General features: G+C 36.6%; 1 protein-coding gene across 4 annotated transcripts; it reads right to left on the reverse strand.

Annotated features, from left to right (window-relative positions):
• Nucleotides 1-27949: 27949 nt before the first annotated feature.
• On the reverse strand, nucleotides 27950-47049 carry LOC131166182 (ethanolamine-phosphate cytidylyltransferase-like). Of its 4 annotated transcripts, none has more exons than XM_058124506.1 (10): nucleotides 46702-47049; nucleotides 45541-45964; nucleotides 33870-34105; nucleotides 32047-32225; nucleotides 30965-31036; nucleotides 30709-30776; nucleotides 30419-30539; nucleotides 29497-29562; nucleotides 29275-29397; nucleotides 27950-28382 (listed from the first exon to the last, which is right to left on the reverse strand). In XM_058124506.1, the coding sequence occupies exons 2-10, from the start codon at nucleotides 45903-45905 to the stop codon at nucleotides 28311-28313; spliced, it is 1302 nt and encodes a 433-aa protein (XP_057980489.1). In that variant the 5' UTR covers nucleotides 45906-45964; nucleotides 46702-47049; the 3' UTR covers nucleotides 27950-28310. The 4 variants fall into 4 exon arrangements, with proteins under 4 accessions (XP_057980489.1, XP_057980490.1, XP_057980491.1 ...); XM_058124507.1 differs by lacking the exon at nucleotides 46702-47049 and adding an exon at nucleotides 46420-46625; XM_058124508.1 differs by lacking the exon at nucleotides 46702-47049 and adding an exon at nucleotides 46451-46477.
• Between the last annotated feature and the right edge of the window lie 25040 nt (nucleotides 47050-72089).

A 72089-nucleotide genomic window follows, 5' to 3' on the forward strand; every position in this document is an offset into this window, starting at 1 on the left:
CAATCGACCGAAGTGCGTGATTTAAGTTGCGAACAATGTGATTTCTTTCCATTTTTAAAAGATATTGTAACCAAAATTTGGGCAAACAATCAGAATTCATACTCGGCTATTTAAGGCTAACCCTAATCGTGTTAGGGTAACCTAATCACACAAAAACTCATTGATTTCATCTTTTAAACACTGTTGTGCGTCATTCTTCATCGCTGCAAAATTTTTCTGGTTTTTGTTCTTTGATTCCTTATCTTTCAATCCAAAAAACCTCTTGACTTTCATTGACAATTATTTTTAAGAGTATATTAGTGATTTTAACTTGTACAAATTCGCTCTTTTAATAGAGTTTCTTACTGTATGAAAATCTACTACTATTTTTATTATAAAACAAACGATTTGGGTAGTGAATCGGAGACAAGCAATAGGGTGTTCTTACTTAAGAGGTGCTCCACTTACTGAAAGGAGAGAGGTGCTCCACTTACTAAAAGGAGAGAGGTGTGCCACCTACTGAACGGAGAAAAGTACTCCACCAACTGAAAGGAGAGAGGTACTCCACCTATTGAATGAAGAGAGTTAGTAAAAACCTCATAGCGGGTTGCTTGAGGCAAGGATGGAGGCACATTGCTGAACCTTGTAAAAAATCTTGGTGTCATTCTTATCCCTTATCTTTTACTTTCAAGCACATATATACTGATTTTATCTGCTATGAATGATTTAAATATGATTTGGGAATGTTTTGAATGATCTAATTTGATTTGTAGATGTCTTGAATGTTTTAAATATCCTTTTTGAACAACCTCTATTGTAGCTACAAATTCAGCCTTGATTTAATTTGTTGGGATTACTTGGTTTTGGTTGATTAATTATTTAAATATAACAATAAATATTTGTGTGGATGAACATATTGTTATTAACATTAATCTGCTAAGAATATTGTTAATATTGAGATTTGGTTTCAAAATTAGGATTGTTTATTGGTATAGTTTTTCACTGATTAGATTTTCATGGTAATTGAAATAGTTAGAGCACGTGGTAAATAAGTTTTAAAATAGATAAAGCTTTCGTGTGTTAAATTTTAAAAAACCCAATTCACCCCCCTCTTAGGATTACACCGTCACTTTCATAAACCCTCTACCATCATAAGCCAATATAGTTTTTGCTTAAGATACAACTTGTTTGTCAATGACTTGGATGTGTACCAACGCTCCAACTTTAGCCAAACCTGATAGTGGACATAGCTTTCACTTCTAACTCCTTCTAACTTGCGTTGTCCATGTCTTCCAATTTTTTTCCTTATAGACCCTTCACCATCCCTTGCTGCACCAGCAAGTCCTTAACCCTCCTCTGCCAATGCCCAAAGTTTCCCATTCCATCAAACTTACCAACCTCAAACCTCGCAGAAGAAATCCCAGCTATTACGTACCAATAGTTCAGAAACCAATTGTTGGTCAAAAAACAATCGACAATCTGATACGAATTTTTGTGCAAACAATCAATGCTCTAATACCAAATGTTGTTGCCGAGTGTGCACAATGAAAGACCTCACACAAACTCACTAAAAAAACAATGGAACAAGTAAGGCAAGCACTCAATGATGAACTATACTAAATAAGAAATCACTCAACAATGAGAATAAACAAAAGTAACAATCAAAGACACAAGAATTTACGTGGTTCGACAATTTGCCTACGTTCATGAGAGCAGCGGCTATTTTTCACTATCATAATGAAGCTTACACCAAGCTTTGTGAAGCTTGCCTCAAGTTATCAAACTAGGGTTACATAATAATGATTAAATACTAATCCTATGCTTGCAAAAGACTTTTACTATATCTAAAACACTTCTGTAGCGATCCCTTGAAGGAAAATCCACCAGAAACTCCTAATCTACTAATCTCCAATTCAAAAATCTATGACGTTCGCGAGTGTAACCATCGACGATTTAGGCCAAACCATTGACGGCTTGAAGTCAAGAAGAATTCCCTATAGCACTACCTGAAACCATCGACAGCTTACCTCCTGCATCCTTCTCTCTTTGTTCCTCACTTCATGATGCTTTCCTTAGTACATGCATTCCACTCAAAATATGAGCCACATCCCCAAAAATTTCTTTCTCTTTTTCTTTCTTAAATCTAGAACACTCACACTCTCTTTTTCTTGTGAACTCTCTCTCTCTCTTACTACATCTCTCTCTCTCTCTCTCAATAATCCACAATAAGGTACCGATCTTAGGTCAATTCTTCTCATTCCCTCACTTTATTTATCGTAAAAATGTGTGTTAGTGTATGTGATTAAATATGTGCTTGAGGATGTGAATATGTTTATATATATAATATATACATGCACGAATTTGTGTGCTTACATGTAGTTTATGATTGTGAATATGTTTATATATATAATATATACATGCACGAATTTGTGTGCTTACATGTAGTTTATGATTTTAAGAATATATGCATGCATGCAAGTGTATATTTACATGTAGGATATGAATGTGGATGAGTTTATGCATGCATGTGTGTCATTACATGTAAAATATATGTTTGCATGTGCACGCATGCATGTAGTGTAGGATTTGTATGTTTTTATGCATGTTAATATGTAGGTGTATATGCTTGCATGCATGTAGTGTAGGATGGTTATGTTTTATTTATGATAGTATGTAGGTGCATATGCACACATGCATGTAGTGTAGGATGTGTATGTTTTCATGCATGGTAGTATGTAGGTGCATATGCCTTGCATGCATGTAGTGTAGGTTATATGTCTTTACATGCATGAATGTTTATATAGTATGTATGCATGAGAAGTACATGTAAATGCATAAGTATGTATGCAAGCATGTATGTGTGAATATATATATATGAGATTGTGCAGGTGATGTAGGATAGGATAGGGTGGTCTAGTCCTACGGTTTCAACCCTCACACAAGCACATACACTCAATACACTTTAAATTAAGAATTCAATTATCCGAACATAAATATCATAAATCATACTATAGCTCGTATGTTGTAGAATTTTTAAATAGTGTATGATGCTATCTAGAAAATGAGTCCCAAGAGTTCTTTCACACAGGAACCAATTAAATGCGGAAAGATGCTATTTCAATATTTCAAAAATAAAAGTTCTATTGTTAGCAAGAAATATTCCCACAATTGATTTTAAACTAGGAAAAATCAATATTGCAATCTATGGATTGAAAGGGCTTATCAAATATGGAATTTCATATTTCCAGCAAAGGCTTACAATATAAAATAAGGGTTTAAATAAGTGTTGAGATTACCAAGAGAATTTTTTGGATGACTTGACGTTGTTCAACACAAGTCTTAGATCATGCTAGAAAATTCCTTGGAACAAGTTTTGAAACACCGAGACGAATGTAGCAATGTAATGGAGGGGAAGTGGTCATGTAAGGGGGGGTTTTTCATGTGGCCATGTGGATGCATTGGAGGATAGTTAGAACTTGTTTGAAGTTCTTCGTGCACACTTTGAAATATGGATATGTATGCAACAAATGAAATGATGGATTGGTGACCTTAGGGTGTAACTTGGTGATGGTCATGTGGGTGATGGAGGGAAGTCGTGAAGGTGGGATAGGGATAGAGTTTATGGATAGAATTGCTTATGAGCCCCTAAAATGCACTATTTTAGGTCCCCATTTACCTTTCTTTTGTCTTCATTTGTGTTGTAAATACCATTTTCTATCATAGTTCGGAGTTATGCAAGACTTGTTCATATTCCAAGGAAAATGGGTTAAAACCGAGGAGTTAAGCAATACGAGAAGCCAAGGGAGTAATTGAAGTGCATAAAGATCAAATCAGATGCTCAACCAAGCCCCTAGAGCCTCAATTCATTAAATGAAAGAAGACAGGGTTCGACCATATGGTGCAACCAGCAACATGGGGGCGACCAGGTCACAAGCTACAGACTCCAAGGTTTAAGATTGAAAGTAAATTGCTGCATGGTTCGACCAAGTGTTCAACCAAGTGATCCCAAGGGGTCACTAGGTTGAGATACTAAAGCTGATTGAGCCAAAGATACTGAGAGTCTCGGTCAATAGCTCGACTGGGGAGACCATAAAGGGCAACCAAGTCGAGATCCTAAGCTTTCCTCAAGATGAGATCCTGCAAGTCTCGACCAACAAGACCCAATGGTGAGACTAGGTCAAGAAGACCTGAAGTTCAAATTCTTGATTTCCCACAAGCCTCGACCAGGGCAAAACAAGGGTGTGATCGGGTAGACAGCGACGATCTTCTGCCCGAGATCTTTGCAGAACTTTCCTATTTTGAATTTCAAACATTGTATACCCTATTGGGTATAAATAATAGCTTCGTCTATGTTCTTAAGGTTCCTCTTTGGCCTCTATTAGGTTAGTGAAAGGCCTAGGAAGCCATTGATAGCCACTTAGAGTAGGATTTACTATTTTTATTTTGAAGTTATGGTGCAACCCCAAGAGGGGGGTGAATTGGGTATTCAAAAAATTGTCACCTAGGTCTACTGATTTTAACAACAATAAGATTTAGCCTAGGGTTGGTCTATGCAATCATCAAACACACATGCACGTGCAGTAAATGAAAATTGCGGAAATATAAAGAACACGCACAATATGTTATCGAGGTTCGGCCAACAGTGCCTACGTCCCTACCTTGGCCACACCAGCACAAGGATTACCACTATAATGCTCACTTAAACGAGTGAAGCGGCACCTATACAAACTAGGTCAATTCAAGGGGCTAACCTCAACCGACACGCCTTAACAGGATGGCGCACTTAGCTTTTCTAACCGGGTCTAAGTCAATCCGGGACAATTCCACAGGGCTAGTCTCCCTCTTCAGGCCCATGCCTGGAAATACAACATATGTGTATAATATTGTTTTTACACATAAATGCGCTTTAACACAAGCAGGTGTGTGCACCAATATAGCTTAGTCAATAATGCAAGCACGAATGATATGTAAATATGTTCAGTGCCCTAATGTGTGCTAAACAATATCATATCAGGGTTTCAAATATGCTAAGCAAGATAAATCAAACAAACTCAATAGGATATTTCAATGTATAAAGCACAATCGAGTTGTTTGAAAGACTACCTTTTATAAAGGACTTTTGCGCACAAAATCTAGGTTTGGGTAACTTGCAACAATGATGCAAGAACCAAACTCCTTAAAGTTTTTCCACACTAGATTTATCAAGTGAAATCGGTGGAAGAACTTTAATGCTAAACTCTCAAAGAAAATCAATCAAGCAAATAATCCAAGTAAGAGTTCTAGCAAAGTAGGTTAAGCACAATAGCCTTGAAATACTCACAATGCTTAGAGAAATCACGAATGAGAAATATGTGAGTGCTTGAAAGAATATTTGGCTAAAATAGGGTTTTTAGGGTTTTGAAAGTTGAGAGAATTTTTGCCCTAATCAAGTGTGTTAATCATCCCCTAATTAATAAAAATGAACTGGTATATATAGGCAAGGCAAATTTTTGACCGTTGGGGACACAATGGGTATTATTAGAATTGTCTAAAAGACCATTAAGAAAATTAACCCAATTTACCCCATTAAAAAATCAGGTAAAAAATGTTTTAACCCGCGAGGTTTGGACGCCCGAATAGACACAGTCAAAAAAACAATTTTAAGAGGTTCGAGTGCCCGAGTTAAGGTTCGGTTGGCTGAAGCAAAGTCAGTAGCCAAATGTCTGAGGTTCGGGTGCCCGAAACAAAGTTTGGTTAACCGAACCAGGTAATTTGGTCGCCCGAGCCTCTATTAGAACGTAAACAAACGGTCGCCCGAGTAGTTGAAAAGTGCTCTGAAAAGCATTTGGGTGCCCGATGAAGATACGTTCAAAAGAGGTTCGGTCGCTCGAAGCTAAGTTAATATGTTGACTTTGTTCGGTCGCCCAAGCCGCTTTACACAGCATAGGTTCGGTCGCCCGAACCCACTTAGCCTATTCAATTTAAGTCCATGTTTTAGCCAGTTGTAATTCCCCTAATATGAAGATGATAATGGGGATCTTTGTGCATTTGTTTAGTGACCTAGGGTTTGAGTAGGCACCTAAAGTCCAACTATGGTCGTTTTGAGCATACCTACCTACCATGCATGATGCAACTTATTACAGGCTATACATGTGCACAGTCCATAATAAATTACATCCTAGAATGAAGAAATAATCAAATGAATACAAAATACAACACATATATCTTCATTCTTCGGCATGAACACCTCACGCCATCATGATATGACATTCAGTCCTAAACGCGCACAAGGTGAACCTGCATGCAATTCTCAGTACAAACATCAGTACCAAGAGTATTTGTCATAATCAAAACTGGGTGTGACCAATGAGGTCAACAATCTCCCCCTTTTTGATGATGGCAAATACCTCATGTAAAAGTGGATTCAGCCAAGAAAGGCTCCCCCTGAGTTTATGCATAAAGATAATTAAAGTGAAAGTTAATAAGAGATGTAAGCATAATTAAGCACAATATGACCCACTTTTGCCTCTTCTCCCCCTTTTGGCAATAGCAAAAAGGTTAGACAATAAAGCGCGAAGGCAAAGCATATCAATTAGATTCAAGAAGTATATTTGGAAGATTAAAAATTTTGGCAGCATGCCTTTTGAAAGTAGACCATTCCCAAACATAATTCTATACCTAAGTGATCTGTTTGGAGTTATAGTGAATAGTATATAGCATATTTCAATCAATTAACCCAAACAGAATATGCATTTGAGGAAGTATAAGTAGCATGCAGCACGTCAACAATTCTAATGTTCTATACTCCCCTAGTGGATGATTATGCAAGGATGAAGATTAATTTTTCATTTGGTTTTCACTCATCCTTTCAAAAATATTTTAAATTAAATTTTATCATCGTCATCTTTGTTTCCAAAACAAACAAGTATGCCCTTACGTGTGAGTCTGACACCAATCGTTATAACTACGTGGTAGAGAAGATATTAATTGTTAAAACAATACCACTAGTTATAAGGACATATTATCAGTTTTGGAATGAACATGATATCAATTATAAATTTACCAAGTTGTGCACATTGATATCAATTTGATAGTTTATTTTCCAAAAGATATAGCGGTGAATGCAGGATATATATATTTACATTTTTATTTTCTCAGAGCCTAATGATTTTGAAATAAAGGACTCCCCTAAGAATATGTATTTTCTTTATAAATCAACTTGAGCAAAAACCACAAATTTTCTTAGAAACATACTCAAGTTTTAAGAAATTTGGCATTAAGAAAATGATATTAAGTTAAGTGCAAAAGGTTTCAAAACTTTTGGCAGCATTTTGTCTAAAGATGTAAGCAATCCATAAGAATCTGCCAGTATTCTAAATAAATACGCACAACCAGCCCCAAGGAGTTTAATCAAGTAACGCAAATGGTACAAGCACAAGAATTTAGATTTTAAATATAGATCACATTTGCAAAGCACATCATCTCAATTATTTTGGGCAAATGTCTACAAAAAATTAGGCAGCATGCCGACTGTAAACAGGACATTTCCCAAAATTAACCTACACAAAAATAATTCTCAAACAGACAGTATTTCAAGAGTAAGGCATGCGAGAACCTATAATCTACCAGTAGGCAATTCTCAACCACTGCATCCACTATGCAAGAGGCATTCTATACTAAGCATGCATTTTAACAGAGTAATCATTTAAACACAAACACATGCAAACCAAAGTACTGCATATATATATATATATATATACATCATAGTCAAATAGCATAGTCACCATATCATAGTATCTATGTGTGTGTGGTGAATATGAAAGTCAAACAAAAACAGACATATAAGTTGTTTTAAGTATAGGTATAGACCCAACAGTAGAAATGTATCTGAAAGAAATAACATAGATGATCAAATACGAAGCTATAGAATGATGGACTAGATCCTCATGAAGCACTCCTAGGTCTCTCTATCATCATGATCATCATATCCCTCTTCCCCACTCAGCTTCATCTGGTCATCCTCACCGATATCCTCATCATTCATCTCACGCAGTCGCTCACCAAGGATGTGGAAGTTACCTTGCACCTCTGACCGAAAATCAGTGAACTCCCCATAAAAGGCATCAAGTCTAGCCTAAGAAGAAGATGTCTGCTCAGTCATGGAAACTCGGAATTCCTGAAATGAGGCGGAGAGATCGGTGATGGCTGCCATGATCTCAGCGGTAGATGGTACATGGGCCAGCTCTTGTGGGACCTCCTAAGCTCCCAGCTCTCTCTCATGTGCAGTAGGCAACCACATGTTGCTAGTCAGCTCGTATCCCATCAACTTTAAGGTGGTCGAATTGAAAACATAAGATGGTCGTACTTTCTTAATGGTGGCAAGTGGTGACCTGTTTAGTCTCTCCTTAATAAATATCCTAGATGAAATCCCACCGTAGGGTAAAATGATCCTCTTTCCCACGGTTTTGACAAACATCCACCGCAAGATTAATCTAGGCATGTCTAGCTTCTTCCTAGTGAAGATGCACCACATAACAAAGCAGTTCAAGTAGGACACATGGTCCCTTGATCCTGACTTAGGTAGAATGTTATAGGAGATCAGGTGGTGTACCACCTTTGCCTCTAAAGTCAAGGATCTGTAGCTAGGGGTATGAGTCAAATCAGCTACAGGACGTGCCATTAACAAATTAACGAAAGTAGTCACAGTGAAGTCCTGCTCGGCTATCTAGGTGGATAAAGGGTCAGGGCAGATGAAGTCGCCACGCTGGATATCGAATGTCTCGACTAGGTATGCATCATCTAAATGGATGTCTGTCTCCAGCACCCAGGTGTAGTAGCCCTGGCCATCCTAAGCAAGGTTGGCATAAAAGAGTCGTATGAACGGCAGGTACATCCCTCTAGGCTAGAAGGCAATGAACTCGTACCATCCTTGATATTGAAACATGTCAAGGACATTGTTGAAGTGAGTTTGCATGAACTCGATATCAAGAATCTTTCCCAGGATGGGATCTTTAGACGAAACACCCTCTCATACTTGATTCGCCGATCGGGCGTAGGAAACCATTGATCTAATGGAACACCCGCGGCAACACGTCTCTCATCTTTGGCCATGGGAATGAATTTGTCTTAAGGCTAGGGAAGGATGTGTGAGAGAATAACAGAGCATCCTCTCAAGAGAATGGAAGAAATGAACTGAAACTCGCGGAAAACCATATATATCAGCGCAGTTCGGGTGCTTGAGCTTTGGTTCGGTTGCCCGAACAGCCTTAATTACAAGAGGTCTCTGAGTCTGTTCAGCAGCCCAAAGAATGATTCAGTCAGCTAAATTTCAAGCACCAATTTTGTATTTTTGAGGGTCGGTCGCCCGAATGGTTTTTGAATTAAGACAGTCGGTCGCACGAAGGTCTCAGTTCGGTAGCCCGAAAATATATTCGGGGACCCTAAGGTGGATCGACAGCCTGAGCTAACTTGAACACAAAGATTCCGCCACCCGAAGTGTGGTCAATGGCTTGGTCAACCTTCTAGTTCGATCGACCGAAGTGCAAATGCACTGATGGGTTCGGTTGCCCGACCAATGTCCACTTGTCCTTATTTGATCTGATTTTTAAAGCAAGAGACCCTATGGATTATCTGTAGGGGTTAAGACAATGAATTGGATACAAGGTAAGATTTGGACAAGATTAATGAGCCTCAGGCCACTACCAAACCTAGAGACTGCTGCACCCTATGACTAATCCTAACTGCTAAGGAAAAGCAATGTGATCATGTAATTCCTGTTTGAGTAGGTCCTTCCCTTTCTCTCTTGATCACCAATACCATTTTTCTTCCTTTTGTCTTTGATGGGTTAGGAGTTGATGATTCTTTGGCTTTCCATACTTGCTTAGGTTTCACACCTTTTCTTTTAAAAAGACAGTCAAATTTTGTGTGTCCTATCTTTTTACATAAGATGCATGTGGTGTGAGTGTATGGACTAGAGGAGGTACTGGCATAGTGTTTCGATTCTTTTACAAAGTACCCCATGTATAGCTTCTTTTTCTTCTTATTTTCAATCCCATTATAACCTATATCTTCTTTGTCTAAGGTCATCTTTTATGCACGTAGCAGTTTATCAAAGTTCTCCTTGCCTCTAGTGAACATGTAGATGATCTTAAATTGGTCTTCTATTTTCTTCTCTAGGCCTTGAATTTTTGAGTTTTCCAAATTTTTGCAAACATTTTGAAGTTTCAAGAGTTCTTTAGACAAATTGTTTGCAATCAAGTAATCTTTATTATCATCATTAGAAATTTTAGATTTCAAAACAATTAACTCATTTTCTAATGATTTATTCTTGCTTTCTAGGCTATTGATTTTCAAATTATCTTCTCTTTCAACAAGAACTTTAGAATCAAATTCTTTCCTGCATGCTTCATACTTGTTTTCCAAAGTAGAATATTTCTTGTTACATTTAACAAGTAGCTTATGATTCTTAAGATATTCAATTTTCAATTCCTCATAAGTAGGCATGCTCTCACTATCACTACTATCATATGATTCACAATCAGACATATCATTCAAATCAGCATATGAATCATTTTCAGATTTGTCTACTAAAACAGAAGGAACTGAAGTAACCTCATCATTGGTTAAAGCTACGTAACACTGGTTACCTTCCTTAAGATCAATGGAGTCGGAGTCACATGGAGAGATGACTCCCTTTTGCATGGACGCACCATATCTCCACTCAAGTTCATCCCAAATCTGCTTAGCACTACTACAAGCCATAACTTCACATAAAACGTTAGAATCTAAAGCATGCAGTAAGGTATTCATGGCATCAAAGTTTACTTGTACTAAGTCCCTATCATGATCATTCATTTCAAAGTCGGATTTAGGAACATCAGTACACCCAATAGACGTCATAGGCACACAATTACCCTGATCAACGACTTTCCATAAATTCCAATTTAGAGCTTTTAAATACACAGTCATTCTAAATTTCCATATAGCATAATCAATACCACAAAATACAGGTGGGTGGGTGACTAATCTTCCCTCACAGGACGGTGATGCACTAACGTGAGCCATCATGATCTTTTACTTACTAACTTCTAGGCCTAAGTAACGAGGCTCTAATACCAATTGATAGTTATGGTGCAACCCCAAGAGGGGGGGTGAATTGGGTATTTAAAAAATTGTCGCCTAGGTCTATTGACTTTAAAAACAATGAGATTTAGCCTAGGGTTGGTCTATGCAATCATCAAACACACATACACGTGCAGTAAATGAAAATTGCGGAAATGTAAAGAAGACGCACGATATGTTATCGAGGTTTGGCCAACAGTGCCTACGTCCCCGCCTTGGCCAAGCCAGCACAAGGATTACCACTATAATGCTTACTTAAACGAGTGGAGCGGAACCTATACAAACCAGGTCAATTCAAGGGGCTGATCTCAACCGACACGCCTTAATAGGATGGTGCACCTAGCTTTCCTAACCGAGTATAAGCCAATCCGGGACTATTCCATAGGGCTAGTCTCCCTCTTCAGGCCCGTGCCTGGAAATACAACAGATGTGTATAATATTTTTTGTACACATAAATGCGCTTCAACACAAACAGGTGTGTGCACCAATATAGCTCAGTCAATAATGCAAGCACGGATGATATGTAAATATACTCGGTGCTCTAATGTGTGTTAAACACTCAATCACGTATATATTTTCAGTCCAGATCTAGAGTGTATATCTAAGCAGGATATGAAACACACTATTTGAATATTACAATATCAGATTAGGGTTTCAAATATGCTAAGCAAGATAAATCAAACAAACTCAACAGGATATTTCAATGTATAAAGCACAATCGAGTTGTTTGAAAGACTACCTTTTATAAAGGACTTTTGCGCACAAAATCTAGGTTTGGGTAACTTGCAACAATGATGCAAGAACCAAACTCCTTAAAGTTTTTCCACACTAGATTTATCAAGTGAAATCGGTGGAAGAACTTTAATGCTAAACTCTCAAAGAAAATCAATCAAGCAAATAATCCAAGTAAGAGGTCTAGCAAAGTAGGTTAAGCACAATAGCCTTGAAATACTCACAATGCTTAAAGAAATCACGAATGAGAAATATGTGAGTGCTTGAAAGAATATTTGGCTAAAATAGGGTTTTAGGGTTTTAAAAGTTGAGAGAATTTTTGCCCTAATCAAGTGTGTTAATCATCCCCTAATTAAGAAAAATGAACTGGTATATATAGGCAAGGCGAATTTTTGACCGTTGGGGACACAATGGGTATTATTAGAATTGTCTAAAAGACCATTAAGAAAATTAACCTAGTTTACCCCATTAAAAAATCAGGTAAAAAATGTTTTAACCCGCGAGGTTCGGGTGCCCGGTCTAAGGTTCGGGTGCCCGAACAAACACAATCAAATAAATAATTTTAAGAGGTTCGAGTGCCCGATTTAAGGTTCGGTTGGCTGAAGCAAAGTCAGTAGCCAAATGTTCGAGGTTCAGGTGCCCGAAACAAAGTTCGGTTAACCAAACCAGGTATTTCGGTTGCCCAAGCCTCTATTTGAACGTAAACAAACGGTCGCCCGAGTAGTTAAAAAGTGCTCTAAAAAGCATTCGAGTGCCCGATGAAGATATGTTCAAAAGAGGTTTAGTCGCCCAAAGCTAAGTCAATATGTTGACTTTGTTCAATCGCCCAAGCCACTTTACAAAGCATAGGTTCGGTCGCCCCCAAACCCACTTAGCCTATTCAATTTAAGTCCATGTTTTAGCTAGTTGTAATTCCCCTTATATGAAGATGATAATGGGGATCTTTGTGCATTTTTTTAGTGACCTAGGGTTTGAGTAGGCACTTAAAGTCCAACTATGGTCGTTTTAAGCATACCTACCTACCATGCATGATGCAACTTATTACAAGCCATACATGTGCACAGTCCATACTAAATTAAATTCCAGAATAAAGAAATAATCAAATGAATACAAAATAAAACACATATATCTTCATTCTTCGGCACGAACACCTCATGCCATCATGATATGACATTCAGTCCTTAGTGCGCACAAGGTGAACCTGCATGCAATTCTTAGTACAAACATAAGTACCAAGAGTATTTGTCATAATCAAAACTGGGTGTGACCAATGAGGTAAACATACTTCAATTCCAGTACTGGTTTGTGCAAGGATTCTTCGAAGGCCTGTGACAACCTGTGAGTTCCTTGTACTATCGCATAGATAGATGATCTTTTGATTGTATTCCCTGTTGTTAGTGACAGAAGTTCAAGTTTCAATTGAAGGTATTTTACATGCTTTCATTTGCTGCTTTCTTTTACATGCTTTATTTACTACTTTCATTTCAATACCATGCAAGTTTACATCTTTGAGTGTGAAAATACCAAGGGGTAAAGGATAGCCTAGTTAGGGATTCAGTCACCTAAATGGATTAGGCTACGGTTCATGTACGGGGTGATCTCATGATCATTATGATAGAGTATACCATGGTTCCCGATCATGCTTCAGAAGATTGGTGCACCTTTGCTACTCTATTCCATCAAATGGTTCACTTAGCCATTAGCCTAAGATGGATAGCTAACCGAACGTAGCTAGCACGCATGATAGTCTAGGTGTGATTTATACTCTGAGACCTGCTTTCTAGGAGTAGAGTTAATATAGATTTACTACTTTCTGTAGTTGTTAGAAAAACCAAATCAAAATTTCTTCTTTTTCCTTTTTACACAAAGTATAGTAAATTAGGCTAAAAGTGGTTAATAACTGCACACCAGTCCCTGAGGATTGTGGTAGGTTCGCTAAGGCTTGGGTCCATAACTACCAAAAATAATATTTATACTACCTAACAATCCCAAGTTTAGTAAAAAGTGGGGAAGTCAGGTGTTGATCCACAGGGACTAAATCGTGCAGCTATAAACCTTCTCTCAATTAGTCTATTGTTGCCTCGTGTAAAAGAAAGTGAAAAATGAGGTATTTTTCAATGAATGTTCTAAAAACTACTAGAAAGAATGTAAAATATAAGTTACCCTACTCTTACAAAGTGATGCTTAGATATGAATCAGCCATTGGACGCCATGCCTCTAACTACGCTCAACTAGCTATACTTAAGAGTACTAACCCGAGAATCTCAGGCCAAACGGGAGAGGGTCATTCAAGGGCACAGGGTAGCAAGGGTGCACTGACCATTTAGAGCACGGTTGGGAATCAGAGTATACCCTATCACAACAATCACATGAGCACCTCCGCGGTTCTGTAGCAAACTACTTCTAGCTGGTTGGGGTTGTGGTAGTGCTTATCCTTTCATGCAAAACTTCATCAAAATCAAAGTAGTAAATCAAAACATAGAAATTGAAAGCCTGTAAATAAAAGTAGGAAAAATGGTTTCTTATTGCAAACGGATTCGTCTATCACTAACGATCAAAAATATAAAAGAGAACCACAACAGGAATGTAAAGGTAAGCAAGTAAATCTACTCTACGGTGGTTCTCAATGGTGTTCTAGGTCTGTCACTAGCCCAAAATTGGCCAAAGAGGAACCCAGAGCTTATGTTCGTAGCGAATATTTATCGGCTCTAGGGTTTACAAGGTTTAATTTTTAGTTTAGGAAAGTTTGTGGCAAATCTCGTGGAGAAGATCATTGCTATCGACCAAGTCGCTCCCATGCTTCCCTTGTTCGCACCTTGGTCGAGACTCGTGGGAAATTAGGGATTTAAATCTTCTATACTTTTGACTAAGTTGCTCCATAGGGTCTTTCTAGTCAAGTTGATGGTCGAGACATGAAGTATCTAGAGCTTAAGGAAATCCCAAGAACTCAACATAGTCGCCCCTCATGGTCACTCTAGTCAAACACTTCATCAATACTCTCGATAGTTTTGGCTTCAGCATGCTTCAATACCTCGACTTGGTCACCCCTTGAGAGTCACTTGGTTGAAGACTTGGTCGATCCTTGTAGCAATTGTTCTTTGGTCTAGAACCTTGGAGTCTACAAATGATGACTTAGTCACACCTTGTGTTGCTAGTTGCACCACTTGGTCGAACATAGTATTCTTTTCTCATGGTAATCTGAGGCTTTAGGAACTTCGTTGAAAATCTAAATTGAGCTTTGTGGACTCCAAATTCTCCTTTAGCCTCTCATATGCCTAACTCCTTGGTTTTAACTTGTTTTCCCTGAAAAGACCAACAAACCTTGCATAGCTTTGAACATTGATAACAATGGGTAATTATATAATAAAGTAATGATAAACAAAGGTAGATGAGGGTCTAAAATCATGCATTTTAGGGACTCATCACAACCCTCAACTTATACTTTGCTTGTCCTCGAGCAAAGAGAAATCCAAGAAAATTCTAAAATGTGACGACCTCAAAATTTACATCATTTATATATATATATATATATATATATATATATATATATATATATATATATATATTAACTGTTCTGATACCCCCTGCTATGGAACTCAAGCCACAAAAGGCACCGGGGTAAACCTGAATATCAAATCATACCTATGCAATGGAAATGTAATCCATACATCCATACACATCATATAATACCAGGGATCTATATTTCCAAACCATACTATATAATACATCTCTTTCCAAAATATCTGTCCCAAAACACAAAACCCTGCACAAACTTACCCTCTAATCCAGGTAATCAAATAAACTCTCTATCCACGAGCCTGGTCAGCTCGCCCAGCTGGCTCACCTAAAAAATGTTAAAGTCATGGGGTGAGTCGACGCTCAGTAAGTGGAAATATGATATTACTAGTGTGTGGCGATTAAGTTGCATGCTATTAAAATAACTGAACTGTAACGAAATAGTAAATCTGTAAAGCATGTCCATCATTTTCACAATTTAAAATATAATTGTATCAACTGTATTTTCTACTTTTCATACTGCTAATATATACTGTACTCATCAGATACTGTAAAATTGTATACATATACATAACTGTGCTTTATCCTTGGAACTCTGTATGTCATGATTTGACCCCCCATGACAGGGTTGTGCACCCCATAGGCGAGACTTAATCTGGTCGGCCCTCCAAATAAGTCAATATACTCTACACTACCTCAGCCCGACCAAATTGCATACTCTCTTAGGTGCGGGACTGGCTACTACCTCGTCAAACTTGCCCCCTCAACCCAGCGAACTAGGGAGCTGCATCCTCTCTGAGCACAGTTTGACGGTACCCACACACTATCTGAGATATGTGGTTGCACTCTATTTGTATATAGCAACGGTACCGTGCTCTGTATTCTTTATCTGTATCTATCTGTAATCATTCCTCAGGGATTTGATACTATATATATATATATATATATATATATATACATATATACTCTTTTACTGTTTTCATCATGTTTCCAAAATTACCATACACTATCTTTTGTACTGTAAATACTGTAATCTCTATATGTTGTATTTGTAGCATCTTGATGCTATCTCTGTATATCTGTCTGTATACTCTGTCTATATACTCTATTTGTATACTCTGTATGTTATGGTAATAGGAAACATGGCAAACTATAAATGTTGTATATACTGTTCTAAATAAAGCTGTAATATACTGATCTGAATAAAATCGTAATATACTATTCTAGATAAATATCTGTGATATACTAGTGTGTATAAAACTATAACATACTAATCTGAGTAAAACTATAATTTACTATTCTGGATAAATGTTTGTGATATACTGATCTGTATAAAACTATAACATACTTATCTGGGTAAAACTGTAATATACTGTCTATATCTGCGTATTCAGTATAGTATGATATACTATAAAACTATATAACTTCTTCATCACATAAATATCTACTCAGGTCACACAAGCATTTAAAACTCATATTTTGTAAAATTGGGTAATAAGTTGGTATATACATATGTGTAAAATCTCTGATAACATTATAAAAATTCCTAGCATAGCATATTTCCCTTACCTTATCTCTGAAAGATCCCTACTGTATTCTAACCCTATACCCACAAGGTTCTCCACTTAACACCCTGAAAACCACATCCCCTAGAACAAAACATCAGTATTTCTTCATGTATTGTATTTCTTATAACTGAGGGAAAGACAAATACCAAATAAAATGCCTTACCCTGAGATTAGGACGAAATCCAAACCAACTCCACCAACGATCAGCTCCAACAGACTTGTAGAGAACTTCGCCAAGAGCGTCTTGGTGGCTTTAGATCGTCGATCTGGCGTAAAACAGACCCGAAATAGAAGAGAGAAGGAGGGAGATGCGTTTTAGAGAGAGAAAGAGGGGGTTTGCACTGAAAATTCATCTAAAAATCCGAGTTTTCACTATTTATAGAGTCAAATTCATCGACGAGACATGTCACCTCGTCAACAAGTCCTTTAATAATTTCGACGACGAACTTCCTCCCTCGTCAACGATTTCAGACTGTCCCAAAAAACCTTCTCGGTATCTTCTTGTCGACGAGGCGTGGCTTCATCAATGAGGTCCCTTTATGTGCTCATCGATGAACTCCCTGTGTTTGTCGATGAGGCCCTATGTGTTACTTCCGGGTTATTCCATCCAAAGTACAATGTCGTCGATGAACCTACTGCCTTCTTCTGTTTCTGTTTCTGTTTCCATTCCCCCCCCCCCCTCTTCATTATTTAAAAACCATTATTTTTTGGGTCGTTACATGAAATCCTATCTACCTCCTCTTTCGTGGGAAACAAGCTTGCATTTATCGTATGCAACAAGGCTTTAAACCCCTAGGTCGATCCTAGTGGACAAGTTCTAGTCTCGTGAGAGTTTATAGGGTGATACCCACAAACACCAATTCCAATGAACATTAAATGAAAACGTATGCAACACAGATATGTCATTTCACATACAAGAATATCACTTTATTACATATAAGCCCTTTCATACATAACTTTTCTATACACGCAACTCCAATACAAATCACTCATGCAAGTCTCAACATTATACAGCTATCAAGAACAGCATATTCACCGAGAGTCAACTAGCAATTATACTTCAGCGTTAATGTAGTCATATAAATTCGAGTACAAATAGGTGAAATCATAAGGCATGTGTAAAGTTCATGACTCATTAGACTCAGGATATCCATGGACACCTACAGAATGGTCATCTTGACTCAGCCTCACTGGTATATCCTCAAAAACACTCAAGAATATGGGTTCACTCGTCATATGTGAGGAGGAGTGTCATGATCAAACATCCCACATATTTTAAGGAATAAACACTAAAGATATGGAGTGGACTAGTCTAAAGAGGATCTAGCCTATTTGTGAGGTGTCGAATCCTTCACCCTATCATCTTCTCATCTACTTGCCATATCCAACCAAAATCACCCTAGATCAACTTATTTATAGACCAAGCGTAATTATATCTTAGGCATTGGGTAGCTGAAGAATCTTCTTATGTGTAGAACATGTGTCATGTCCCTAGCTTGACCTTTTTTGTATTCATGGGGCATGTGTACTCATTCTTCTGCTCATTTTCTTCATTTTACATATTCCCTTTTCATGGTTAGTTAGGACAATCATTACAACTTTTTGTAACTTCATACCACCACTGGGAATTAAACTCGAACAGGAGTCCCTGAAATGAATCTATCTCTAGGGGTGGTTCAGTCTTCACATCTTGAGTAGGTTACAAGACCTAGGTTTCTATCTCCCCACTCGATGTCACCTCTAAGTTAGAAATTCAAGAATAAAGACTAGTATACAAAGAATACTAGAAAAAGGAAAGTTGAGTTTCAAAAACTCAGAGTTTGATGTCAACAACTCAAGAAATGAACGAACAGCCCAATAGTATCTCACAAGGTGTCATAGTCACCATGGGTGTTCTCTCAGTGCTTTCAAGGAACCCTAAGTGCTACAAATCACGTGTAAGTGTGTTTTCAGCCTTATGAGATACCACTTAAATACTCAAGTTTATATAGCCAGATTAATGCAAATGAACTACTAGTCAATCGACATAGAGTTACAAATCCTAGATTAGCCATATAATGAGAAACTAATACACAAGTACCCCATTATATTGTCAGTGAGCATAACAAGGTCATGTTAGTGATGGGTCTACACATGTAACTTCTAGGTTATATGCAAGTATGTAAAGGGTATAAAACAGTGTTAATCATGGCATAATCAACAATGTTCACTAAAAAAAATTGAATTTTTCATTTTTGTCCTAAAAAGTGTCATGCAATGTTACCTACCCCCAACTTAGAACTTCAGTGTTCTCATTGAAGTGTGAAAAGAAAGAACCTGGGATGAACGGAGGAACCACAACACATGGTGCAATGAAGTCAACCAGCGTACCTGCATGTTAGATAATATAGAATCCAGAAATAGCATGCATGCAATAATACACTGTAGCACAACAAATGATTCCAAAAACACCATGTAGATTTCATTAATATCAAAAGGTAGTACAATGTATAGAAAGACCTTATGAGTACTGAGAATGCCATAATAAAATGGTGTGATAGACAAAGAAACTACAAAATAAAATAAAATAAAAACAAAAATGTGCCACAAAAGCACAATACATAAACAGAGCAGCCACTGAGTCCTTTCAATCTTTCTCCCACTCTGACTCCGAATCAAAAATATGGACTGGATTTGCATTACAACTATCGGGGCCATCATAGTTTGTTATAGCAGTGATTATCTTTTGGAGCACTTCCACTAATGCTTCTCATATTACCGAACCCAAGGTAGTGGGTGGTACACTGGCAAGCATTGGTGGAACCTCACGGGGCACCTGTGGGGTTTGCATCCTTTCCACTGGCTGTTGTTGTTCCCTAGTGCCATCCTTCCTCTGTGCGGATGATTCTCCCCTCTAATGTTGGCGATTCCAAGTGAGATTTTGAGAGAGCTAGTCGTGCTCCACTTTAGTCTTCATCCCTGAGCGTAGCTCCATTTATATAAGAGAGTATAGAAGATGGAGGGGCACAAGTGCTTAAAAAGATATAGGGTTAAACCCTAAATTGAGGAACCGAAACTTGAGCGATGGAGAATGCATCAAGATTACGTCTGATGGCCGGAGGATGATTGAAGGATCAGGGATGATGCTCGAAGCTCTGGCGATGAGGTTGAAGGGAGGGGCAACGAGGATCAACCAAGAGGCAACAATGGTGGGAGTTGAAGAGTCATTCTAGGCAACAAGGTTCGGCCATTCTCGCCTACGTCCTCGCCTTAGGCAAACCCCCTAAGGATTCCACTATACCACTCCTTCAATAGGGCGGAGCCACCCTCTACACTAGTCATTCTAGGCAAAGCAATCTCTCCAAGAGATACCCTACGCTCAGCACTCCTTCAATAGGTTAGAGCCCCCCTCTTTGAACGATATCCCCTTGTTCAGTACAGATCACACCATAAACCACTCCTTCTAGGAGGAGCCACCTCTCCAAGTGATGTACCCTCACTTGGCCACAATTCAAAACCCGAACCATGAAGAGCTTGTTTGAAAATGATTTTTCATACAATGAAATGCTTCTCAAAAGCTAATTTGTACAATTGAAAAATTAGAGGCACTCTCAAATGATTTTAAACTTGAAGCTCAGTGGAGTTAGGGTTTTCCTCTCAAAAATAATTTTCAAGTAAAATGAGAGTATGGAAAATGATATTCCTCAAATTGACCTTTTGAAAAATCAAATAGTGAGAACCTTTCGAGCAAGTTTATATGAATTTGATATATGCTCAAAGCTCTCTTGAATAACCCAAGTGATTTTCTCCAAAATGATTTTCAAAAGAAATGAATAGGAGAAACTAGGGTTTTCTCTAAACAATGATTGACCTTTGAAATATGAGCGACAAGAAAGCTTTCAAGCAATATATATATATATACATATATATGAGATTCAATATATGCTCAAGCCTTTTTGAATAACTCAAAAGATTTTCTCCAAAATGATTTTCAAGAAGAAAGTAGGAGAAATAAGAATTTGGTCTTTGAAATGAGTATAAATATAAGAAAGAATCAAAGAATAATCAATAAAGCTTTCAATATATTTCTCTAACATTTTCAAAGTGGTTTGGCCAAGTATTTATAGGCAAATTTGAAATATGGCCATTATGTGACCATTGGGTATTATAATAATAATTTATTTCAAATGTGTATGACTGTTGGAAGCTCAAATTGGCTTCAACCCAAGAGGTTCAGTCGACTGGCCTAAGGTCCAGTCAATTGACCAAAGGCAATTTTCCTTTTTTGCGAGTTTCGTTCTTCCGAGCATATGATCCGGTCTATTGGATCAACCTTCGTGTGAAGGCCAGTCGACTAGGCTTGAGAGTCCAGTCAAATGGGCCTTAACAAAAATGAGTTTTTGGCCTATTTTTTAGTTCAAAATCATTTCAAACCTTTTGGTAAATGTTTAACTTTGTAAATAAAGGTTTTCATTGAAATCTTGGTTTTCCTAAGGTCAATCTATTGTCGATGATGAGCTTCAATTTAAATCATGAGATATGCTAGCACAATTTAAACCTAATTACTATTACAATTGAAAAATAACACAAGTCTTCAAGTTTTTTGCTCTTCTGATTTCCATGGAATACGCTAAGGATGTGTTCGTTTAGGTGCATTCACGAATTCCATTTTTCATCTGTCATTTGTGCTCTAAAACTATAAACTTGTTCATTCACTTAAGCACAAATTAGATGATGTGATTTTTCATAATCAAAACGGGATATGACTCAAAAAGTCAACAAAAACCTATTTTCGATAACAATCTTGTTGGTTGCTCTATTATCGATGCATGTGCCCAAAGTGTTATCTTCCTTGGGATTAGGGAAAGCAAGGTAGGCAAGCGGACCTAAACTTTTCTTAACAAAGACATGTTCCTTCAATTCATTCACTTGTTTCAATTCCTCATGTTCTATTGAGTTCACTCTACGATGTCGTAAATGAGGCAGAGGTGAATAGGGAACAAGGTCAGTGACATATGGAATCTTTCTCACAGAAGGTAACTCACTAGGTGGCTCAAAGATGACATCCTTAAACTTAGAAGGTAGGGATGATACTTCTAGGGGTGTTTCATTCTCAAGAAGGGGTATTTCAGTCTCCTTAGTAACAACCACATTCACTTTCTAGGTATCTTGACTTTCCTGCTCACACAGCTTTTTACTTATGGTGTTCAAAGATTCTCCACTAATTTCTTTCTTTTCCTTTTTCTTTTTCTCACCATCTTCCTTATCAAGTTCCAAGTTCCTGGTGGGACATTGTTTGAAAAAGTGTCCTTGTTGATGGCACCTAAAGTACACTACACTTCCAGAACTCTAGTGAGAGGATCTAGTCATGGGTGCTTTTCCTTTGTCTATAGGTTGTGGGACTGTGGGATTGCTCCCTCGTGAGATAACTTGACCTGATTGCATTGGTCAGGACTTGTCATAACTCTATATCTTTCAAGAGTATAACTCATTTGAAGAGGTATCAAACCATTTTCCCATGGGCCCTTTAGTCATTTGCTCAAAGTCATAAGCTAAATTATAGGCATGTTCAAGGGACTCAATGTGATGGAGAAATAGTTTTCTCCTTAGTTCAGGATTTAATCCTAGGAAAAATAGGGAGATTTGTTGACTAACAATCTCATAGACACCACATCTTATAAACAACTCATCGAATTGACTCATGTATTCTAAAACACTCATGTTACCTTAACACAAGCTGTAAAACTGATCTATAACGTGCTCTCTATAACTAAGGGGTAGATACTTCTCCCTTAACCTATCCCTCATTAGATCCCAATGCTCAATGGGTCTATGTTCTAACCTCGCTTCTTGCCTCTCGACATTCATCCAAAGGAGCTTGGCTTGCCCTGTTAACTTCATTTTGGCAAACTTAACCCAATAAGGGTCAGTCATCTTACACCAGTCAACCAATCTTGGAGGACTTTAGGATCCATCTATCCATCATAGGTGGGGGCTTCTATTCTCATTACATCCTTGTAAGGATCATGATGGTCCCTACGGTAAGATCTCCTAATGTGAAAGTCATCAACGTTATTGTCCTTATCATTCCAATGTTGGGCATAGGGCTCATGATGTGGGGGTCTCTTAGCAAAGTCATCTTGACGATTCACTCGCCTTTGTGGAAGGAGGGGAGGTCTTTCTCTAGGAGGCATAGGTGGTTCTCTTTCAACATTAATATTGTGACCTCCATAAGAATTCCTGACTTGAGTAGACATCCTAGGGGTTGGGGAAGGATTCAGACACACTAGGGAAGCCCTTGGAATGGTGTTCGGTCACACAAAGTAGGGTCAAGTGTAAACCTAACCGAACTAAGTTCCAAATATCCAAAATTCAGAATATAGGTGGGCTGTTTTGGGCAAAATCTTGTGGCTTATTTCAATCTGAAACTAAAATCCTACAAGCTAAAGAAATGGGACTTTGAGGGTTTAGCCTATTCTAACCTAGGCTATAACCTAGTCTCTGATACCAAGATGATGTAGGGCAAGATAGGGTGGCCTAGTCCTATGGTTTCAACCCTCACATAAGCACGTACACTTAATACACTTGAAATTAAGAATTCAATTATCCAAACATAAACACCATAAATCATGTTATAGCTCACGTGTTGTTGAATTTTTAAACGATGTATGATCCTGTCCAGAAAATAAGTTCCAAGAGTTCTTTCACAAAGGAATCAAGTTAAATGCAGAAAGATGCTATTTCAATATTTCAAAAATAAAAGTTCTATTATTAGCAAGCAATATTCCTACAATTGATTTTAAACTAGCAAGTATCAATATTGCAATCTATGGATTCAAAGGGCTTATCAAATATGAAATTTCATATTTCCAGCAAAGGCTTACAATATAAAATAAGATTTTAAATAAGTGCTGAGATTACCAAGATAATTGTTTGGATGACTTGACGTTGTTCAACACAAGTCTTAGACCATGCTAGAAAATTCCTTGGAACCAGATTTGAAACATCGAGACGAATGCAGCAATGTAATGGAGGGGAAGTGGCCGTGTGGGGGGGTATTTTGGTGTGGCCGTGTGGATGCGTTAGAGGATAGTTAGAACTCGTCTGAAGTTCTTCATGCACACTTTGAAATATGGATATGTATGCAGCAAATGAAATGATGGATTGGTGGCCTTGGGGTGTAACTTGGGGATGGCCGTGTGGGTGATGGAGGGAAGTCGTGCAGGTGGGATAGGGATGGAGTCGCCGGATAGAATAGTGGTCTCTCACCACCTGATCTCCGAGGAGAATGATGTAGCCTCTCACTACACAATCACAAGGATTGGACAAAGCTAAATAAGGTTCAACAAAGACAATGTCTTTTAATTCAATATCAATACTCTCTCTACATAGTTCTTACAATGAAGGTGGTATATATAGCTAGCATGGGGGGACAAAGCATTAGCTAGCATGGGGGGACAAGGACATTAAATAACTAACAATTCCCATACAAGCATGGGAGACAAAAGAAATAAATAAAACAACTTACAAGACTCATTAATGACACAACTTACTAACACTCCAACTTACTAGACACAATAAATACTAACACAACTTACAACACACACAACTTACTAAGATATGCATATGCAAGCAAGCAAGTTGCCTTGCAAGATTACAAATAAAATATAAAACAAAAGTCAAAAGGAGGCTCAATTTCGTGTGGGGCCCAATGGAGCCATGTGGGGTCCACATGGGTCTTGAACTCAGACTTGCTTCGGCATCTCTACTCGGGTCTTTCTCACACTGAAAAGTCTTCAACAAGTCTTCAAATAATTCATTCAAAATCTACAAACAATTATGAACCAATGTGGACATCAAGGGGTCGTCCACGTGTCAGCATATCAGCAAAAGAAATGTTGACATCAGGAGGTCGTTCACGTGTCACAACATCTGAAAATGACATAGGTAAGGCATGTTGATCCCCATCAGTAGGTATGTATGATGTATATGCAACTATACATATAAATGTATATTTCCATGTAGATATATGTAGATATATGTATCCATGTAGGTATGCATGATGAAGATTCATGTTCCCATATATATGTGTATGTTTCCACATAAGTGTCCATATAGGTATATATACATGTAGGTGTGTATATCCATATGGAGTACGTGTCCATGTGAGTATATAAGCCCATGTAAGTGTATATATCCATGTAGATATATGTATCATTGTGATTGTATGTGTCCATGTATAAGTCAATATAGGTGCATTTGAACATGCATGTAGTTGTGCGTGTCATTTGTATGTTAGTGCTTGTTAATAGACAAAAATTCAGTATAGTATTTCATTGTTATTGTGTTTTGTTTACTTTTTATCTTATGTTATATTTCCCGCTAGGTGGGCTTGGCTAAATGAATTTTTTTCTCCAATTTATCTAATTAAGAGCATTTTCCTCTAAAGATTAAGGGCTATTAAATCCTTTTTTGCTACCTCATTTCAAGTTATTTTAGTCATACCGCTATCCTATTTCATGCCAAAAATAATAACTAACGCACTTCTCCTCATAGGTGCTCTACTAAGTCTGCGTTTCAAATGCTCAAACCATCTAAATCAGGTCTTCCTTATGTTGTCCTTGACTAGCGTTATGCCTAAATTATTGCGTGTATATTTGTTTCTTACTTTATCTATTAGTGTTATATTTTTTTTGCCTTATATTAATTTCCAAAAAAAAAAATTAAAAATGAAAATCTTTTAAAAATTGAAAATTATTCGTTCGGCTCCCAAATCTTTAATAGTGGAGTTCCACCTTCATAAATTGTTCTCAAAGAAAAATAGAAAAAAAAAAAAAGTTTTTCAAAAGCTTTTCTTGAGTTTAAAAATGACCAACAATGACCCTAAACTTTTTGAACTATCTAAGACTTGATCCCATAATAGGTGAGCAGCTTACTAAAGAAACTAAGTTCTGCATAACCTAACCAAAAAAAATACACACACGCACACGCACACGCACACGCGCGCGCGCGCACACACATAGTTGTGATATTCATTGCATGAATGCATACCAATAGGTATGCTAGTTGACTGACCATCACTGAGAATGTTAGTCAATCAGCTTCCCTATGAACAAATGTACTCCCAAACCCAATCTCTGATTTTTCGTACTTTTAATAGTAAGTGAGGGATCATGGCCTATGTGGTTACCCCAGTGGCACAAAAGCTGTACATTGCCCAAAATCATATAATGGCCTAGCACATGGAGCTAAAGAAATCAATTAGGGATACAAATGAAAATATTGTGCATGATTACTAGGGTAGTTGCAAGTTCAAATTTGAATTAGATTCATAATCTGTAAAGGGAATGATAAGATCATGTTCAAAATATCCCTATGAAGTCTAATGGGTTGTCAACACTCAAAATACCCCAATTGTCACATGTTTAAAGAATGGCTAGTCCTGTTTTGTGTGTGTGTGTGTGGAAAGGGAAGAAAGAAAAGAAATATAAAATCAAACCCTACAAGATCAAGTACACAAACTATAGCTCATGAATACAAGCACCCTTGATTTTGTGTTTTAAGAGGGCAGCCACAAGTATCCCAGTTTAGAAACTTTGAAAAACAAAATAAAATAAGATTGCAAATTGAAACTGTTGATAGAGTTAAAAAGGATACGTATGAGGTTTAAAAATTGGAATAAATGAAAGTTTGCCTTTGAATTGAAAAATATAGTACTAGGATTTTATCGTCAACCATTTATTAAAAAAACATTTTTTTTAAATAATGTTCACTTTAGAAGTTTATTGGAGGCACACAAACAAACACAACTATAAATCTTTCAACCTAATTCTTGTTGGTTGGAGTCTCAACATTCCACAGCTATCCAATATTTGAAAGGAGAAAACCAAGGCAGTGGTAAGGATAGAGGGAAGAAAAATAAGATGATATAAACAATGCAGGATCAGAAAGCAACAAAAAATGCAACAAGAGAAAATAGCAAAATCTATTATTGGTGTATATCGGAATTATGAATTTCTAGATTTATATTTTTTTCTATTTTTGGGTTTATTTTCTTTCTTTCTTTCTTTTTTTTAAATTTCCTAATTTTTATATTTTTGAGGTATTTATTCTCTAATTTCATTTTTTATTTAATATTTTGATTTTTCTATTTTTGGGCTTGTTTTTTTTTATTTTTATAATCTAGTTTTTCTATTTTTTGGCTTTTTGATTTATTAGCTTTATATTTTATTTCTTTGGATTTTTCTCTTGTGAATTTTTTATTTTTGTTTTTTATGAACTCCCATATTTCTAGGGAACTTTATGAAAAACCAAAAAAACCGCTAACTCACTTGCTTTGTTTCTTTAAAAAAATAAACACACAACCACACTATTTTTCAAGACATATACACGCAGTAAGTCTTGTCTTTAAAAGATGAACACAAAAAAACACAAAGGCACTCTGTTTTATAAGAGCAGATATACATAAATTAGATACGCATTCTATTTTTTCAAAAGTAACCATGCCCCCCGCAAACACTATTTTTCGAACGCATTCGCTGTTTTTCAAATCAAAATCTAAGGTCAAACGCAGCAACCCAATTTTTTCAAACCCACCATACACTTCTAACAAGTAGGTATACTGTTTTTTTCTTCTTTCCACAAGGAAATGAAGTGTCAGGCTTGCACATTAAACACTAAGAACAATTTGTATAAATATAAGGAGACGAGACTGTCTTCAAGACAGTGCCCTCCTGCATTTTTTTTATTTAATTAATTAATGCTATTATCATTTGTACCCGATAACATGTTCCACTGATTCACTTTGGCCTACAATTTTGAGTGATTTTAAACAAAACAAAACAAAAAAAAAAATTTAATCATTTAATTCTAATTTTTTTTAAATCATTCAAAATTCAAAAATATAATTAATTATTAAAAAAAATACATTTAAACTGTCTAACCTAATTATTTTTCAAAAAAAAAAAAAAAGTTTCATTCCAAACTTTTCCCTTTGTAACTGTCATTGTGTTTGGGGGTAGGATCTCATCAAATTGACGTCATTTAACACATCGCAAATGGCCAAAAAACACATAAAACACCGAATAGGGTGCAAAGAAATTAGCATACACCCACCGTAATAAAATTAGCATTATTGTTCGACATTTCACTGGTGAGAGACACACAGGAGGAACAACAAAGTGATGAACAATGGTACAACCAAAAAACGTAAAAAGGAAAAGAAGAAAAGAAAAGAAAAGAAAAGCCTCCTATGAGAATACCCTAAGCCTTTTGTCTTCCTTCTTTTCTTCCTTGTCTTCTTAAAACGGAGGGGTACAGGGCTAATATACATCAACACCAACACGACGGGCATCTCTTTATCATTGCAGCAAAACAGAAGGCAGAATTCTAACAGAGAAGGAAGCTACTGAACCGAATGTGTACCCAAGCTTGCTCTCAGTCTCCTGATACATATTTTTTTTCTGCATAGTATCTCTTCTCACTCTCTACCTTCTTGGCATTACGTTTCTGCATTAAACAAATATAACAAGGAGTGAAGAATACAGGCTATAAAAATCCTAGCAGCCGAACCATTTGAATACATGACATCTATACATTAAATGAACAGATATCAAAATGTAGACGAGGAAAGAGGAGAAACAAAATAACTGGCACCTACTGCAATTTGCAGTAGCCTGTATTGAATAACAATATCAACATCCTAGTATTACATTAAATATTTTTAAGGTCCTCCTAGGAGAAAAAAAAAATGGTAAAAAGAAGTTTCGAACCAAATGCCATAAAAATGGGAGAACAATGATGAGGTGAGAATTGGGGAACAAGTAATCCTGAAAGAAAATATAAAAACAAGAGCATCTTGCGAGAGAGGGCAGGAATAAACTTTGACAAGGAATAAGAACAATGTAGCACTTTTCAATGCAGAAAATCAGGGAATCCACATTAGGAAACAAGGGGAATTCTTATGTGCAGGATGCCATGAAAAATAGATCATAAGTTTTGTAAGTTAGGCACACAACTACTGAATCGATATCTAGTGTGCCATTTCACAAACATTCAAAAAATAAATAAAAGTGCAGTAAAAAATAGTGTTACTTCACTTTCCTTCAATGAAAAGGGATAGTGCGATAACAAGCTTGCTTTATAATACAAGCGAACTGCCTAACTGTGGAAGAAAAACACGAGAAAATAGAAAGAAAGAACAGAGCATTTATATTTGAAGGCTAGTCACTTCAGGATTTACACATGTTAGCTGAACATTCCCCAAGTAATAACAGTTGCCCCCATCCCACTAGTTGTGCAGTATAGGCACTTAACTAGCATAGATGTTAATCTGTCACTCAACCGGTAGGAATCTCATTGTGTTTGTGAGAAAACCAAGAAAAAAAAAACTAGAGAATACCATGTATGCCTCATGATTTGCAACTATCCTTTGTGCCACTGAAGAGGTGGTTATATTTTTGGGGCTTTCAAGCATCCGGAAAATTCCCATACTCTTGGGAACAGCATGCGGATCTGTTCCGCCCTGCATTATGCAGATTCACCCTCTTTAAGAAATCATTTCTAAATGTGTAAAAGTGGAATAGTTGATCATATATGATAAACATCAAATTAGACAGCTTACAGTCATTATAGAACTGTTCTCGGCAACTGTCCCATGCACAACCAATGAGATGTTAAAAGTTGTTATCTGCTCAAGCCAAGAAAATGGATTTCAGCAGTAGCTAGTAGTAATGAAAAAATAAAGATAACCATAATTTGATGTAGGAATTTTTTTTTAAAAAAAAATTAGGAAGGCGATACAAACAAAAATATTCACCAAATAAAAAGAATGAACTGACTAGTCAGAATGTTATAAAGTTAGCTATACCTATAATGTTATAATACTCAAAATATTTTCTAATAAAAATACATTCAACAGCTTATCAATTTCATTAATGTATCAAGAAATTAGCTACAATGCTCAAAATCTTTCCAAATAAGAACGCACTGAGCAGACCACCCAGATCATTCATGTGATGTTGCATTTTTTAAACTTGTATACTTAAAATGAACGAAAAGATCAAAGTCATCATATTTCTAATTAATATATACCTTGCTAAATACTAACATGCTAAAAATATATATTTTTCTAACTTTATTGAAACATAGTACTCAAAATCCAAAGATGGATAAAGACATTTAATTGAGACAAGTACTTAATTTAAGTATTTCTCATAATAAGTACTTATTTTTTAAGACACTCCAAATGGGGTTAACTATTAAAAACCCTTGCATCCATGATGGTGTACTAGGAGTTCAGCTTCTCTCAAAATGGGCAGTCATATAAACACTAATAGAGCAAGAAAACAAGATTATGACTAGTAAATGTTAATAAATAGTGCAGTTTTAGGCCCAAACAACAAAAACAAGGCAATTTAAGCACTTTAAACAGATACACAGGTTAAAAACAAGAACTTCCGCTTGCCCTTTCGAGAAACAAGAACTTCCGCTTGCCCTTTCGAGAAATTAACACAAATATAAGAGAAATTTGAAGTTTAACACACCATGTCCATTGTAACTTTCCAAGGTGCACCAATGATTACTTCATCAACATAACGGCAAGCCAGTACACTAAGGCTACGCTCATGTAGATGCATAATTGGATGGTGAGATCCTCTCTGTTCACTGCATAAAACAGAAAGTCATTAATTCTTTTTAATATTTATTTTTTCTCCTCTTTAAAAAGCCAGACATGAAACTTAATCATATGCGGACTTCCAAAACTTTCAAAACAAGATAAGCATGGCAAATACACAAAGATAAACAGGATCAAGCATGACGGCATAGGAGATACCTGACAGTCTGATCAGCATAAATACCAACAAGTAGAAAATCTCCAAGCTGCCTAGCATTCTTGAGTACCTGTGTTAGCAAGAAAATTTGGCTAAATACAGGCAGGCATTAAATGACAACAAAAAAAAAAAGTAAAAAGCCATATTATTGGAAGGCGGATATAACCAATAGAAGCAGAAATAAAACAAGATAAATAAGTAAAATAAAAACAATAAATACACTCTAAAGCTCACAGTAACTTTGACAATTTGATGTACCTCAACATGTCCTGCGTGAAAAAGATCAAATGCCCCATCAATGTATACAATACGAGCATTTGGTCCAGGTCCCTAAAAATTTGGATAAAGAAACAAAGATGTCATTGAGGAAAAAGGAGGAAGAAATAAATAAATAATTATTAAGATATTAAAATGAAAAGAAGAAGAAGAAGAAGAAGAAGAAGAAGAAGAAGAAGAAGAAGAAGAAACATGAATTTTCTTTCATTTTAGCCTTGAGAGGGAGGGATGTTCAGGTTGGTGGCATGTTAACACATGTTAAAAAGAGTGGTGAAAAAATGGAGAAAGGATACTGGGTGGCGGTTGAACTTAAAAAATCCAAATCAAGTTACTTGCTTGGCCATCGCTTATACACAGATAATAGTTCACACACACCCATATCACCAACAAAACTATTTAAAACTATTCCTTAAAAAATTCTGAAAAAAAATAAATAATAAATTGCTTACAACTAATCAGGGTAATATATTATGAAAGGTAGCCAATATCTTAGAGGAAACCTCATATTTCAAATGCTAGAAAGATTTTCCACAATAACATCTATTCACCCTGAAATCTGCTCAGCTGCTTTATGCACAGCCCTCTCCCCATAAACTAGTCATTTGACGAGCATGTAAGTTTAGGCCAGCCAAGGTCTCATGCCCAGAACATATTTACTCACAATATCTAGTCTGCATTAAGGAAAAAGAGACAAAAATTGAAGGACATGAGCTGAAAGTGGTTATGGTGGAGACACATAGTTTTAGAAAACTCAGTCTGACGTTTCTTCAAAGAAATTGGTCCTCCTGTCATTTGTAATTCACTTCATGACCATTAGCAGAGTGATACCATTTTACAAGGTAATTTCAATTTAAATTTGAAATTTAAGGTATAATTGGGCAGTTTTACTTCAGGCAGCATTAAAGCTCGCAAAATGCCAGCCAAAAAAAAAAGGCAAAGGCAACAAGGTATGCACATGTAAAGAATCATAATGAATTAGCTTGTCGCATGCCAAAAGAAATACCAAATTGAGATTCTTGACTTGCAAAATGAACCCAACAGATGAAAATACACCCAAAGAATACCTTGCCATTTGAAAACTGCACAATCCTTCGAGAAGTAGGAAGAAAATGAGATAAGTGGGCAGCCTTTGAATGGCTTTCCTCAGCCCTACTTTTATTTGTGTTATGAGACCCTTTATGCAAAGTCGTGTCATCATTATCTTCACAAGCTTTTGTATCTTTTACAGAAGAAAGTATCCTACCTGCACACAAATAATATTAATTTTAAACAGTGAATTGCATAATAATGATGATGATAGTGATTTTATTAACAAGTGCCCTAGGAGCACTAGTTAAAGTTCCAGTTTAGGAAATATTCCTCCACTTATTACACTGGTTTGACTTTGAATATGATGATTCCCAATGCACTGCATGAAGAATATTTCTTAAAATAAAAAAAAAAATAACAAGGTAATAATAATAATAATAATAATAATAATAATAATAAAATGAAGAAGAAGAAAAAGAATAAGAAGAAATTAAACAGTGAATTGCAAAATAATGATGATGATAGTGATTTTATTAACAAGTGCCCTAGGGGAGTTAAAGTTCCAGTTTAGGAAATATTCCTCCACTTATTGCGCTGGTTGACTTTGAATGTGATGATTCCCAATGCACTGAATGAAGAATATTTCTTAAACTAAAAACATTAACAAGATAATAATAATAACGATAATAATCAGACACACTCAAACAAGATGTTTAGACTGGACTTTTCGGATCAGGATAAGATGTGGCATCTTTGATGTATGAGCATGTACAGATATATTATATCACCCAAGAGAGAAGAGGAAGAGACATTTGACGATGATGCAATAATGAAGTATGCAACTCTACATAATACAAACACACTCAAACAAGATGTTTTCAAGTGGGCTGTTTGGATCAGGATGGCATCTTTAATGTATAGGGCCTATGGGCATGTACAGATCATATATTACCACCCACGAGAGGAGGGGAAGAGACATTTGGAAATGTACATGGGATTGTCACACACACACACACACACAGAAAGAGAGGACATTTTTTCAAGTGAATGTCATCTCATTTGGGAAATTTAGAGGAGTGGATTTATTTGTTATTGTAAATTAAGCCTTTAAATCCAGAAGAAGAGGAAGAAGTATGTAATCTCTAATCTCTAGGATAATATGCTCAGAAACACTCAAAACAAGATATTTCAGTGGGCTGTTTCAATCAGGGTAGGATGTGGCACATCTGATAAATGGGCATGTACAAGACCACATATTACCACCCCCAAAGAAGCAAGAGAGACATGAACATACCTGGGATTATTACACACACACACACACAAAGTTCATAGTGAATGTCACCCCTCATTTGGGAAATGTAGGGCAGTGGATTCATCTGTCTTCTTAAATAAGCCTTTAAATCCAGATATAGACTCACTATAGCGGGAAAATATTTTCAAAAGAAGAAATTTTAAAGACCAATTTGACTTTTAGGAGCATCAAAATGCATTTTTGCTTAAGACATGGCAAAAATGTTAGGAGAGAGAACATCCACATTTGACATGTCTATTTCATCATTTTTGAGCTCATCTGATCAATATTAGGATCACACCAACGTGAAGCAAGAATTCGGCTTTTCTTTCACCAAAATAAATGCTTTGCTTAATATAAGGCACATACGATAGAAGACGACATCTTTTATGTTTAAAAAGATCTACGTTAACATGTCTAGTATTCACACGAGTTTGAGCTCATCTGATCAATAGTACTACCACAGCAATGTTAAGCAAGAATCATGTATTTCGTCTCACCAAAACAAAATTTTTGACAAAAAAATGAAAAATGCAACAGAAATACAGAATAAGAGAATACTAGTACCTACAATATCTGTGCTGGAGACGCCTTCTGTCCGTTTGATCTGCTTGTAACGGCCAGCTTTCTTAGCCAGAGCATAAGCATCAGTTCCATCTGGAAGCAAGCAAGGATCGTCACCATGTATAATGTAGTCAATCTTATGCTCATTGAAGAGGCTGTTCATGAATTGCTCGTTTATCGCATAAGGAGCATTGGCAATGACTTCATCCACCCATTTCAGCCCACTAACAAGAACCAACCTGGAAAGGACCTCAAATTAGATTCAATTAAGTACTTGAACCCTCTGTATGCAATAGTCCGGCTAAACTCAGCTGGCCAAAAGCCTTATTCTTATTCAAAGAAGTCCAAACAGACTCTTGAGCAGAACCTAGCATGCATGATGTTAAGGCTTGAAATACATTACAAACCTAAGAGCTTCTGCTTTTAGGTAGTGTTGCTAACATGGCATCATAGCCATGGTTGCCCTAGATTCTAGTCTCATTGCCCGCTTTTATTATTTGGTTGTTAAAAATTATCTTACTGCCTGCAGTGGGAGTCATTTATCATTTGTTTATCCCTCCACATGCAATTGGGCAGCATGTGCAGTGGAGTGTTAATGCTTGATATACATTGTTGAACCACAACCGAACAGCTTAAGCTTTTAGGTGAAATGTTAATCTAACACATGACATCACAAAGCAGAACCACCATCCAACTCTTTTGCCTATGTACAGTTCTACACAATATTTTAAAAGGTGCAGTCGGAGCTTGCATCAAGTCTAGAGTCTAGACCTGCATAAAAAGATGATGGGGATCAGCATGCACCTTGAGAATCTTTCGCGGATATAGTGACACGTGGACAACCACCCAAAGTCTACCATTGGATGTGAACTTTATTTGCAGCAATTGAAGTTTCTCTTGGAAGCTAGCTTGGAAAGAGGATGACAACTTGCAAGTCAAAGAGTCATGTTTTTCCAAGAAGCATTTATTTCATTTTAAGTTCCTAGACTCCGCTATCATAATTATTCTAATTCCTAGGCACTTATTTCCTATAACAAACTATTTACTAAGAACTTCATTACCTATGTTTTAAATGTTTTATTTTACTTTTGTATTTTCTTTAATCTCTTAAAAAGCTATGTGCATGCTCATGTAAGGCTATAAATATGTCATCACTTGTATTGTAAAAGGGATCTTTGCATTATCAATTAAAAAGGAAGCCTTTGCTTAAACTTGTGAATCTTGTTCCTCTCCTTGTGAGTAGTGTGAGGCTACGTTTCGTCTCCCCAGAGATTGGGTGGTGAGAGACCACGACAACATCAACATCATCATCAACACTACACACCCACTCCTCTTTCATAGCTCACAACCACAACCTTCCTCAAGCTTCATTCTTGTCTCAATATTCCTAAGGATCAACAAGCTTGTTCGTGGTGCAATCGAGTACTCATGTGTCTTGGTGTTTGTCATTCCGAACCTTTTGTTAAGCTCGTTTCAATTCCTTGTTTGTGACCATCTAAAACAGCCCCTAAAAGTACCTTGTAAGCCTTGAAACTCTACCCAAATCCTTGATTGAAAAACCTTGTTCATTCTCTTTGACTCTTCCAAGATTTTCAACATGAACATGCTCGCTAGTACCATGCTTAGGGATATTTGATTTGTACGCTAGGACTTGTGATCTAAGACTTCTAATATAACATCTTTTAAAGTGAACTTAATTATTTGAATGAAATGATCAACTGAGGGCTTTTAAACCAAATCATATATGTTTTCAAAATCTCAACAACTTGTGATCATTAGAATATGCATGTGATGTTCATGCTTGGTTAATTCAATTCTTCCCATAGATTGTGATATTGTGTGTGTGCTACAAAGAGGGACAACCATAGGACTAGGGCTAATTAGAACCGTCCTACATCATATTGGTATCAGAGCCTAAGTTAGGTTCACATTTGACCTTGCTTTGTGTGACCAAACACCATTCCAAAGGGCTGCCCTAGTGTTGGCCAAATCCTTCCCCAACCCCTAGGATGTCTACTCGAGCCGGGAATCCTTACCGAGGTCGTAGGACTGATGTTGAGAGAGATGCGGACTGATGTTGAGAGAGATGCCTCAATAGATGAGCTTCAATATCAAGTCTGTGACTTGAATCAAGAGCTAGTTGAGACCTACCAAAGACTAGATAGGTTGGAAGTTTAACTACTCCATAACCCACCCCAAGACAATTTAGAGTCGCCCCTTGAGCAAGACAAAGCCACCTATGCCTCCTAGAGAAAGACCTCCTCTTCCTCCACAAAGGCAAGTGAATAGCCAAGATGACTTTGTTAGGAGACCCCCACGTCATGAGCCCTATGCCTAACATTGGGGTGATGAGGACTATGACGTTGATGACTTTCAAGGTAGAAGACCTTACCGTAGGGACCATCGTGATCCTTACAAGGATGTGATGAAGCAAGTGAAGATAAAGGCCCCCACCTATAATGGACAGATGGACCCTAAAGTCTTCCAAGATTGGTTGACTGAAATGGATTCCTATTTTGACTGGTATAGGATGACTGACCGTCATTAGAGTTAAGTTTGCAAAAATGAGGTTGACGAGGCAAGCCAAGCTCCATCGATTGAATGTCGAGAGGCAAGAGGCAAGGTTAAATCATAGGCCCATTGAGCACTAGGACCTAATGAAGGATAGGTTGAGGGAGAAGTTTGTACCCCTTAGCTATAAAGAGCACCTTATGGATCAGCTATATAGTTTGCATCACGATAGCATGACCGTGTCAGAATACATGAGTCAATTCGATGAGTTCTCTATAAGATGTGATGTCTATAAGACTGTTAGTCAGCAGATCTCCCGATTTCGCATAGGATTAAAGCCTAAACTAAGGAGAGAATTGTTTATGCATCTCATTGAGTCCCTTGAACAGGCCTATAATTTAGCTCATGACTTTGAGCAAATGAATAAAGGGCCCATAGGAAAACGATTTGGTGCCTCTTCAAATGAGTCATACTCTCGAAAGGTACAGATTTATGACAAGTCCCAACCAGCGCAATCATGTCAAGTCACCTCCCGAGGGAGCAATCCCATAGTCTAGCAGCCAATGGACAAAGGAAAAGCACCCATTACTGGATCCTCTCGCCAGAGTTCTAGCAATGCAGTGTGTTTCAAATGCCATAAACAAGGACACTTTGCCAAACAATGTCCCACTGGGAACTTGGCACTTGATAGGGAAGATGGTGAGGACGAGCCTGAGGAGGATCAAGTATATGTTCCTGAAGTTGTACCTAGTGAGGATGAGTTGTCAAGTGAGCCAAATGAGAGTGCCCAATTGAGTGTGATGAGACGTGTTATGATCATTCCCAAGGATCAAGAGGACTAGCGTCGCACTTCTATTTTCCATACTTACATCAAATGTGGGAGTAAAAGTTGCAAGATGATCATAGATGGTGGTAGTTGTATGAATGTTGTGACTAAATCAACAACTGAGAAGTTGGGATTGAAAGTTGAGCCACACCCACAACCATATAAGGTAGCTTGGGTTGACGCCACTACCATGCCCGTGAGCCATAGATGCCTAGTCCTCATTAAGATTGGTGATTATGAGGACGAGATTTGGTGTGATGTCCTTCTCATGGATGTTGCCCATATTTTGTTAGGACAACCTTGGTTGTATGATTTGGATGTCTCACATAATGGGCGTGCCAACACTTATTCCTTTAGGTGTAATGACAAGAGAATTGTTTTGAGTCCACTAGAGTCGCAAGGTGAGAAAAAGAAGGAAAAGACATAAACTAGTGGAAAATCATTGAATATCATGAATAAAAAGCAGTTTGAGCAGGAGAGTCAAGATACATAGGTAGTGTATGTGGTTGTTACTAGGGAGACTAAGGCGCCCCTTCTTGAGCATGAAATACCACTGGAAGTATCACTCATACTTTCCAAGTTTGAGGATGTCATCTCTGAGCCACCTAATGAGTTACCTCCCTTGAGAGACATTCAACATGTCATTGACCTTGTTCTTGGTTCGTCTCTGCCTAATTTACCACATTATAGAATGAACCCGAGGGAACATGAAGAGTTGATGAAACAAGTAAGCAAACTAAGGGAAAAGCGTTTTATTCAGGAGAGCATGGGTCCATGTGCCTGCCCTGCTCTCCTCACTCCCAAGAAAGATGGTACTTGGAGGATGTGCATCGACAGTAGAGCAATCAACAAGATCACCGTCAAGTAAAGATTTCTCATACCTAGACTAGATGATATGCTTGATTAGATAGTAGGATCCAAAATTTTTTCAAAGATGAACCTTAAAAGTGGATACCATCAGATTAGGATTAGACCAAGAGATGAGTGGAAAACTACCTCCAAGACGAAGGATGAGTTATATGAGTGGTTAGTCATGCCATTTGGGCTAACTAACGCACTGAGCACTTTCATGAGAGTTATGATTCAAGTATGAAGGCCTTTCATTGGACACTTCCTTGTAGTCTACTTTCATGATATATTGATCTATAGCTAGACTCGGAAGTAGCACCTTGTCCATTTGAGAAGAGTGTTTGAGGTTTTGAGGGAGAAGAATTTGTATGCCAATTTAAAGAAGTGTACTTTCATGACTACACATGTCAACTTCCTTGGTTTTGTTGTGTCTGAGCATGGCGTTTCTGTTGACCTTGATAAGGTCAAAGCCATTAGAGATTGGCCTACTCCCCAGAACATACATGATGCGAGGAGTTTTCATGAGTTACCCACATTCTATAGGAGGTTCATTAAGAACTTTAACACCAAAATGGCCCCCAATTACAAACTGCCTCAATAAAGGAGAATTTACATGGTCGAAATCTGCGACAAAAAGCCTTTTTGGTTATAAAAGATTTGATCACTAAAGCACCACTACTACACCTCCAAGATTTCTAGAAATTATTTGAGGTTGCATGTGACGCCTCGAGTGTAGGCATAGAAGGAGTACTTAGTTAGGAGAAACATCCCATAGCCTTCTTTAGTAAGAAGTTGAATGAGGCAAAACAGCAATATTCTACCTATGACAGGAAATTTTATGTTGTAGTACAGTCACTGCGACACTGGAGACACTACCTCCTTCCTCAGGAGTTTGTCTCGTATTCAAACCACCAAGCCCTTAGGTATTTACATACTCAGAAGAAGCTAGGGCATAGACATATGAAATGAGTCGAGTATATATAGCAGTACACCTTTGTACTACACTGAGCTGGTGTTGAGAACAAGGTTGTTGATGCTTTGAGCCAAGTTGTAGCCACCATACAAACTCTTCAGGTGGAAGTTGTTGGCTTCGATAGCATCAAGCAACAATACTCTTAGTGTAAAGACTTATGTGATATCTTTTCTGATTTGTTGCAGGGAGTTCCTAGATCTCACCCAAACTTTGTGATTCATGATGGATTTCTTTTTAGAGGAGCTAGATTGTGTATCCCATCCACATCACTATGTGACCAGTTGATTTGGGAATTTACATGCTAGAGGCGCTGCAAGTCACTTCGGTAGAGATAAGACCATAGCTATGATTGAGAATAGGTTCTATTGGCCTAGTCTTAAGAGAGATGTTGCTAGGATTGTTTCACAATGTCGTACTTATCAGACATCGAAGGGTAGGAAACAAAACTCAGGATTGTATACCCCTTTGCCCATGCCACACATCCCATGGCAGGACATCAGTATGGACTTTGTGTTAGGTCTCCCTAGGACTACCAAGGGAAATGATTCAGTGTTTGTTGTTGTGGATAGATTTTCAAAAATTTCACATTTTATTCCATGCAATAAAACACATGATGCCTACAGGATTGCCACTATATTTTTCAGGGAAGTAGTGAGACTTTAGGGTCTTCCCAAAACCATTGTTTTTGATAGGGATGTGAAGTTTGTGAGCTATTTCTGGAAAACCTTATGGGCATTACTAGGTACCAAGCTCAAATTTTCTAGTGCATATCACCCACAAATTGATGGGTAGACTGAAGTGGTAAATAGGAGTCATGGGGACCTATTGAGATGCTTGGTAGGTGAGAACATCACAACTTGGGATTTATGCCTTCCTATGTAGGGTGGCAAAGTGGGTCGAAACCCGACGAGTGACCTGTGACCCACCTGTTTAAACCAAGTTTGGATTTAATACAAACTGACCCATTTATAAACGAGTCAACCCGGACTCGACCCGTTTATTAAACGGGCTAGACAGGTTCAGGTCAGGTTTAACTTATTATATATACAAAATCAAACCTAATCCCCAATCCCCAATTCCCCATCTAGATTCTAGAGCAGTGGAGTGGCCTGCCGCCTACGGCCATATCCCATGATCCCATTCCCATCTCCCAACTCCCCAATTCTCCCTCAGCCTCATGGCCCTCACTGCCTCAAGTGTCAGGACCCTCATCGGCTCACTATCTCACGTTGTCACACACAGCCTCACAACTCACAAGTCAAAGACTCACAGGCGACTCGGCACTGCAGAAGGCTAGAACCTTCACTCCTGGCGCTGCAACAGTCGGCAATGGCAGAACTCCTTACCCCCCAGGCATGCCAAATTTGAGACTGAAATCTCAGATTTCCCGATTCCCCTGCAGCAAGCCTAGTTCCCACAATTCGCTCTCATCAGGACAGCACTTGCTTTATGGAGTTCATGTGTCACGTGTCGGAAGAGTCATCAGTTCGGATTTGGGCATTTGAATGCTTGAGACAAGCTTGCAATGTTTAGTGTTCATTGTTTGTGTAATCGTGTTTGGGTTTAGGTTGAAGATGCTGCGACATGGGTCTCACTACGAGGTTCTACATTTTATGTTTTTTTATTTAAATATTAATAAATAAAATGAAGGAGAAGGAGTGCTATTTTTTTTTTTTTTTTAAATATTGTCATAAAAATTTAAAATAAATAAATTATATTTTTCAACGAGTGACCCGTTTATTAAACGGGTGGGTTTGGGTTTACCTCTTAGTCACCCATTAATAAACAGGCCAACCCGTACCCGAACCCGTTTAACCCCGACCCGTTTATGACTCGCCTAAACCCGGCCCGTTAACCCATTTTGCCACCCCTATTCCTATGGCCAAGTTTGCATTCAATAGTTCAATGAATAAGAGCACAGGACTTAGCCCATTTCAGGTTGTTACAGAATATAGTCCTAGGAAGCATATAGATCTCATTCCATTACCACCTGAATCAAGAGTGAATGAGCAAGCTGATACATTTGCAAAGCACATACATGATTTACACTCAAATAAGAATGAAAATTAATTTAAGCAATGAGCAAAATAAATCTATTGCTGATGTACATCCCACGTTGCACGAATTTTCAAAAGGTGATATGGTTATAGTTCGAATTCACCTAGAACAGATCCCTTCAAGAAAGGTAAGAATGCTTCATGCCAAAAAGATGGGACCATTCAAAGTTCTCAAGCAAATAAGTTCTAATGCTTACATGTTAGATATTCCTGATGATTTTGGTATAAGAAATGTATTTAATGTTGAAGATCTAACACCTTTTCTAGAAGCTAATTCTTTTGCAAAACCTAGCCCTACTAACCCTGCAGATGAACCTACTCCATTCATAACTCCAGTTGCACCAGAAAAGCCAAATTTACCTTTACCACCACCATTAGTCCCACCAAAGAAACTCAAGCAAATTGAAGACATCCTGGATGTTAAAACAACAAACACACAAACTGGAACGTACCAAAAGTTTATGGTCAAATGGAAAGGGAAGTTACTATCAAAAAACAGTTGGATTCTTAAAGATGATGTCCTTCGTCTCAACCCGGAGCTATATACCAAGTACTTTCGACATAATTCTCCAGAGGAAAATTCTTTTCAGTCGGGGAGAGATGATGGGAATCAACATGCACCTCGAATATCTTTCGCAGATATTGTGACACATGGACGACCACCTGAAGTCCACCATTGGATGTGAACTTTATTTGCAGCAATTGAAGTTTCTCTTGGAAGCTAACTTGGAAAGAGGATGACAACTTGCAATTCAAAGAGTCATGTTTTTTCAAGAAGCATTTATTTCATTTTAAGTTCCTAGATTCCACTATCATAATTATTCTAGTTCTTAGGCACCTATTTCCGATGACAAACTATTTCCTAGGAACCTCATTACCGATATTTTAAAAGTTTTATTTTACTTTTGTATTTTCTTTAATCTCTTAAGAAGTCATGTGTAAGTCATGTGCATCCTCATGTAAGGCTATAAATATGCCATCACTTGTATTGTAAAAGGAATCTTTGCATTATCAATTAAAAAGGAAGCCTTTGCTTAAACTTGTGAATCTTGTTCCTCTCCTTGTGAGTGAGTAGTGTGAGGCTATGTTCCGTCTCCCGGGAGATTGGGTGGTGAGAGACCACGACAACATCAACGTCATCATCAACACTACACGTTCACTCCTTTTTCATAGCTCACAGCCACAACCTTTCTCAAGCTTCATTTTTGTCTCAAGATTCCTAAGGATCAACAAGCTTGTTCGTGGTGCGATCGAGTACTCATGTGTCTTGGTGTTTGTCATTCCGAACCTTTTGGTAAGCTCGTTTCAATTCCTCATTTGTGACCGTCTAAAACAGCCCCTAAAAGTACCTTATAAGTCTTGAAACTCTACCCGAATCCTTGATTGAAAAACCTTGTTCAGTCTCCGACTCTTCCTATATTTTCAACATGAACATGTCTACTAGTCATGCTTAGGGATATTTGATTTGTACACTAGAACTTCTGATCTAAGACTTCTAATATAACATCTTTTAAAGTGAACTTGATTACTTGAATGAAATGATCAACTCAGGGCTTTTAAACTAAATCATATATGTTTTCAAAATCTCAACAACTTGTAATCATTAGAATATGTTTGTGATGTTCATGCTTGGTTAATTCAATTCTTCCCATAGATTGTCATATTGTGTGTGTGCTACAAAGAGGGTCAACCGTAGGACTAGGGCTACTTAGAACCGTCCTACACCAAACGACCTAAGGCATAGTCTAAAACTCCTAAAAAGCAAATGCATCACACTGTAACTTGCACACTTGCACAAAAGGTGTGCCTTGTGCACTTTTCCAGTTGAGACACACAATTTGAGTTCACGTATTTGAAGGAAATTTTGGTTTTAGAATGGGCTAGCAAAATGCCAAAATCTAATAAGAAAGGATCCAGGAACACTCTAATTAAAAAAAGTCACAAACCTAAACATTTCCAAAACAATGGAATGTCACACCTTGGATCATGAAGCCTACTTAAACTTTGTACTGTTATGATTATCTCTTATCATAGTTTACTTAAATGACATCAAGTCTATCTGCATAGAATGGACAACAAGTAATTTAAAAATCATATTTGAATTTTCTTTTTCAAATTTTATAAATATTTTCACTAATTTTCCTTATTTTTCCAAAATATATGTGATATATTTATTTATATCAGTGTTTTAAAAAGCAAAGGCGTAAGGCGAGGCGTTTTACCCTCCTTGAGGTGAGGCATAAGCCTCAAGGCATTGAGGCGTAAGCATTTTGGGACTTTATTTTTTAAAATAATTAATAAATCAAATCAAATTATATATAATAAAAAAATGAGAAAAATTTTAAAATAATGGAGAAAAAAATAAAATATAATTTTTAAATATCATATAAGCCAATTTAACATAATAAACACAAATAATACATGTTAAAAAATAAGCATGAGCCACATTACTAAAATAAGAGAAAAACCAAATTAAAGCATCCTCCACTAATTTCTAAGAATATAAAACTAAATGACCAAAGTTCAGAGGCTGTTCAAATTGGAAGGGATCCACGACTCGTCAGAGAGAGACAAGAAGCTTGGAGGAATCGTCAGAGAGGGAGAAGGAGCTAGAGGAAAGCTAGGAAGCTTCGTCGAGTCGTTGGAGAGGGAGAAGGAGCTGGAGGAAAGCTAGGAAGCTTCGTCGAGTCGTCAAAGAGGGAGAAGGAGCTGGAGGAAAGCTATGGAAGCTTTGTCGAGTCGTCGGAGAGGGAGAAGGAGCTGGAGGAAAGCTACGGAAGCTTCGTCAAGTTGTCGGAGAGAGAGAAGGAGCCGAAGGAAAGCTACGGATGCTTCGTCAACTCGTCGAAGAGGGAGAAGGAGCTGGAGGAATCGTGGGAGAGCTACGAAAGTTTCGTCGAGAGAGGGAGGAAAGAAGCTTCGTTGAGGGGTTTTGACGTTCTAGAAATGCGTACACCTTCCCAACTAAGGCGTAAAATGCGCGTTTTTCTTCCTGAGGCATATGCCTTTTCCCCTGAGGCGTACACATTTTAGGCTTTACGCCTTAGGGCGTTTTATGCTAAAAAAGCATCAACGGTGCACCTCAAGAACACCATTTAAAACACTGATATATATATAAATTCCCAAAGGGCTTACACCATAATGCCTTGAGCCTTACACCTCACTTCTTGAGAGTTAAAACGCATCGCATAACACCTTCGCCTTCTAAAACATTGCCTCTATCAATAATCGTATGTATATAGAAACACCATATTCCTTCACTCCTAAAAAGTTTCTAGATTCTAAAGTTTATCCCATTTCTTGTCCCAACAATAATTTCTACACAATATTCCAAAAATCATGTCGCTGGAAGAAGAATTCGCTGACATTAATTCATCAACTTGAAACTATTGACCTCGTTTGTGCAATAGGGGGATTTATTTGTGTTTCCATTTGTTTTTGTCCACCTTTTTTGTTGGGCTTTGTGTTGTTCTGCAACAGCTCAAATGTTTCCTCTACTGTTCATGCTTCCATCTTGGAGTAAGCAGCAATAATAACTCTGCTGTATGTTGCTCAGAAAGCTTTTATTATTGACATGAATGAATACATGCAAGCAATTGAAATTAAATTTCTCAAACGTCCCTCTAATGGAAGGAAGATTACTTAAGATTACATTCCAAAGGTGTCAATACTTCGGGCAGTAGATATTTGCCCTAACAATTGCCACTATTGAGCAATAAATGTTCCTAAAAAACAAAATGTAACTCCCCTTGTTCCATTAGATATCTCATGAGTATCATTCATGCTTCTGTCCATATAAGACAAGAAAAATGTCCTTCATACAAAAACTTATTTAACAAAACCTATTCTACAAAGTGAATAAGAGAAAATTACTTTGGGAAGTGCTCAATAACAGGGTGCAGTAGTCTACTTTGCATTGAAATTTGATGAATGATCAAGTGCCACTTGTATTTGTTAAAAAAGATTCATGTAACTTTTTTTTGTTTGTATAGAATTTTTCTATTTGACCGAGGGAATTCAACGATCCACACCAGGTAGGGGCAAAGAGCCAACATATAGCTAAAAGAAATACGCACACATAGTTGGTAACTGTATAGCATTAGTCAATTGAAAAGGAATGTTTTTCTAGACAAATGATCTTCCCTCTCCACTGCCTTTTGATCTAACTAATAGCCAAATGAGTAAATTTACCAATTCCATATTCTAAGCCAATAAGTGTGACAAGTCAAGTCCAATATAACCGGGAAAAAAAGGCATGCTGATGAGAATTCATATAAACTCATACAAGCATTTCAATCACTAATGATTAATGTGCTCTTCACAAATTATTGTTTCCTGTTGGAATAAACAAAAACGAAAAGGAAAAAAAAAAAAACTCAATTCCAAAGCGTCAATTGAAAAGCCAAATATACTAAAATTTCAATAAGAAATTAAATAATTGGCAAAAGTAAAGCCCACCTCTCTTCCATGGACAGAACAGGGGGGCCCTTATTGGCTATGATCTCCTCATCACTCACAACTCCTACCACCAATTCATCTCCCAAAGCCTTGGCCTGCCTCAGTGCATTAGCATGGCCATAATGCATGAGATCAAAACAACCGTCCATGTAGACCCGAACGCGTTTCTTCACGCATTTCTTCTTCTGGAAAATTCCCAAATCAGGCCACAAATAAGGGAAGCTGGGAACCCCAATTCCACCAAAATAGCCCGTCGACAGCCCCAGCAAGGCAGCCGTCAGCATTATGCACCCAAACAGGTGAGGGTAATAGTAAACCCCATCCCAGATCCAACTGCTGCTCTCAAATTCCATGGATTCTCCCATCTTCTCTTATTGTAGGACTCCCTTGAGACTTCTTCGCTGGGTGAGAGGAGACACAAATCCTGCAAACCGACACAACAAAATAAATGAAACCTCAGAAATGCAAAATATTCAAGATGGGCATAAATTTCAGCCTAAATTCAGAAGACCCAAAAATCAGCAGGAAAACATTAAAAAACGGAATTTATATTCACGAAGACGAAAAGAAAGACCAAAAGAGGACACATTCCGGAATTGCAGGCGACGAGGCAAAGATATTTTACTGAAAAATGGTGCAAAAAGAAAATGTGGAAGAGAATCTTCCTTTTGAAATGAATAAATAAACAAGATATGAACGTTCAAACAAAAACAAATACAAAATACAGCTACAGAAGATTTAGATTTGACAAAGACTCTGTCAAGCGATGCGAGAGGAGCCTTAGAATCAAGCTGAAGGCCCGAAGAACAGAACCCACGAAACATTGAAGGTAGAATGAGCGAATGGAATAAAAAAATCGACGAAAATAAGTAACATTACACGATAAAACCCGTGGATATTGTCAAATTACCAAAACTTGATGCCAAACTGAGATACCCACCTGAAATTCAGAATCAGGGGACAAAAACAGAATAAATAAATAAAATAACAGAGATACGAACAATAGAAAACATATCGATTGACCTCGGCGAGAAGAAAATTGGTGATTACTAAGGAAATGAACAGTGGGTTTTTGATTACGCGATCAAAAAAAAAGAACCCGTCGCGTGGAACTCAGAAATTGTGAAAAAAAAAAATTTATTGTGGGATCGAATCTTCCACCTTTTCTTCGTTTCTGCTTGTGCCTCCTCTCTCTCCTCGCTCTCGAGTCTCCTGCCTTAAATTTTCTCCTTGTCAAAAAGAACGTCTCAGGTTTTGTAAGAAAGATGGGCCATAATTTTCGATATTTTTATTTAAATAAAAAATTAATGATTTCAGGAGAAAGATTCAGATAGTTGAAGGAGCAGGAAAGGCTGGCGGTGGTAAGCAATCAAAGAATTGTTCGTTGATATTCTGTCAGCAATGAAAGAGATCCACCAATCACCGTGTACATGTTACATCATGATCAAATTCTCATTGACAATTATAAATAATAAGCATGAATGCGTTGATGGATTGATCGCACTACCCCCCCCCCCTCCCCCTCCCCGGGCCCGCTTTTTTAATCTTGTGGGATGAGATGAGATAATGGTGTCACATGTTTCTCCTTTTAGCCTCCCAAGGCAAAAATTCCAAGTGTTTTTTATTTTTGATTTTATTTTTTAATAAAATATTACAAATTTTTTCATTTTGATGCATCTGAAATTTCGTTGGACCATAACCAAATTACATCATTTCTGACTACTGGAGAGATAATGAATATGATAAGGGGAGATGTGTTTATATCAATCGCCATATTGAAAGAGTTCATAAATTATCACTTCGACTATTCGATCTCGTATGAGAAAGTCTGGTTGGGCAAACAGAAGACAATTGTCCAAATCTTCGGCGATTAGGAGATGTCATATCAAATTTTACCGAAGTGAATGGAACACACATGTACGGTTAGTACAAAGGTAAACTCCTAATTGTAACGTGACCGGATGCAAATAGGTAAATATTTCCCCTTACATTTGCTATTATCCAAAAGGAAAGTCTGGACACAAGGAATTGATTTATGTGTTAGCTTCGTTCCATTACGTCTGCGAAATGAGATGGACGCAAGGAAAGGTAGGAAGAAGAACACATGCAGCATATGTCATCAAGAAGGACATAACCACACAAGGTGTAACGCCCTGACCCTCTAGGCGGGCCCGGAGTGTCACTAAACATACATAGCATACATCTCTCTGATACCACACATATACAACCTGTCCAGACAAGGGAAAAACGGGTATTCCATACTAATCTAAATAAACATGCACAATAGAAATATATACATCATCTAATACTTACCATAGTTTCTAACTGTTCCCATAAACATCCATACATACATAAAACGTAATCTGCTATTACAATTCCCAAAAGAGATAGACATTGTCTAATATCTCACCAACTCTGGCAAGGACTATCAGCTATCTAAACTCAGTCCGGCAGAACGCTAGGCTCGATCCCTTAGAGGACCTGAAACAACATTTGTATGCTAGGGTGAGACGTCTCTCAGTAAGGCAGATTATATTATTGTTAGTGTGTAGTTAACATGAGATTTCGTGTGTACATATATTGCTAACATTTAAATACATTTAATTGGCATTTTAAAATCTGCATTGCTTTGTAAATCTAAAAATATATACTATTGGCTCAATATAGCCCTTTCTATAGTAAATATGCTCATATATGCCTAGAAGATACAACCCGATCTGTAGGACTCGCGTCGTCACACCATCACATACATGTGCGACATACTTCCCCCCATGATGGGTTATGCAACACAAAGGCTGGACCTAACAAATAGTCGGCCTACTAATGTTAAGTTAAACATAAAGTAGTACGATGGTGCCTACTCAATCTGTACCTAAAAGGCCGCCCGAAGGCCGAGTCATCCGGAATTACTACATTGAATGGAGCCCCAAAATTTCAACATCGGGGAGTACTTTATCCAGGTCATCAATCGCCTTTCCCATCCACACTCTATCTGAGACATGTGGTTGCACCCCTACATACATATAGCTATGGTGTCATTCTCTTACCATGAGATCATCATAACAGGGCTCTGCTATCATATATGGCAATTTACATCGTATAAAACTATAATCACAATTCATTTCATGAAACCGTACGTAACATAAGTTTGTACATAATTTTGTGAAAATATCTCCTGGATACTGACTCGGTAAAAATCGACGTATCATATCTGTTATAACTGGCTCGGTAAAAATCGGCAATTCATAAACTTGACATTTAGCCGTCATATCTCATCTCTTGGCACATAGCCGTCATATCTCATATCTTGGCTAATAGCTGTTACATTTTAGTATTACACAAAACCTGCTCATTTAATGTCAATTAAAAACTATACTCATGCCACACAATTTTCATCTAATAACTCATAAATAAATCATCTGCTTGAGAAAGTAAATACTGCTGCTAAAACTAGGGTATGAATATCTCCAGGTTGTTATTTTACTAAATATAAATATATAGCTAAATATGGGAAAATGGAGATAATCAATCCTACCGTCTTTGGTTGATTTTAAAACAAGCCTATGGTTTGAAATAACAACTTTCCAACTGGTGAAAACGTTCATAAAAACCAATACTATACTTCAAAAATATCATACTTAAATTTAAACGGTTGGTTTTGAAAATAAAGTTGGTTAACCAAACCCTAGGCTCGGAAACCCTAGAAAAGTCGTAATTGTTTACCTAAAACCGTTTTAACATTTCATTCCGTTAGAATTCATAAACATAGCTGACATAATATAATCCCCTTACCTATTTCTTGAAAAAATGACCCGAGACGCTCGAAAACCAAACCCTAGATTTTTCCCGAGATTAAGAATTCACTCCGCTAGACTCATAGAGATTCACCGTCTGATCCTCGTGGTAGCTTTCGATTGTTGATACGGACAACGATTGGCGAGAAATCGTACAGAGAGAGACGATGGGCTTCGGTTAGAGAGAGAGATATTTAGTTATCTTAATGAAGAAGCAAACCAAAATCCTATTTGTAGCCCCCTTGACCCGATCAAATTCGTCGACAAAATGGCACCTTCATTGATGAACCACAGTAGGTTGTTTATCGACGAAGGAATGGTTTCATCGATGAACCCTAAACCTGATATCTTCGGATGTTTTGGATCTTTTCGTTGACGATGCACTAAATTTCGGCAACGAACTTCAGAAGGGCCTTCGTCGATAAGAATTGGGACTTTGTCGATGAAGCCTATTGTTCCTCTTTAAAATTTTCCTTTCCTCTCTTCTTATTAAATTTTAGAGTTCAGGTCTTTACACAAGGTGTCCAAGAAGGACGCAACCTGGGGATGCAGCTAGCCCTTCACATTGACTTATTACGCACTTATAGGACTTTTACTGCATATCATGTCATTTTTATATTTACTGTATTTCACTAGTACCTTTTACAAGATTGATTAAGGGCCTATTGATCGCACTATGTTGACAATGGGCAATGAGCATCGATCCAGCCGAGTGTGGGCTAATGGTCACACTGAGCCCTTATACTGTCAAGGGGGCACACGGTTTATGTAGCGCTGGTTTGATGCAAAAGACCACATTGTTAGATAGATACGCAATGCGGGATTCTACGGGATATATCGAATTGTCCATGTCTAGTTGGATTGGCATCTGGTGACCGCTTTCGTGGACCGATTGAGACTAGAGATGCATATGTTCCACCTACCGCATAGGGAGGCGACTATCATGCTCTAGGATGTCGTGGTTTTGTTCATGTTGCCCATTGATGGGCGGCCTGTCACTGGTTGTACTACCGAAAAAAGTAAACGGCCCTATAGACCGTCAGGGATGACTCGCACTACGCCGTATACGCGAGCGTTTGTTAGGGGTTGTGCCACCTGACAACATAGGGGTAGATGCAGATGCAGATGGAGATACAGATATTGTAGCGTGCCAAGTACAAGCCCATATTTTGAATTTAATATGTGGGATGCTTTTTTGCGACCTACTGGCGACACATGCGCATCTGATGTTCCTTCCACTCCTAGAGGACCTCATGCATATTAGCTCGTATAGTTGGGAGTCCATGACTTTGGTGTGGCTGTACAAAGAGATGTGTCGCTCCGCACACCTTAATAGGCGGGATATATCTGGCCTACTACGTTTACTACAGGTTTAGGTTTGCGAGAGATGCCCCTCTTTAGCTCATTCATGCCTCGGTGTGCTGGAGATTGAGAGGGACGAGAACAGGCGCCCGGTTGACCAAGTCTCACTCGCATACCTGTTAGTAACAACATCATTTACAATACATTTGTTCTTTAAGTACTACGAATACTAATTCGTAGTACTTACTACTTGTTACATTCAAATACTTATGTTTTTATTTTTGTACAGATAAAGGGACGAGTTGAGGGCGCCATCAGTTGTACAACATACCTTTCCCTAGTACAGGTTCGAGTGGGACATGCACCGAGAGCATGAGGTATAGTCAGATTAAAGTGTAGCACATTATAGTTTTTCTCTACCATATATATATAGTTTGCTTACATTTTACTTCTGTTTAAGTGCAATTCATATGGAGGCCCTACACGGATGACATTATAGCTGACCTACCCATCAATTATGCAATCAGGAGTGACTAGTGGGTTCCCAAGTGTCACTCATATGCTTTCATATCATCAAGTGGTATCTTCCAGGCTGATTTTTGTGGCAGTTTGGCTATCGACAGGGCATTCCCGACCGCTTCTTGATGTTGAGGGTTAATGTACATGGGGAGGACCTACATCACATTGATGGACGCGGTCAAGGGGTCACCAAATGGGTGACAATGCATGAGATGTACGTGATTGCATGGGAGCATTGGCGAGAGTATATTCTACCGATCGAGGTGGAGGACGGTCCTATATGTCCGAATGACCCATACTTTAGCTAGTATAGGTCCATCACACGATGCTTCGTGGATAGGACCACTGCTGTATATATGAGCCTCATAAGAAGACTTCAACCCACACCTACTTTTTTTATGTGTGCGTTACGATGTGAATGTGTTAACCAAATTTTTCCGTATACTGCAAGTCGTTGTACTACATGAGGTAGATCTAATCTTTCCAGATCTTGTCGTACATAGTTTAGTGAGAGCTAGATTAGTGCTTGTCCACGAGGATGGACAACAGATCCCTAGACCTCGACCTGACCCTCTTGCACGAGGAGGTCTAGCAGCTTCAGTATGAGGAGGACATGCTTTATCCAGTCGTCTTGTGAGCTACTCTAGTGAGCTGCCTATTGTACATGCAGAGTACGTGTTTGGCTCTTCAGTACCGTATGCTCCTTTGCTAGGAGCTGATATTGCTGGACCGTCTAGTAGACAAGAAAATGCTGCGTCCAACTCTACTACCACCCCATCCATTTCATACCTATTGGACGACATTTTCGATGTGAAGGAGGTGGATGCACTCGCCATGCCACCTCATTCTCGTCCAGAGGCATCATATGAGTTATCTCCCCATCCACTTCGCATGGATGCTAATTATGCAGTACTTCTTGGTGGAGATACTGGACATATAGGACGACAACGGGATAGGACACTAGATGCAGATAACCAGCAAGGAGAGGGCAGACGTAGACAATAGCTGCCCTGACGCCGAAGACGACCTTCCTGTAGCATCGAGTAGTCTCATTCTTTTGATTTGATGTGTATAGCATTGATTATGTTTATTTCATTTGCAAAGCATCGATTATTTTTATTTCATTTGTATAACATCATTGCATTATTTATGTATAATTGGGAATGTTTATTCATTTTTATTAACACGTGTATGTGAATGAAAGTTGTGTATGGTAGTTGTGAATGAAAGTTGTAAATAAACGTTGTGGCCATACTGGTATTCCTAATTAAAATTGTTTTCTTTAAATAGGTGCATGGATTTGAACATGTGCTTTTATGTAATGTTTCCCAATATGTATATGCATATGAAAGTTGTGAATGAAAATTGTGAACGTACTGGTATCAATTTCCATGAATAAATGTTCTCTTTGAACAAGTGCATTGATGGATATGGTCATTTTTAAAAGGAGACTACCAAAATTGTTATAGTAAGTCGATATTTTGAAACATAATTGAGTTCACTAGGAGAATCAGATCAATGGCATCTAATAAGCCGAAACGTAAAAACAGAGCAGGTTGCAAAAAAAAAAAAAAAACTCCAAAAATAAAAAAGTTAAAGGAAAAAAGTTTGGAAGAATTAAAAAACAAATTCAATTCAAAAGAGGGGAAAGAATAAGAATCAACCCCATCTTTTGCTTTTTCTTCTCCGATTTGACGGTCATGCTAGTTGTTCACACTTCACAGTCTTCCAAAAACAATAATGTAGAAGTTGCGAGAAGCAAGAGGACATAGATCCTTAAGAGCCATATAATATAACTATAAATTTAAGCCCCCATATGCTTTTGGGAATGGTGTGAAAATTGAAAATTTTTAGGAAAGAAGAGCAAAGAAAATATAATTTTATATACTATTTATATTTAATATTTCTTAACTCTTAATTATATTAATGATATATTAATTATTTTAAAAATTTAAATATCAATGATTGTAAAATTAATTTTTTTCATTAATTTATAATATTTTTGATTTTTTACTTTTCTTAGAATCAAACATAAGAAGTAATCCTCTTTGCAACTTGAAAAATATAAAGAAAAAAAAAATAAAATGAATCCACTTTTTTATATTTAGTTATTGACGAAAAAAAAAAGATATTGAACAAATTAACAAATAATTTTTTTTCTTAATTTTTATCACATTAAAATACAAATTTAGTATTCAAAATCTTAAAAAGAAAAAAAAGAGAATGGAATGCTTCGGTCTTTCTAATTTACAAAAAAAAAAAAAATTTGCATGTAGTGTAAATCTTGCTGGATCGTCCAACAAGATTTAAACAAAACTTATTGGACCATCCAACGAGATTTCTTTGCCACGTGTTAACACATGATTAGTCAAATTGTATAAATTCCTTGGATGGTCCAGCGAGATTTGTTCATCCGGCGAGATTTCAAATGCATCAAAATGGGAAATTTTGTTTCATTTAGACTATTATTTAATATTTTATTAAAAAATAAAGATAAAAATGAAAAAAAAAACTCTAAAAGTTCCCCTTCCGCACAATCTAACTTTAAATCAATATTACAACAATCTGTAATTTTCTTATTTTAATTATATTTTGTAATATTGTTTGATTTAAAGATAAAAATAAATATTTTTAGTTAAAATTTTAATTTTATATTACTTTTATATATATTAATTAAGTAGGTTTCTTGTTTTCAATTTCTGTTTCTATTTTTTTATTTTTGTTTGTGATTTTCATTTTCTAATTTTTAATAATAATACCAAATGACCCCTAAGTTAACTCACATAAAGTGTTGCACATTATAGTTTTTCTCTGCTAGATATGTATAGTTTGCTTACATTTTACTTATGTTTAAGTGCAGTTCATATGGAGGCCCTAAACGGACGACACTATAGCCGACCTACCCGCCGATTATGTAGTCAGGAGTAACTTGTGGGTAGCCCGAGTGCCACACATATGCTTTCATATTATCGAGTGGTATCTCCCTGACCGAGTTTTGCAGCAGTTTGGCTATCGACAAGGCATTCTCAACTGCTTCTTGGCATCGGGGGTTGATGTACATGGGGAGGACCTACATCACATTGATGAACGTGGTCGAGGGATCACCAACTAGCCGACTATGTATGAGATGTACATGATTGCATGGGAGCATTGGCGAGAGTATATTCTACCGGTTGAGGCGGAGGATGGTCCTATACGTCCAAATGACCCATACTTTAGCTAGTATAGGTCCATCACACAACGCTTCATGGATAGGACCGTTGTTGTATATAAAAGCCTCGTAGGAAGACTTCAACCCACACCTACTTTTTTTATGTGTGCGTTACAATGCGAATGTGTTAACCAAATTTTTTCGTATACTGCAGGCTAACGTACTACATGAGGTAGATCTGATCCCTCCAGATCCTATAGTACATAGTTTAGTGAGAGCTGGATTAGAGCTTGTCCACAAGGACGGACGACAGATCCCTAGACCTCGACCTGATTCTACTGCACGAGGAGGTTGAGTAGCTCCAGTATGAGAAGGACATGCTTTATCCAGTCGTCTAGTGAGCTGTCTGTTGTACAGGAAGAGTACATGTTCGGCTTGTCAGCACCGTATGCGCTTTCACCAAGAGTTGATATTGTGGGACTGTCTAGTAGATAGGTAGATGCCGCGTTCGACTCTACTACCACCCCATCCATTTCATACCTATTGGACAACATTTTCTATGTTAAGGAGGTGGATGCACGTGTCATGCCACCTCGTTCTCATCTAGAGGCATCATATGAGTTATCTCCCCATTCACTTTGTATGGATGCTGATTATATAGTACCTCTTGGCAGAGATGTTGGACATACATGTTGAGAATTAACAACAAATTTTCGAAACCTGTAAGAAACAAAATAGAGAAAGAATACACGCGAAAGAAAAAAATCAATCACATGCACAAGATAGTATTTACGTGATTTGGCAATTTTGCCTACGTCCATGGAGTTGTAGGGATTTCACTATTATCAGAAAGAAAAATATAAAGAGTGCGGCGGTACAATGCTCTCTCTCTCTCTCTCTCTCTCGCTCTCTCGCGAAGTGTGATCGCTTACCCTAATCACCCAAAAACAATCATTTTATATGCAACACATAGGGTTTTGAATTGGCTACAAAACAGGCCCAAAAAGCCTTACGACCCAATCCTTCGCTCCATGGACTAAGCCTTAGGATAGAAATCTCTCTTTAAAGAAAGGTTAGGTCATTATCCAGATTTAATGCAACTAGGCTCCACAAAAGCCCAACAAATTTCCCACTTGGAGACTAGTTCAATCACCAATATCGACTGCAATCCTCCAAATAAACAATCACTCATCTCTGCAACTCATCCTCCTGTCCTCAAGCTAGAAGATCAACTAAAGTTGCACATAGCTTCAGCTTCTCAATAGTAATACCCGTCAACATATCTGCCGAGTTCTTAGATCCACAGATCTTCTCAAGTACTACCAGCTTATCTTCAACAAGGTAACAAATAAAGTGGTATTTTGTTTGTATATGTTTCGACTTTGAATGAAAAGTAGAATTTTTGGCAAGAAAAATTGCACTCTGACTGTCACTGTGTAGAATGCTCATCTTCTGCTTCTTACCCAATTCGTCTAAGAAACCATGTAGCCAAATCATCTCCTTTCCAGCTTCAGTTGCTGCAACATACTCAGCTTCTGTAATAGACAAAGTAACAATCTTTTGTAAATTTGAAGCCCAAGATATAGTTGTACCACCCAGAGTAAATACAAACCTAGTGGTACTCTTTCCACTATCATTATCACCAGAAAAATCAACATCTACACAACCCTGCAGTTTCAAACTTGCACCTATGAAGCAAAGACATGTATCTGATGAACCCCTCAGATATCTCAGAATCCACTTGACTGCCTCTTAATGCTGCTTTCCTGGCCTACTCATGAATATGCTCACAACTCACACTACATGTGCGATGTCTAGCCTTGTATACACCATAACATACATCAAGCTGCCAATAACTTACGCATAGGGCACCTTGCTCATATGGTCCCTTTCTTCTTCTGTCTTTGGCGACTATTCCTTGCTTAGTTTGAAATGACTACCCAGGGGTGTGCTCACTGGTTTAGCTTCATTCATGTTGAACCTGCTGAGAATTTTCTTCACATATTCTGACTGTGAAAGTTCCAATGTACCATTAGCCTTGTCTCTAATGATTCTCATTCCAAGGATTTGCTTTGCAACTCCCAAATCCTTCATTGCAAACTATTTTGACAATTGCTTCTTCAGATTATCAATCTCCTCAAAGCTAGACCCTGCAATGAGCATATCATCTACATATAACAGTAAAATGATGTAAGAATTGTCAAAGAACTTAACATAACAACAGTGATAAGCATTTCATCTCTTGAACCCAATTTTATGCATAAAACTATCAAATTTCTTATACCACTGTCTTGGAGCTTATTTTAAACCATACAAGCTCTTTCTCAGTCGGCGAACTAAATTCTCTTGTCCCTGGACAATGAACCTTTATGGCTGAATCAATTAGATGTCTTCCTCCAAGTCACCATGAAGGAATGTCGTTTTCACATCTAACTGCTCAAGATGTAGATTTCTGTAGCCACCATTCCCAGTACCAGTCTAATTGTCGACATCTTCACAACTGGAGAAAATATTTCTGTGAAGTCAATGCCCTCCTTTTGCTGGAACCCTTTGACAACTAAACTGGCTTTGTAGCGCTTGCTACCTTCATGTTCATTCTTTATTTTGTATGCCCACTTGTTATGTAAAGCCTTCTTCCCTACTGGTAATTTAGCCAGTTCCCATGTTTGATTCCCCAACAAGGAATCCATCTCATCCTTCATGGCTAACTTCCACTTACTTGAACTTTCATCCTGTAAGACTTCATCATAACACTCTAGCTCACCACCATCAGTTAGCAGGAGATAATTTAGAGCAGGTGAATAGCGTTGTGGAGGTCTAATGGTCCTGGAAGCTCTACGGACCGCAGCTATAGGTGTATTCTAGTTTTTTTTGTGATTCTACATTCTCCTTATCATCTTCACCCCTTTCCTGGATAATACTTTCAGTCAACTCATCTAAGTTAACAAACTCAGATTTCTTCTGATCTATCGCTGTGATATCTGACACTACAGTTGACCTGTCCTTATACATAACATTTTCATTAAATATCACATTTCTACTTCTGATGATTTTCCTATTTTATTCATCCCAAAACCGATAGCCAAATTTCTCATCACCATAGCCAATGAAATAACATATTTTGAACTTTGCATCAAGTTTACTACGAGCATCAGAATCAATATGAACATAAGAAACGCAACCAAAAACTTTTAAGTGAGAAAACTTTACCTCTTTATTGCTCCAAACCTCTTTAGGAAGTCTGAATTCCATGGGAACTGAAGGTCCTCGGTTTATCAGATAAGCTACAGTACTAACAGCATCAACTTAGAAAGTTTTTGGTAGTCCCGTATGCAACCTCATACTCCTAACACACTCATTAAGAGTTATGTTCATGCGCTCAGCCACACCATTCTGCTGTGATGTCCTAGGAATGGTCTTTTCCATTATGATTCCATGTGCAGCACAATACTCTCTGAACCCTCAATTTATGTACTTTCCTCCATTGTCCGACCTCAAACACTTTACTTTCAAACTTGTCTCTGTATCAACCATAGCCTTCCACTTCTTAAAAGTTTCAAATACATCATATTTATTTTTCAGAAAATAAACTCATACCTTTTTGGTTGAATCATTAATGAAAGTAACGTAGTACCTTGAACCTCCAAGGGATGCAACGGGAGAAGGCCACCACAAATCGGTGTGCACTAACTCCAATTTTTCAGCCTTCGGTGTTCTGCCACTTTTCAAGAAACTCACCCTTTTCTGCTTTCCTAAGATGCAGTTTTCACACAAGTCAAAATCAACAGATTTCAATTCTTGTAGTTTCCCTTTTGACAGCAGCATCTTCATCCCTTTCTCATTCATGTGACCAAGTCTGCGATACCATAAGCTTGTATCAGTACTTGCTTCAGCAACTGCAATTATGTCTTTTGGACTTGAGGTCATGTATAGAGTACCATATTTCTTTCCACGAGTCAATACTCTGGCTCCCTTGGTAACCTTCCAAGTGCCACCAGCAAACAACATTGGATGCCCTTCATCATTAAGTTATCCGAAAAAAATCAAATTCCTTCTCAAGTCAGGAATATGTCGTACCTTCTCCAGTAACCAAACATAACTATTGGGCAACGACATTTGGACATTTCCCATACCCTCAACATCCAAGGTCGTACCATCAGCCAAATACACCTTACCAAAATCTCCCACTACATAGTTCTGTATGATTTCATGGTGTGAAGTGGTATGAAACGAAACTTTTGAGTCCAAAACCCAATCATCAAGTGGACTGTCTACTGCAAGAAGTAGTGCATCCTGTACCTCTTCTGTTACAACATTAGCAGAATCATCCTCATTCTTCTTCTTAAGGCTTTTGCATTGTTTCCTAAAGTGACCCATTTTCTCGTAGTTCCACCATTGTCCCTTTTGACCAGATCTAGATTTACTTATGTTTCAATTATAGTTTCTGGATTTTGATCTACCCTGATCTAAATTTCGGTTATTACCTCTGCCTCTTGTCTCAAGGTTTAGGGCAAAACCAGATCTTGAGGTTTCACCCGCATCTCTTCTGCGAATCTCCTCAACTAGAATTAAATCCCGTATATCATTATACTTCAACTTTTCTTTTCTAGTAAAGTTGCTTACTGCCATCCTCATTGCCTCCCCACTGTTTGGCAATGAAGCCAAAACGATCAATGCACGAATCTTATCATCAAAATCAATTTCTACAAATGATAATTAATTTGTGATAGTATTAAACTTATTCAGATGTTGTGCTACTGATGCATTCTCTACCATCTTCAAATTAAACAATTTCTTCATCAGATGTACTTTGTTATTTGCTGATGGTTTTTCATACATACCGGACGAAGTCTTCATCAGATCTGCTGTAGTCTTCTCCTTCACAATGTTGTGTGCAACACACCTAAACAGAGTTAATCTTATAACTCCTAGTACCTTTCTATCAATGAGAGTCCATTCCTCGTCCTTCATAGTAGCAGGTTTTTCTCCTAGAAGCGACAAATGTAACTTCTTCCCATAAAGATAATCCTCAATTTGCATCCTCCAAAATCCAAAGTTTGTGCCATCAAACTTTTCTATTTTAGACGCCTTTCCTGCTTCCTCTGCCATTGCTCCCACTCGAACCTAACCCTAGGCTTTGATACCAGTTGTTGGGCATTAACAACAAATTCCCAAAACCTGTAAGAAACAAAATAGAGAAAGAATACACGCCAAAGAAAAAAAGTCAATCACATGCACAAGACAGTATTTACGTGGTTCGGCAATTTTGCCTACATCCACGGAGTTGTAGGGATTTCATTATTATCAGGAATAAAAATACAGAGAGTGCGGCGGTACAATGCTCTCTCTCTCTCGCTCTCTCGCGAAGTGTGACCGCTTACCTTAATCACCCAAAAACAATCATTTTATATACGACGCACAAGGTTCCGAATGGACTACAAAACGGGCCCAAAAAGCCTTACGACCCAATCCTTTGCTCCATGGACTAAGCCTTAGGATAGAAATCTAGATTTAACGCAACTAGGCACCAAAAAAGCCCAACAATACAGGATGACAACTAGATAGGACACCATATGTAGATAACTAGCAAGGAGAGGGCAGACGCAGACGATAGCCACCCCGACACAAGAGACGACCTCCCTGCGGCATCGAGTAGTCTCATTCTTTTTGATTTCATGTGTATAGCATCGATTATGTTTATTTCATTTGTATAACATTGATTATTTTTATTTCATTTGTATAACATCATTGCATTATTTATGTATAATTGGAAATGTTTATTCATTTTTTCCAACATGCATATGTGAATGAAAGTTGTGTATGACAATTGTGAATGAAAGTTGTAAATAAACGTTGTGACCATACTGGTATTCCCGATTAAAATTGTTTTCTTTAAACAGGTGCATGGATTTGAACATGTGCTTTTATGTATTGTTTCCCAATATGTATATGCATATGAAAGTTGTGAATGAAATTTGCGAACATACTTATATCGATTGCCGAAAGTAAATGTTCTCTTTGAACAGGTGCATGGATGGATATGATCATTTTTAAAAGGAGAGTCTATGGAAATTTTTACAGTAATTCGATACTTTGAAACGTAATTGAGTTTTCACTTGGAGAATTGGATCAATGGCATCTAACAAGCTAAAACGTAAAAACAAAGTAGGTTGCAAAAAGAAAAAAAAAAAAAAACTCCAAAAATAAAAAAGTTTGAGGAAAAAAGTTTGGAAGAATTAAAAAGTAGATTAAATTCAATAGAGGGGAAAGAATAAGAATCAACCCCATCTTTTTCTTTTTTTTCTCCGATTTGACGATCATGCTAATTGTTCACGCTTCACAGTCTTCCAAAAACAATGATGTAGAAGCCGCCAGGAGCAAGAGGACATGGATCCTTAAGAGTCATATAATATAACTATAACTTTAAGCCCTCGTATGCTTTTGGAAATGGTGTGAAACTTGAAAATTTTTAGGAAAAAAGAACAAAGAAAATATAATTTTATATACTATTTATATTTAATTTTTCTTAACTATTAATTATATTAATGATATATTAATATTTTTGAAAATTTAAATATCAATGATTGTAAAATTAATTTTTTTCATTAATTTATAATATTTTCTATTTTTTACTTTTCTTAGAATCAAACATAAAAAGTAATCATGTTTGCAGCTTGAAAAATATAAAGAAAATAAAAAGAAAAGGAATCCACTTTTTTATATTTAGTTATTGATGAAAAAAAAAATATTGAACAAATTAACAAATAATTTTTTTCTTAATTTTTATCACATTAAAACACAAATTAAGTGTTCAAAATCTTAAAAAGAAAAAAAGAGAATGGAATACTTGGGTTTTTTAATTTACAAAAAAAAAAAAATGCATGTAGTGGTCCAACAAGATTTAAACAGAACTTGTTGGATCATTGAGATTTGCTTGCCACGCGTTAACACACGATTGGTCTGACTGTATAAATTCCCTAGATGGTCTAGCGAGATTTGTTTAAATCTTGCTGGACCATCCGACGAGATTTCAGACACATCAAAATGGGAAATTTTGTTTCATTCAAACTATTATTTAATATTTTAATAAAAAACAAAGATAAAAATGGAAAAAACTCTAAAAGTTCCCCTCCCGCACAATCTAAATCTAAATCAATATTACAACAATCCGTAATTTTCTTATTTTAATTATATTTTGGAATATTGTTTGATTTAAAGATAAAAATAAATATTTTTAATTAAAATTTTAATTTTATATTACTTTATAAATATTAATTAAGTAGGTTTCTCGTTTTGAGTTTCTGCTTCTATTTTTTTATTTTTGTTTGTGATTTTCATTTTCCAATTTTTAACAATAATACGAAATGCCCCCTAAGTTAACTAATATAAAACGTCACATGACAACATCTTAAAAGAAAAATATAATATAATATAAAATGTATATATTTTAAAAATAATTCACTCTAAAAAATATTTCTTGTTCATGCTAAAAAATTATATTAATTTTATTTTGAAAAAGAAAAAATTAGTTCTTGATAATATTTCTTCTCCTTATCAGATCTTAAAAGTTGAGGGAAATCAAAAAGTTAATAAGTGTAAAATAAAATTTTTGCTCTTAAACTTACTGTACATCTATTTTTCTTTCTTACTTTTCTTAATAACCAGCAATCGAAAATTGAATTTTTTTATATTTTTTCTTCGGCTACTATTTTTTAATTTTCAAAGCAAACCTAAAATGTTTGAGTTACCCAAACTTAATTTGCTTTTTTTTTTCATAAAAAGACAAGAAACATGTTATTGCACAAAGGAAGACATACAAAAATAAAAGTTTCAAAATAAAAAGCAATGGACAAATAACAAAACAAACCCAAAGGAAGCAACAAAGTTGCTATGAAAATAGTTATGCATGAGAGATGACAACATGGAGAGGTAGGCCAAAAGCAACAAAACTTTTAACTGTGTGTGGTCTAATGCTAACCTAAAGGTGAAAATTCCATTTATAGACAAATTCTAAATAATAGAGTCACGATAATCATTTCTTATTCATTCATGTTAATTTATTTTATATCATGTCACGAATGTGAGAATGCATAAAAAGTTTTATATTGTTATTTTTGCTTTTTGACAATGACACATGTTCTCTGTTTTTTCTTTTTTTGACAAACAAAGTAATGTATTATAAAATTGAAGAACATGAAACTAGAAAAAAAAGTCAAAATAAAACAAGGAGAATAAGAAATCCTCCTTTTCCTTTTCATGAGCATGGAAAATTATTCTCTTAGAATGATTCTGTTGACTTTTTGAGTCTTATCTCATTTTTAATAATAACAAATATAAGGTATTTAATATTTGTCGAATTTGTGTGCAAGATCAAATTGGAAAAATAATATGGCAGCATACAGTGACTTGAAGAAAAAGAAGACCCAAAGTGTCCAATTTATTTGTAATTTATATTCAATTCATTAGGTCTGTAATAATTAATTATTGGTCTATAATAATTTGCATATTATGCATATAGGAACTTATAAGCTCAAAAGACCGTAGAATGACCTTAAGGAGGTCGACTGACGCCGATTTTTTTGGGTTAACTCTCAAAGACCATAGATCGACTTTAGGTCCCTAAATATCACATAAAAAGCCCCCTATAACTTAGAATTAATTATTATGTGAATAGGGATGACTTCAAATGAGATTAGGACTTGAATGCACAAAGTTAGTGTGTTCGGTCAACCAAACCCTAACATACAGAACAACTTCGGTCGAGCGAACCTCCCTAGGGTCAAACAGTTGACCATTTGGTCGATTAATATTAAAATGAGAATCAACGCTTTGGTCGACCGAACTGGCGTGTGGGGATTTTCCAATGCCTTGGTTGACCAAACCTCTAGTTATAATATGACCTAGTCGACTGAACCTCTAAATTTGGTCAACCAAACTTGGCTCGGTCGACCGAATCTCGGAGGATCCGAAATCGCACAAATATGGTCGACCGAACCTATAGTTCAAAAATGCCTCAGTCGACCGAACTTGGCAATTGGGTCGACCGAACTTAAAATACAATCGACCGAAACTCTTGGGTTGCTCAATTTTTACCAAGGTTAAAATGAAGTTATTTTTATTAAACTCGTTTAAAATAATTTTAATAATTCCCCTGATATCCCCAACGATCAAAATATTTGACATGTCTACATATATGGTTTCATTTGCAAGATTAAGTTAGGATTAGGAATTTTGATTAAAAAAAATCCTCTGAATTTTTTAGAGTCTTTTCTTCATATACCATGTCAAATACTCTCCCATTGATCATTCTATTGCAAAATCCTTTTGAGTGAGAGTACTCTAAGTGATCCTACACTCCCTACTATTGCTTAAACTCTCATTGCTTTGATTGTTTGGTTGTTTTTCTATTGAGAGTTTAGCTAAGGTTTTTCCCCCGGTTTAAGTAATAATCATTGTGTGGGAAAACCTTGTAGCTAGTGAGTCTTTGCATCATCATTGCAAGACTCATTAAGCTTGGGTTTGTGATTGTGTTAAAGTTATTTTCACAAAGCTTTTTTTTCAAATATCTCTTGAGCTAATATTTTTTTTAAATCATTTTTGGGATATTTTGAATACTCTTGTTGGAACTCTTTGAAACCATAGTTGTGATTGATTAATATTGATACATTGTTTCAAAGATTGTTTGAAAATACACTATAGGACTTGATTGCATATTAATATCAGATTGAGTGTTAGCACACTTCATTGATATTGAGCTTATAGTTCTTATCTGTTTAATGTGCATTGATTATACTGTGCGTATCAGTACAAATCTTCTTGTATTAGAAGCATTTTTATTTGTACACAAAATTTGTGCTTACTGATTGTATTCCAGGGGTGGCCTAAGGGGGTATTGATCTAACCCGTAAAGATCAGTTGTTAGAGTCTTCCCGCAAGGAGAGTGTGTAAAGGTTGAGGTTAGCCCTAGTTGTAACCGGTGCCGCTCCACCCATTAAGTGAACAATAGTGGTAATTCTCAGGCTTGCGAGCTGAGGCGGGGACGTAGGTAGTATTGGCCGAACTCCGATAACATATCATGTGTGTATTTTATATTTCTGCAATTTACTTTCTACACTTTCATTTTCAGCACATGTATGTTGTATATCTGATTCATTATATGTTGTACATGTGTTGATTGGGTTTACGATTATATTGATAGACCTTAGGTTATGTATTACTACTACTGATTTGGATAAACCTAGGAATAAATTTTTAATACCCAATTTACCCCCCTATTAAGAATACACCAATTCCAACAGATTCATATTTTGCAAGATTTCAACTACGAAATTATTGGAAAATGTTTAATTTGTTTTGTGTTTTTTCTCGTCTAATTTTTTTCATTCTTACTTATTACTTTTAATATATTGTGGTTTATTTTAGGCTTCATTGCATCTTATCATTGATGGACAAAAGCTCATCATTCATTTGGTTTTGTGAATTTTACTCTGTTAAAATCATATTCTACTTCACTTCGTAGTTACCCTTAAAAAGGAGATGGCCAAGATATAGAAATGAGCCAAGTTTTGCACTAGTTCTTGGTCTTAATCACGACTTGATACAAGTTTTTAGATCAACACTCTTATTTTTTGTCAAATTTACTAATGTATGCTCATTTATGTTAATTTGTCTACATTTTAGTTATAAAAATTAAATAAATCAAGCAAAATTTTTATTTAGATTTTTTAATGCATTATTTATGAAATATAAATACAATTGGTATGTAGAAACCTATACTTGCTTTAAGGTTGTATTTCCCTTCTATTTGACTTTGTTAAATTTGGAGAAAAGATAAATTTTCTCTATTGATTCTCATATATTACAAGGATTACAAGGGTATATATATATATATACATGAGAGAATTAAAAAAATGGAAAGTGCATATTTTTCTAAGATCGAAAGTATATATTTCTCTAATAGACTAATTTGGTTCAGTGAGTTTATATTTTGACATCAGTAGGTTATCAACTTGAGAATACATTAATTTCTAACTCCCATCATGTACATTTGTTGATTCTTTGCGCATATACAATAATACCTCTAGAATTTTTATATGCTACTAATAAATAACACATTTTTTAATAATTACATTGCTTATTATGTATTATATTTGTAGCAAAACTTAATTATGCTTTCGCTAATATAAAAAAAATAAAAAATTAAATTCATCACTTGTGCTTGAATAAATATGGACATGTACAATACACTTACTCTCGCATTAGTCTTATGTAAAACAAACTAATCCAAATCCAATTACACCAACTTACCACCACAAACACATACACATTTTCAACAATTCAAACTAATAAATATGAATACCTAAACATTCAAGTCTTCACCAAATTTAATATAATGAACAAACCAACATATAACCCATACTTCGGAAATACCTGTATATATGTCATTGATATAATAATGATAAAGATAATAATTATTTAAGATTTCATAGTAATGATTTAAATCTATATCGACAAAAGTCCATAAAAACCAAATGTAATGTACAAATCTCACTTACTATAGCCACACATTTTCAATGTTGGTGTTACAAAATCAACTTCCCTCTACTACATAACTTTCCATTATGGTTCATACTTACTTCTGTTCTAATAAATTTTTTTATTAACAAAACTCCAATTTGAGCAAACCCTTCAAACCCATCCAAGCAGCATTAGATCAGGGATGAAAACATTGTCACCCCCCTATTAATGCATTTTAATTCACTAGGCAAACCATAAATGGGGAATCAAATATGGGTCCTTGGGGTCATCAAAGTTGAACTTCATCCTAACCACTTGTGCAAACTCATATGAGCTTTTAATAATTTATTTTTTTTTTTTGCATATCATCACCTTTGTCTACAATATCAACTATATACTACTACCAACTATGTGATAATTCATTCTTTTACTAGTTAAAGGCACGTGTTGCGCACCTCGAGCAGACTTTAAATGTTATAAATAACATGTTGTGACTAGATGCCATGCATCAAATATGTTTTTGTAAAGTCAATTGATTGCAAAACATATTATTAGGTATGAACTATCAAAATTTTTATAGTTTATCCTTTGTATTTTGAACATCTCACATATAGGGGTATATAAAAATTACTAAAAAATCGAAAACTGCACCGAGATTGCACTGGAATCACTAGTGGTTCAGTTTTTTTGTATTGGATTTTGATTTTGGTTTTAGATTTTGAAAATTTTTAATTTCAGTTTCATGAACATAACCGAACTAGATTGGTCCACAGTACTAACTTAAGTAAGGTGCAATATACTAAAATATTAACCCCAATATGAAGTTTGAAAAAAAAACATTAGGGTTGTTGACCTTATAGGTCACACCCAGTTTTGATAATGACAAATACTTAGGTATTTGATGGCTTTCAAGAGCATGTGCAAGTTCATTTTAGCAAATCAAGTAATGACATATGAAAACAAAGCATGAAGACCCCGAAGAATAGTTTCATGTTGTAATTCATTTTATGTAATATGAGTTTGTAATAGTAATTAGGATATAAGGTTTGTAATAATTATCTACATATCATGCATATAGGATCTGTAAGCTCAAAATGACCATAGATTGACCATAGGAACCAAATGACCTTTGGTCGACCGATGCTGGATTTTTGGGACTATCTCAAAACGGCCTCAATAAGACCTTAATATGACTCTAGGTCCCAACACTTATGCATATATATCATACAAAATTGAGGAGTGTTTAAAATGAATAAAATTGAATAATATAAGGAAATTTGAGAGAGCTCGGGTGACTGAACCCCAGAGGTTCATTTCACCTCGAGCGCCCGAACTGCTGGAAAGTCAGCAGTTTGACTAGACTTCGGGCGACTGAACCTAAAATGACCCTATCGCTCTCAGGCGACCAAACCCTTAAAATGTTACTTTTCACCAACTCGGGCTATTGAACTTTTCAGTTCAAAACAGGCCTTGAGCAACCGAATCCCTTAGTTTGGTTAATCGAACATTTCTTCAAGCACCTGAACCACGCACCAAAACTTTCTGACTTTGGTTTAACCAATCGAGCCCAGACTCAGGCACCTGAACCTTCAAGAGTGGCTTTTTTGACTAAGTCTATTCGGGTGACCGAACCAAGGTTTAGCCACCCAAATTTTCTCAGGTTACTTATTTTTCATCGGGGTTAAAAGTAATTAAACTGGGTTAATTTTCCTAATTGGTTTTAAAACAATTCTAATTATGACCCATATGTCCTAAACAGTTATATTTTGGCCATTGTCTATAACTACGGGTTCATTTGTGAGGATTAGTAAGAGATTAGCCAAAATAATTAGCCAAAATCCTCTCTATCTCAAAAACTCATTTTGCCCAAAATATTCTCAAATATTTATTCTCTTGATACATCTTGATATTGTGAGAGTTTATTGATTGTTCTTGTGTTTATTAGATAGTGCTAATACTTCCATTTGTTTGGTTGATTATTTGATTCATTTTTTGGAGTTTAGTTAAGTTTATCCCACAGATTTCAATATTATAAATCTTGTGTGAGGATAAACTAACAAGCTTAGGGATCTTTGCATTGTCATTGCAAGATTCCCTTAGCTTTGATTTTGTTGTGCAAAAACTTTTTCTACAAGCTAAAATATTTTCAAACTACTCTTGTGCTCATTATATTGAAGGAAAATATTTTGAGTTAGTTTGAATACTTGATTAAGCATCTTTGAAACTCTGATTGAACATTGAGATTTGATATTAACTTGTTTCAAAGATACAACTTGTTTAGAACACTCTTGAACATTATTGTGATCATATCTTGTTGAGTGTTATTTGCACATATATTCACATCACTGAGCTTACATTACCTATACTGTTGATGTGCATGTGATTAATCTGTATTAGTTATATCTGTTTATCGGAGAAGCATCATATTGTACACAGTTTGTAATGTAATTCGGTTGTATTCTAGGTGTGGCCTGAGGGGGTGCTAATCCAGCCCGTAAGGATTGTTAAGGCATTCTCTGCCTTGTAAGGAGAATTTGTAAAGGTTGAGGTTAGCCCTGTGCTAATTGAACTAATTGTAATCGGTGCTGCTCCACCGCTTAAGTGAGTTTTAGTGAAATTCTCAGGCTTGCGAGTTAGAGGCGGGGACATAGGCATAGTTGGCTGAATCCCGATAACATATCGTACGTGTTCTTTATATTTCTGCAAATTTATTTTTCGCACATTTATTTTTAGCACATGTATGTTGTATGCTTGATTCATTATTTGTAGTACATGTTTTGATTGGGTTTATAATTAAATAGAAAGACCCTAGGTTTGTGTAATGCTGCTGTTAGATTGGTTGACCTAAGGACAAATTTTTTAAATACCCAATTCACCCTCTTCTTGGGAATACACCAAAGCTAATAAGGATTTTTGTCAAGCATTAGGGTTTTTGTATTCTTATTCTCAATTAGGGATTTAGGGTTTCTTGGGTCAATCAGTTGCTGCTACAAGCCGAGCACTTTCTAAAGTGAGATTAACAAGTGCGACACTAGCTATGCCTCCTCACACGTCATGACACCACCTTGCCGCAACCTGGCAACCCTTGCCAACATAGTATACTAGCAAGCCCTTAATCGCCTCCTCTCCAACTGCCCCAAGTTAATGACACACTGTTTTGAACCCCTACAACGCTCACCAACATTGTAGACTAGTAGGTCCTTAATTGCCTCCTTTCCAAATCCCCCAAGTTAATGACACACTGTCATGAACCCCTGCAACACTCGCCAACAAAGTAGACTAGCAGGCCTTATCACCTCCTCTCCAACTTCACCAAGTTAATGACACACTATCTTGAACCCCTGTCACCAACACACAAACTAGCAGCCCCTTAATTGCCTCCTCTCCAACTCCCCCGAGTTAATGGTGCACTATCTTGAACCCCTACAATGCTTGCGAGAGTAGTTGCCTCGCCACCACGATCTTGTCCTCTCCAATCTCCTCTCCAATTTTTTTGAATGAGTTTGCTACTCAAAAAAATGGTAGTGATGGATTTTTCATCAATAAAAGTGCATAGGCAGTGATGGACTTTTCTAAACAAATTAATTTTTTATTTATTTATTGCATAATCCTCACTTCAAGCTTACCAAGAAATCATTGAACATTAAAAAAATAGTTTAAAAAAAAAACCATAACCAAACCGCCCAATGTTTGGTTCTCCAAGGAATGGTAGGTTCAATTTGGTTTCAGTTTTAGTTCACCTCAATTAAAAACCACACTTTTTGATTCAATCTGTAGCTTGTGCATTAACTGTAGGGAAGTGAAGTGATTTCACCCCAACTCACATTTTTTTTTCACTTGTGAAATTCACTTGCATTTTGTATCTATGTTTATAAATAAATTATATATTGCACAAAAATGGAAAAAAAAGGTCTATAATTTCAAAAAAAGGTCTATGATATTTAATTTCATATATAAATCAATGATCATAATCCAAAGTAAAAACAAATTTTTTGAGTTGCCATAGTGTATCAATAGTAGGATCACCGTCAAGAACGATAAGCAAATAGTATATATATTCAGTTAGTCACTCATTAATTCTCATGACTTCAAAGCTAATTATGTCTTATTTACTCTTAAAATAATTTTGTAATAATTTTTATTTTTACTTTTATAGTATTATATGTGTTCTTTCAATCTTCAAGCAGAACTTATTAATTTTAGCATAAAAATGAGTAATTATAAATCCATAAAAGTAACACGAGTACAATCACCTTTTTTACTCCATGCAAGAAGGTAAAAAAGAGACTAGTCGCACCCTAAAAAACATTGCACAAAGAAGTTAGATATCAACATTGTACTTGAGAATATGGATATATAGTGATGATGCCTCAAATTTAGAATTTTGTAGGTTCAAATAATACAAATAAGATGAGTGGCGGCATTGCCAAACTGGATGCCAACAAATAAATATAGTATGGTCAACAATATTGATATAGAATAAATAATTGGAAAATGATAACCTAAAAGAAATCCATCTGGGAAATATTTCAAGTTTTGGCTACTTGTAGCAAGGCCAAAGGACCGACAAAATATAGTCCAAAGAATGAAGTAGCATAATCTAATGTTAGACCTTAAGTTCAACTTTGGTAGGATTCTCCTATAGATGGTGGCTATTTGGACAAATGGCAATAAAAAATGTGGAAATTTTCTCCTTCTTGTAGGTTAATAATCCATATAGAGTTCAATAACTAAACTATAGAAAATTTTTTAATTCTATGAATCTATCTCTTCTCTTGTTTTCCACCTTTAGAAGGTGGACGTGCATAAAGCCAATAAAATTCAAGACACAAAGTAGAATCGAAAACAATCTCCTCGAAGTATAGGGCATCTTTAACAAGCCTAATAAGAAGATGAAGGAATAGCTAATTGTATTTTTATTTTTTTTTAAGTTTTGTCTTTTGAAGCCTTGCTACCAAATTTCCATGTCCTTCTCTAAAATCCCTTAAACATACCCAGTACATTGCTCTTTAAAAAATCTATATACCAAATTGCAAGATATCACCAAAATGCTTGTTCTGTTTATGCACAGTTGAGCTCAATTTTGCTGTCGTTAAAAACTACACAAATTAATGTTAGAAAGTTCTAAGGAATCAAGAATAAAGGATACTAACTAGTTCAACCTGATTTGGCTACACATCTCATTCCTTATTGTGTCCCCCTCATGTCTCCAAACTTAGGTGCAAATTTTAGGCATCTAGGGGCGTGAGGGGGGATGAATTGGATGTTAGAGAAATTCTTAGTTCTTATGCCCTCAACTATCTCTCAAACTGTTATAGCACATTTAAATAAAAGAGAGATAGAAAATGACACCCAATTTACAGTGGTTTAATCACCAAACTTACATCCACTCCCAAATGAACCGGGTTGAACTTTCCACTATATCTTCGATGTTTTTACATACAAGAATCACTCTTATTGAACAACTGTCCCTCAAGCCAACTGTCTCACCTTCCAGACACCATGTTAAGGAATTATGCATTCGCATCTCAAGTCTTTGTCCACTTCAGGATACACTCCCATAATTAAACTTATACAAACACATGCAACTCTTAGCTCTCTTTTGATAGAAATTCTCACTTGTAGAGCTAAAGTTCTCTTATTTTGTTGCTAATTTTGATCAAATCTTCAACTTGAACAAACTTTCCAATATATAGAGCTCTCTTCACAACAAACTTAGTTCTTTCCACAATAGACAATTCTTCAATGATGACTACTAATTTTGCATTGATCACTTTTTATGTTTCCAATCGTACAATCCTAACACAAGTAGCTTATCAAATCTAAAACAAGGTTAGTGGTTTTTCAAGATATTTGAATTTGTTCAAACAAATTCTAATTCTAATTTAGCATGAATTAATCGTTTATATTTTCAATATTCCTCATGTAACGAGAATTTACTTAGATTGAATATCACGGAAGAATATGTTGTGCAAACCACTCAAACAATCTTGCAAATGCAAGTGCATCTAATATTACTTATGTAATTACATTTGTATGTGCATCTATACTATGATTGTCACAACATCAAACTTGTATCTACATATATATATTTTTTACTACATCTACTACAACACCTATTGTTAGATTTGTTTATGTATCTATTTTTTGCATTTGTGATGTGTCTAATAAGCATCTATGATTGAATCTGTCACCTTACCAAATACATTATCAAACATGTGATATATAAGTTTTTTCACACATAAAAAATCAAAGTCCCAACATTC

The sequence above is a fragment of the Malania oleifera genome, chromosome 10, assembly GCF_029873635.1.
Source record: "Malania oleifera isolate guangnan ecotype guangnan chromosome 10, ASM2987363v1, whole genome shotgun sequence".
NCBI lineage: Eukaryota > Viridiplantae > Streptophyta > Magnoliopsida > Santalales > Ximeniaceae > Malania > Malania oleifera.

Bases quoted from the DNA above. Each gene is read 5' to 3' on its own strand.
- LOC131166182 (XM_058124506.1), bottom strand. From the start codon at position 45,905: ATGGGAGAATCCATGGAATTTGAGAGCAGCAGTTGGATCTGGGATGGG. The intron at 30,777-30,964 runs GTACATCAAATT...TTGCTAACACAG, and splicing joins TTCACGCAGGACATGTTGAG to GTACTCAAGAATGCTAGGCA. The intron at 29,398-29,496 runs GTAAGCTGTCTA...TGCATAATGCAG, and splicing joins AGAACAGTTCTATAATGACT to GGCGGAACAGATCCGCATGC.